Here is a 72,089-nt window from a genome sequence, read left to right as displayed (position 1 = left end):
GTGTGAGGCCTTCCTCCGCATCACCCGACACTTTGGCTTATGGCACAAGACCTTCAATGTGAAGTCGAAGGTGATCAATGGGCGACACGTAGAATGCGGAGGTGCCATAATAAGCAAAGGCGCCGATGCTCCATGGCCAAAGGGTTCCTTCCCGGAGGTGTCCAACTTATGGCAGCGGGAGTGGTTTTACATCACAGCTCCCCGAAGTACTAAGTGGGTAGCTGCCCCCGCCTTTTGTTCGGGCCCCCCGCCATAACTGACGTCATGGGTCAACAAGGGGCTGGACTGGGGGCCAGTTAATGACGTGCCGACATTCCAAAGTCGCATCCGAGATCTCCTCAAGAGGGATGTCAGTCTCGTCAAGGTAATGCAGGTTATGCTAGTTTGTCGGGTCCTGCCATGCCAATGCCGATCTCTCCGTATGTGGGAGTTCAACTCGGAAGGACCGCAAACTATTCAGCAATTCTTCGGCATGACGCTCGAAGGGATGTGGATTGTTCTTTGGATCACGAATAAAGTGTCCGGACACCACCGAGGACGCGGGTCTAAACTGCAATCGTCCAGATACCCATGTAAGTAATTCTGCGTCCGAACATGCTGTCTTTTTATTTATCACAACATCATTCTGAAAAAATCAATCTTGGCCAGGATTGGATAAGAAAGGCAAAGATGATCAGGTGTTCGGCCCCCCTTCCTGAAGGCTCACCGGATCCTATACTAGCCAGGATGCTTGAGCTCACGCCTTACCAAGTGCCATCTGGGGAAGATAAAGGGAGGAATAAGGAAGCCGAAAGCGGGCCTCACGCATTACTCATCCAAACCGGGGGAATTAGTGTCTCCGCGAAGGAGGATAACCGGGGAGAAGAATCTAAAGTTCCCTCTCCCCAAGGAAAGAAGAGGACCGCCTCTGAGGACTTGGAAACGAGGGTTTCCAAACGAGGGAAGAATCTTTCGCCAGGGGGCCCTGCCCCGGAGGGCATCCTTGCCACACAGTGCCCGCAAGGGGATCAACCCTCCACCGAGCTGTAAGTGAACCAGAGTACTTTTGATAAATATATCCTGCTTTATCTTCGAGGACAAAAACCGAGACATATGTCTTGCAGTCCGGATTGTAGCCCTTCTCGACAGAGTTCGTCTTCGGGGGATCTTCTTCCGGAGATGATGGAGAGCGAAACGCCTCCCCCTGTCTCCCAGTCTCCTGGGGCGGATGACCCGAGGTGTCATCACGGAGGATTTCTCCTGATCCGCCAGGGCCATAAGGTAACCCTTCAGCCACCCAAAGTCTGGAGTATTCAGCTCCTAGGGAGAGCAACATAAAGAGTCTGGGATTGTCCGGTGCACAACTGGACGTACTGATGGGTCTTCTGGAGCAAGCGGCTATCTCGGAGGAGCATCGTACTTTAATGGGTACGGTGGTTGAGAGGATCTCATCCACCAAAAGTGGGTTGCATGAAAATTTTACGAGCCTGCTAAGAGGCTTTCAGGTATGCAAAGTAATATATAAAAAAATTGACGGTAACGCACACGCTAGGTGTGCTCTATACCGATAGTAGCCCTTGAGACTCTGGTTGCTGTCCAGAGGCGGCAAACAGAGGATCATAGTCCCATGTAATGATCATGCTGCTCACATGTGCAGGCGGCTGAGGGTCCGATGGCTGGCCGGACTGGTGAGTTTGCCGAACTGAAGCGACAGCTTGATACGGCAGATGCCAACATCATGCTTGTTAACAAGCGGCTTGACGAGGCATAGGGTATGTATTCTCCGGTGGTCAATAGATATTAAGAGGAGCATGATGCTGGTATCTATAACATGCTGTGACTGCAGGTGGAGCTGCCGCCGTGGAGACCCTTCGGGCGGAGCTTGCCCGAGCAAAGGAACAAGCCAGGAGAAGTGATGCGGCCGCCCTAAAGGCGGCCGAAGAGTTAAGAGCCGAATGGGCTGCTCATCGCCAGAGCGAAGATAACATAGCCAAGATGGCCGTTGAGCTGAAGGATGCCGCCGACCGGTATGAGCTGCTTGAAAAGGAAAGCCAAGCGAAAGCGGCGGACCTGAAGAAAGCCATGGTAGCAGCCAAGGAGACCCGCTCTAAAATCAGAGCGGCGAAGGAGGAGCTTCGTCAAGCCAGAGATATCACGGCTAGGAAGCCCTTTTTGTTGCGGACGAAGTTCGGAGATCCGAAGTATGCCCCTCTGGATCAATTATGGAGTGTTGTAGACGCGTATTCGGACTTGGCAATGAGTGCTCCTGATGCGACTGCGTTTTTCAAAGACCAAAAAGATCACGAAGTGGAAAAGTTGTTCTGGTCGCAGTTCAGTGCTCCAACGCGTCCGCTGCTGTTAAATGAGCAAATGGCCAAGTGGGCTGAGCTCCATAGGTTGTCCGGGCTTTCCATGAGGGCTGTCGTGGATCATCTTTGGCCGGAAGGACCAAGGCCTAATAGTTATTTTGGTTTAGTGCAATGATTCCTTGGTGCTGTGCCACATATCGACGTTGTAAAGAGGTCGGCGTGCATAGAGGTGCGCGGATGGATCTTGCTCGTGTTAATACATACTTGGCATAGATGGATGCCACCGCTATTGCAACTCGGGGTCCGGCCATAGGCCAGGTCATGTCCGAGCACTATTTTGAAGAAGTCCTAGAAGGCGCTCGTCTAATAGAGGCTCAGTGCTCGAATAGTATCATCTTTGAGTGACATGTATCCCAATTTGTAAAAACAATGCTATTTGTCTTATAAAAGGCTGTGTTTATACTTTTGCCTCAAAGTATTATGATGCCTCCTGTGCGGCAGTTTTATGTATGTATATAACCTGAAAGTTTGCAGTCGTCGGCTTCAACCCCCACACATATAATGCAGGGGTGTTCGGAAAAGCATGTATTCATACTTGATCCAATGTCTTGGTCCATTAAGGAGGTGATAGCGCGGCGAACAAGGCAATCAGACTATATTGCTTTAACACTTTCACTTAGCCATAGGAGTTTGATAGTGGGGCTACTATATAGCCCCTGTTACTTCCGCGCTTATTCGAATATGGTGCGCGTACATACATGACCGGGAAACTGGTCCTTCGTTAATGCGGAGGAATCACGAAGATTCCACTGAGTCCTCGAGTGGTTGACCAGTCTCGCGCTTTATCATGACAGTCAGTTTTCTGCTTTCTCTACTGAGGTGCTCATCCAGATGAACCAGGGCACAATCGCAGTAGTTCTCCCGGTGCCTACTTAGCCGATAGAGCGGAACGTACGGTAGCAAAACACGGGAGCCGGGCAAACCCAACTATTGACCAAAGACATGATTCGGAACTGATGCATATAAGGCCAAACTCGTGACGCCGAACACTCCCTAAGGTATTTGGTCTTTATAACGTATACTGGGCTGAGTAACACCCTTGATAATAATCCCTGAATTTCCAGGTACGTGCATTAGTCTGACGTGACGAAATGTCAATAACGCCAACATCCCTCTTGGTTATGTTGAGTATCCCGAGGGTGTGAAGCAACAAGACACAGTAAAAAAGGTTTACATAGGGTCTTAATCTAAAAAGAAACCTTTGAACGCCTGCTGCACGTCTGCGCCTGTGTCTCTGTTGTGCCGTATTCTGGAAGGGTGTAGCACAATGATCATCTGTAAGAGAGAAAAGCCCAGGTGGAAGTTTTCGTGCATAAAATTGGTTATTCTTAATAGACCATTCAAATTCGATCTAAATAAGGTCAAGCCGAATCGTAGTCCTTTTTACATACGGGAAGCCCCTAGCAACACCTATGGGGGTATATCCATCGACCCAGTCTTAGGTTTATCTGAGCTGTTACAGCTAGTGGTGCACCAGACTCGTCTAGCCGTGTCCACGGTCTTGACGACCGATCATTTATTCTGGTTGGAGAGGGCGTTTAGTGTTCGGCTGCTAAAGCCACCCCACGTTCGTCCGCACGTAAGGAACATTCTGTGTTTCCGCTAACTATGATGATGCCACATGGACCGGGCATCTTAAGCTTAAGATAAGCGTAATGCGGTATTGCATTAGAACGAGCGAAGGCCGTTCTTCCGAGTAGTGCTTGATAGTCGCTTCAGAATGGAGAGATGTCAAAGGTTAACTTCTCACTTCGGAAGGTGTTGGGAGAACCAAATACAACCTCTAGTACTAGAGAGCCCGTGCAGCGGGCCTCTGTGCCCGGTATTACTCCTTTAAAGGTAGTATTGCTTTGGCTGATTCTTGTCGGGTCTATCCCCATTTTGTGGACCGTGTCCTGATATATCAGATTAAGACTACTGCCGCCATCCATAAGGACTCGGGTGAGATGGTATCCGTCAATTATTGCGTCTAGTACCAAGGCAGCCGATCCTCTATGGAAGATACTAGTCGGGTGATCCCTGCGATCAAAAGTGATCAGGCAGGCTGACCAAGGGTTGAACTTGGGGGTGACGGGCTCCACGGCGCATACGTCTCAGAGTGCGCGTTTGCTCCACATCTTTGTTACATGAATCATCTTCACTGTTTTGACCTCTGGTGGGATTTTTTTCTGTCCCCCAGTGTTCGGCTGGTGAGGCTCATCCTCGTCTTCGCTTGGCGTCTCCTTGTGTTCGGCGTTTGGCTTGTCGGCCTGCTTGAAGACCCAGCATTCTCTGTTGGTATGATTTGCCGGTTTGTCGGAGGTGCTATGAATCTGACGTAATCTGTCTAGAATCTTGTTTAGGCTGGACGGTCCATCTCTGCTGCCTTTGAATGGTTTTTTTCGTTGTCCGGGTCGAGAGCCCCTGAATCTGGTGTTTACCGCCGTGTTGTCTAGGCTGTCTTCATTGTTTCGACGCTTGCTTTTATTGCGTCATGGTTTTCCATTGCCATCCCTGACTTCGGATATGCCTGGGTCGCTGGTGCCGCTACAGGCCAGCTAGCTATCTTTGCCCGCGCAAAAGTGGGTCATAAGGCTTGTTAGGGCTGCCATTGTCCTCGGGTTTTCCTAGCCGAGGTGTCTGGCGAGCCATTCATCCCGGACACTATGTTTGAAAGCCGCTAAGGCTTTGGCATCCGGGCAGTCGACAATTTGATTCTTCTTAGTGAGGAATCTGTTCCGAAGCTTTCGGGCTGACTCTCCGGGCTGTTGAATTATATGACTTAAATCGCTTGCATCCGGAGGTCGGACATAGGTCCCTTAAAAATTAGCCCTAAAAGCATCTTCAAGCTCTTCCCAACTTCCAATTGAGTTTTTGGGGAGGCTTTTCAGCCAGTGCCGAGCTGGTCCTTTCAACTTGAGGGGCAAGTATTTGATGGCGTGGAGATCATCTCCGCGAGCCATGTGGATATGAAGGATAAAGTCCTCAATCCAGACCCCAGGGTCTGTCGTTCCGTCGTATGCCTCTATGTTCACGTGTTTGAATCCTTCTAGGAATTCGTGATCCAGAACCTCATCGGTGAAGCATAGGGGTGTTGGGGAACGTTGCAGAAAACAAAATTTTTCCTACGGTTTCACCAAGATCCATCTAGGAGTTCATCTAGCAACGAGTGATCGGATTGCATCTACATACCTTTGTAGATCACGCGCGGAAGCGTTCAAAGAACGGGGATGAGGTAGTCGTACTCGACGTAATCCAAATCACCGGAGATCCTAGCGCCGAACGGACGGCACCTCCGCGTTCAACACACGTACGGTCAGCGTAACGTCTCTTTCTTCTTGATCCAGCAAGGGGGGAAGGAGAGGTTGAGGAAGATGGCACCAGCAGCAGCACGACGGCGTGGTGGTGATGGAGCTGCAGTACTCCGGCAGGGCTTCGCCAAGCACTATGGAGGAGGAGGATGTGTTGGAGAGGGAGAGGGAGGCACCAAAGGCGTGTTATGAGAGGCCCTCCTTTCCCCACTATATATAGGGAGTCCAAGGGGGGGGCGCCGGCCCTAGGAGATCCAATCTCCTAGGGGGGGTGCGGCCAAGGGAGGAATCCCTCCTCCCCAAGGCACCTAGGAGGTGCCTTCCCCCTTTGGGACTCTTCCCTTCCTTGAACCCTAGGTGCATGGGCCTCTTGGGGCTGGTGCCCTTGGCCCATATAGGCCAAGGCGCACCCCCTACAGCCCATGTGCCCCCCCCCGGGGCAGGTGGCCCCACCTGGTGGACCCCCGGGACCCTTCCGGTGGTCCCGGTACAATACCGGTGACCCCGAAACTTGTCCCGATGCCCGAAATAGCACTTCCTATATATAATTCTTTACCTCCGGACCATTCCGGAACTCCTCGTGACGTCCGGGATCTCATCCGGGACTCCGAACAACATTCGGGTTACTGCATATACATATCCCTACAACCCTAGCGTCACCGAACCTTAAGTGTGTAGACCCTACGGGTTTGGGAGACATGTAGACATGACCGAGGTCGCTCTCCGGTCAATAACCAACAGCGGGATCTGGATACCCATGTTGGCTCCCACATGCTCCTCGATGATCTCATCGGATGAACCACGATGTCGAGGATTCAATCAATCCCGTATACAATTCCCTTCGTCAATCGGTATGTTACTTGCCCGAGATTCGATCATTGGTATCCCAATACCTCGTTCAATCTCGTTACCGGCAAGTCACTTTACTCGTACTGTAATGCATGATCCTGTGACCAGACACTTGGTCACTTTGAGCTCATTATGATGATGCATTACCGAGTGGGCCCAGTGATACCTCTCCGTCATACGGAGTGACAAATCCCAGTCTGATCCGTGTCAACCCAACAGACACTTTCGGAGATACCCGTAGTATACCTTTATAGTCACCCAGTTACGTTGTGATGTTTGGTACACCCAAAGCACTCCTACGGTATCCGGGAGTTACACGATCTCATGGTCTAAGGAAAAGATACTTGACATTGGAAAACTCTAGCAAACGAACTATACGATCTTGTGCTATGTTTAGGATTGGGTCTTGTCCATCACATCATTCTCCTAATGATGTGATCTCGTTATCAATGACATCCAATGTCCATAGTCAGGAAACCATGACTATCTGTTGATCAACGAGCTAGTCAACTAGAGGCTTACTAGGGACATGTTGGTGTCTATTATTCACACATGTATTACGATTTCCGGATAACACAATTATAGCATGAATAAAGACAATTATCATGAACAAGGAAATATAATAATAATGCTTTTATTATTGCCTCTAGGGCATATTTCCAACAAGGGGGTGCGCGGCACCCCTGTATTTGGATGTGTCATGGCATTCTGATAGTTGTAGTGTTCGGTTTTGATTCTGCGTCGGAGCGCGCTTCCTAGATCCGTAGATGGACCTGGTCATACCGGCTTTTTGGTGCAAGTCATCATGTAAATCGTGTGCTATCTTATGTGCGACATCGTTAGCCGCCCTATCGCGGCCACGGGGTGGTCGATCCGGCTGATCGGCCGCTTTATTTTTCGGCTGTATAGGCTTTAAAGCCTCGTCATCGAATTCGGGCAGCAGCTTGCGCTTTGGATAGCTCTTTGTGTGGCGGCTGCCACCGCACTTTTCTTCAGTGTAGAGCACTTTGTTCCATCTACTGTCGAGTGTATTTTGCGCGGCCTTAAGCCTTTGCTTCTGCTTCTTCAGACTCCTCGTGGTGGCAATAAGCCTTCTATGGAGGTCCTCTTGCTCCAAGTGCCTTTCCGGGATGATGTGTGCATCGTCGTCCGGACTGTTCTCCTCTCCGGAGACAGGTTGATGAGTTTTACCCTCGGCGTCGCCGTGATCGGACGGCGGCTCCATACTATGTTCACCGTCTGCTGGTTCATCCTGCTCTATCGCTGGGTCCATGTGATCGTCGTTTGCTTTGGAGTCGACCGAGGTATTATTCTTTCTTGCGTTGTTATCGCTGTTTTTGCCGAGGTGGGATTTGGAGCGGCGCCTACGTCGTCGCTTTGGTTGCTTCTCGAGGGGATTATCCTTTGTTGCATCCTTCCGTTCCTCGTCATTGTTTTCTTTGGGTGTATCCACCATGTATATATCGTGTGATGAAGTGGCTGTCCATCGCCCTGTGCGCGGTGGTCCCTGTTCTTCTCCTACATCGTCATCCATACCGTCGATGTCTTTGGAGCCGAAATCAAGCATGTCGGTTAAGTCGTCGACAGTGGCTATTAAGTGGGTGGTGGGCGGGGGACGAATTTGTTCATCGTCCGCTTCCCACTCAAGCCGGACACAGTTCGGCCAAGGCCTCCTGACAAGGAGAGAGACCTTAATGAATTTAGCACGTCGCCCAAGGGCGAGTGTTGAAAGATATCCGCAGAGGTGAACTCCATGATCGGTGCCCAATCAGATTCGATAGGCACATACGCAGGTGGTTCGGAGCCCGTGGACGGGGATGAATCCAAGGATCCGGGAACACAGGTCTCGTAGGAGGTGGAGTCAGTATTCAGCTCTATCGCCGCTGGGTGTGCAGCCTCCGTGGCGGGGTCCATCCACCCGTCCTCGGACGGCACGCTCTGCTCCGGATTGAAGGACGGAGTATCCATAGGTGTGATCACCCTAACACCGTCCGGCGGCAGAGCTAAGTCATGCTCGTCGTGACTGTGCGGCGCAGCTGACATGGGCTCGAATCCGTCGAAGATCAAGTCTCCGCAGATGTCGGCAGTATAGTTTAAGCTTCCAAACCTGACCTGATGGCCAGTGATACGTCTCCGTCGTATCTATAATTTTTGATTGTTCCATGCCAATATTCTACAACTTTCATATACTTTTGGCAACTTTTTATACTATTATTTGGGACTAACATATTGATCCAGTGCCCAGTGCCAGTTCCTGTCTGTTGCATGTTTTATGTTTCGCAGAATATCCATATCAAACGGAATCCAAATGGGATAAAAATGGACGGAGCTTATTTTTGGAATATTTGGAAAATTCCAAAAGAAAAATCCACGCGAGACGGTGCCCGAGGTGGCCACGAGGCAGGGGGCGCGCCCCTGACCCTCTGGGCCACCCGTAAGGCGGTTGATGCCATTCTTCGGCCGCAAGAAAGCTAATTTTCGGAAAAAATCACGGCGAAGGTTTCGATCCAATCGGAGTTACGGATCTCCATATATACCCGAAATGGTGAAAGACCAGCAGAACAGAATGCAGAAATAGAGAGAGACAGATCTAATCTCAGAGGGGCTCTCGCCCCACCCATGCCATGGAGGCCAAGGACCAGAGGGGAAACCCTTCTCCCATCTAGGGAGGAGGTCAAGGAAGAAGAAGACGAAGGGCCCCCCTCTCCCCTTCTCTTCCGGTGGCGCCGGAACACTGCCGTGGCCATCATCATCATCACCGCGATCTACACCAACACCTCCGCCATCTTCACCAACATCTCCATCACCTTCCCCCCTCTATCTACAGCGGTCCACTCTCCCGCAACCCGCTGTACCCTCTACTTGAACATGATGCTTTATGCTTCATATTATTACCCAATGATGTGTTGCCATCCTATGATGTCTGAGTAGATTTTCATTGTCCTATCGGTGGTTGATGAATTGCTATGATTGATTTAATTTGCTTGTGGTTATGTTGCTGTCCTTTGGTGCCCATCATATGAGAGCGCGCGTGGATCACACCATAGGGTTAGTTGTATGTTGATAGGACTATGTATTGGAGGGCAAGAGTGACAGAAGCTTCAACCTAGCATAGAAATTGATGCATACGGGATTGAAGGGGGACCAATTTATCTTAATGTTATGGTTGGGTTTTACCTTAATGAACGTTAGTAGTTGCGGATGCTTGCTAACCAATCATAAGTGCATAGAATTCCAAGTCAGGGATGACATGCTAGCAGTGGCCTCTCCACATAATACTTGCTATCGTTCTAGTAAAGTAGTCAATTGCTTAGGGGCAATTCCACAACTCCTACCACCACTTTTCCACACTAGCTATATTTACTTTATTGTTTCTTTATCTAAATAGACCCTACTTTTTATTTATGTACTCTTTATTATCTCGCAAACCTATCCAACAACACCTACAAAGTACTTCTAGTTTCATACTTGTTCTAGGTAAAGCGAACGTCAAGTGTGCGTAGAGTTGTATCGGTGGTAGATAGAACTTGACGGAATATTTGTTCTACCTTTAGCTCCTCGTTGGGTTCGACACTCTCACTTATCGAAAACTGTTGCGATCCCCTATACTTATGGGTTATCAAGACCTTTTTCTGGCGCTGTTGCCGGGGAGCAATAGCGTGGGGTGAATATTCTTGTGTGTGCTTGTTTGCTTTATCTCTAAGTAATTTTTATTTGCTGTTCTTAGTTGTTTTCTATCTTTAGTTATGGGTAGGAAACACAAAATACCAAAAAAATTAGTTATACCTACTAAATCAATGGTTGAAGAACCACTCAAAATCTATCACACTGTTGAAGCTTATTACTTGGATCATCTTCGATCCCTATGTGCTCGTGCTGAAACCGCAACTAGCTTAGTTGAGGGCAAATCTTTAGATGAGCATGCTCGTTATGTGCGACACCGAATATCTGAAAAAGGGAAAATTTTACTGGGTCAAATTCATCGTTTGCAATGCTATGCTTGGAATTTATGCGAAATATATGATATTACTTGTTGTTCTGAAAACCCTAAGAAACACCTTCCCTATTAATGTGAGTTTAGTGATAATGGAATCGTATCTTCGTATGCTAAGGGTGTTTATAGTTACTATGATGTTCAACAAATTGAAGAATTTGTTGCTTTTAAAGGTGCTTATGAAATTGCTTCTTTGATTGAAAGGTATGATGCTACTCTTTACAAATCTGAAATTTTTGACATACTTAAATATTGCTATGATAATTATGCTTCTAATGCCTATGTTGAACCATATATTGAGGACTACCCCGCTGTCCAAGAAGAGACTAATATTTTGCAGGAGTCTATGGAAGAAGAAATTGATGAAACTATGAGCTCATTGGATGAAAAAGATGAGGAGGAGAGCGAAGAACAAAAGGAGGAAGAGCGGATTAGCTACCCATGCCCACCTTCTAATGAGAGTAACTCTTCAACTCATACATTGTTTAATTTCCCTTCGTGCTTACCAAAGGATGATTGCTATGATGATTGCTATGATCCCGTTGATTCTTTTGAAATATCCCTTTTTGATGATGCTTGCTATGCTTGTGGCCAAGATGCCAATATGAATTATGCTTATGAAGATGAACTTGCTATAGTTCCTTATTTTAACATGAAATTGTTGCTATTGCACCCACGCATGATAGTCCTATTGTCCTTTTGAATTCTCCCGACTACACTATATCGGAGAAGTTTGCACTTATTAAGGATTATATTGATGGGTTGCCTTTTACTGTTGCATATGATGATTTTGATGAATAGAATATGCATGTGCTTGCTGCTCCTACTTGCAATTATTATGAGATAGGAACTATATCTCCACCTCTCTATGTTTCCAATATGATAAAATTGCAAGAAACTATTTATACTATGCATTGGCCTTTACTTTGTGTGCATGAATTGTTCTTTTATGACATGCCGATGCATAGGAAGAGAGTTAGACTTCGTCATTACATGATATATGTTACCTTGTGCTCACCACTAAATTACAAATCATTGTTAATTCAAATTGGCATTGATATACCTTGGGATCCGGGTGGACCCATTACTTGAGCACTATATGCCTAGCTTAATGGCTTTAAAGAAAGCGCTGCTAGGGAGACAACCCAGAAGTTTTAGAGAGTCATTTATTTCTGTTGAGTGCTTTTATTTAGTTTAAAAACAACAAAAATAAAGAGGGGAACCCAAAACTTTTTCAAAAAGGAAAGCGAAAGTGAGAAAGACAAGCATTGTTGAAGTGGGAGCTAGCCTTGAACTTTGTTCATGCTCACGGAAACTTTGTGAATCTTGATTACAGAAACTTTTCAATAAAAATAATTATCCCCTTGTACAATTCCATTGTATTATAAAAATAACATGCCAAGGTTTGCCTTTAGGATGTTTACATTTGCTTGATGGTTTGTACGGTGCAGGACAGAAACTTTGGCTGTAGTGCGCGATTTTACATTTTTTGCTGGAACGTCAAATGGTTCTCATTCTTTTTGCACTATCTTCCTATACACATTTTTTATTTTTCCTAATTGTGGTAGAATTTTTCAAGTATCAGAAGTATGGTAAATGTTCAGATTATTACAGACTGTTCTGTTTTAGACAGATTCTGTTTTTGATGCATAGTTTGCTTGTTTTGATGAAACTATCGATTCATATCAATGGATTAAGCCATGGAAAAGTTATATTACAGTACACACAATTCAAAAACAAAATATGAATTGGTTTTCAACAGTACTTAGAGTAGTGATTTGCTTTATTATACTAACGGATCTTACCGAGTTTTCTGTTGAAGTTTTGTGTGGATGAAGTGTTCGATGATCGAGAAGGTCTCGATGTGAGAAGAAGGAAGAGAGGCAAGAGCTCAAGCTTGGGGATGCCTGAGGCACCCCAAGTAAATTTTCAAGGAGGCTCAAGCGTCTAAGCTTGGGGATGCCCCGGAAGGCATCCCCTCTTTCTTCAACAAGTATCGGTATGTTTTCAGATTCGTTTCGTTCATGCGATATGTGCAATCTTGGAGCGTCTTTTGCATTTAGTTTTCATTTTTATTTTATGCACCATGCTGGTATGAGATAGTCCTTGGTTGATTTATAGAATGCTCTATGCACTTCACTTATATCTTTTGAGTATGGCTTTATAGAATGCTTCATGTACTTCACTTATATCATTTGAAGTTTGGATTGCCTGTTTCTCTTTACATAGAAAACCGCCATTTGTAGAATGCTCTTTTGCTTCACTTATATTTGTTAGAGCACGGGCATATCTTTTGTAGAAAGAATTAAACTCTCTTGATTCACTTATATCTATTTAGAGAGATGACAGGAATTGGTCATTCACATGGTTAGTCATAAAATCCTACATAAAACTTGTAGATCACTGAATATGATATGTTTGATTCCTTGCAATAGTTTTGCGGTATAAAGATGGTGATACTAGAGTCATGCTAGTGGGTAGTTGTGGATTGTAGAAATACTTGTGTTGAGGTTTGTGATTCCCGTAGCATGCACGTATGGTGAACCGTTATGTAACGAAGTCGGAGCATGATTTATTTATTGATTGTCTTCCTTATGAGCGGTGGTCGGGGACGAGCGATGGTCTTTTCCTACCAATCTATCCCCCTAGGAGCATGTGCGTAGTACTTTGTTTCGATGACTAATAGATTTTTGCAATAAATATGTGAGTTCTTTATGACTAATGTTGAGTCCATGGATTATACGCACTCTCACCCTTCCACCATTGCTAGCCTCTCTAGTATCGCGCAACTTTCGCCGGTACCTTAAACCCACCATATATCTTCCTCAAAACAGCCACCATACCTACCTATCATGGCATTTCCATAGCCATTCCGAGATATATTGCCATGCAACTTCCATCATCATATACATGACTTGAGCATTCATTGTCATATTGCTTTGCATGATCGTAAGATAGCTAGCATGATGTTTTCATGGCTTGTCCGTTTTTTGATGTCATTGCTACGCTAGATCATTGCACATCCCGGTACACCACCGGAGGCATTCATATAGAGTCATACTTTGTTCTAGACATTGAGTTGTAATATTGAGTTGTAAGTAAATAAAAGTGTGATGATCATCATTATTAGAGAATTGCCCACTGAGGAAAGGATGATGGAGACTATGATTCCCCCATAAGTCGGGATGAGACTCCGGACTTTACAAAAAATAGAAGAGGCCAACGAAGCCCAAATAAAAAAAAGAGGCCAAAGAAGCCCACCAAAAAATAAAAAAATGTGAGAAAAAGAGAGAAGGGGCTGTGCTTCTATCCTTTTTCCACACTTGTGCTTGAAAGTAGCACCATGTTCTTCATATAGAGAGTCTCTTGAGTTATCACTTTCATATACTAGTGAGAATCTATTACATAATTAAAATAAGAGTCAAACAAGCCTTTACGTTCATCCACATATATTAAATTATCTTACCATCAATTTTTGATATTAACAGCGGAGATTTAATGATCTAAGCTTTACGTAAAAAAATATTGGCACGTACAAACATTTTAACCTGTCACATAGGATTATTTTCTTAGGGACATAGGAATAGTTATAAAAGAATAGGCACGTCTCTACACCTCAAAAGAAAAAAAAGAATAGGCACGTCTCATGTATTCTTGGGAAACCTATAGCCTGTAAAGACCTCTCTTTTCAAAAGAAACCCAATCAATCACGTACGTGTGACATGACATGACAGATAGAAATAGATCACGTGGGAATATATATTAAGGAAACTGGTAGAGTTTCCAAAAAACAGCTACAAGTCACGGCTGCTTATCCCATCACGTACGCACTAAGAAAATCAATTGCGTGCTTGCCGGAAGGAAACTACGGACTATATGGTTGGATCCTTTAACAAAACGGAGTCACAACTGTACTCGATTTTTTTCCGAATAACTGTACCGTGACTAATTTACCAATTATTGTTTGACTCGGTTTCTACAAGACAAATTGATCAAAGCCGTCAGTTCACTGTGAAGTCTGCCTATCATCTTCGTATGAGCATGAAAGGGTTGAAATCCAGACAGTCGGGATCTTCAACTACAGCGGTGCAGCACAAAGGTTGGCTGGCGCTTTGGCCACTAACTGGAGACTCATGAAGAACGGACTTGCGGCTGGTACTGAACTGCATACACGACGGATCAAGCCGGCTGTTTTTTGTGTTGCATGTGTTTGAGAAGAAACCAATCAACACAGGTCCTAGGCCTGCCCACATTTTGCCATGTTCTGGAAGCTGCCCTGCGAGGAGAAGGGAGCTCCGATGGTGCTTCCGCTGCCAATGGAGGGCACCCAACATGAAATATCAACATGGATGCAGAGTTGGTTCGCTGCTGCAAGCCACACTGAGAGAGTTCATGATCCAGGAACTATATGGGTTGTGGTTAGCAAAGAATGAGGCGAGAGATGGCAAGAAAATTGCAGATCCCCGGGCAGTGGCAGAAAGCGTTTGTGATCATGTACAGGAGTGGCTCTCGGGGCATACAAAACAAAAAACGATCAAGACGCCGAAATCGGTCAAGCATTGGAAGCAGCCTGACCAAGGATGGATTAAAGTTAATACAGATGGTGCTGTGTCGAAAGTGCAAGACAAAGGGGGAGGTGGAGTGATCCTACGAGACCATGAAGGTGCTTATAGAGAAGGAGCTGCAACGTTCTTCCCTAGTGCTACTGACCCTCAAGTTGCTGAAGTGTTGGCTGCGAGGTAGGGGGTTAAACTAGCGACAGAGAGGAGTACAGAAAATTCATCTGGAACTAGCCAGCAAAAGCGTTGTCTCTATGTTGAATGACTGAAGCAAGAATCACTCAGCATTGGGACCTTTTATAGAAGAAATCAAAGACATGCTTAGATCTATACAAGAGTACAAGGTCACCGGGGCTCGGCATACAGCTAATCTAGCTGCTCATGTTTTAGCTAAAATGGGGGTTAGCAATGATTTAGAGATGGTTTGGCCTGATGTGCCACCCGACTGCATTTTACATATTGTAACGAACGACATTCCCAACATTGTTTAAGTAATAAAGTTGCGAGTACCCCTCAAAACAAAATTGATCCAAGAGGTAGTCAACACAAATTGGAATATTTGTTATGCATCACACTTTTTGATACACATGCAATACATTAAATAAATAAGAAAAATCCTATGGACTGTCACATCCAAAAATCGCTAAATCTGGGACGACTTTTTTATGAAAAAAATAGTTGATATAAATCTATCTTTTTTTACAATAAAATAAATATATCCATTGACATGTACAAATTGAGTGCAACATGGCACGTCCAAAATCAGATCAGGAAATATGGGTCGAGATGTAATAGATTTTTGCATACAAGCTAGTATTATTATATCGCCATATATTCCTACAAAAAGTATATTGCCGTATTAATCCGTCACGCGTTCGTCATGTGTAATCACGATCACGTGCAAGATGTGAACACGAGAAGCCACAATTGCCGATTAAAATTCTGACTGGATACGTACTCAGAAATTTTTTGTACCCGTACTAGATATGCATCCCAGCGCCCGACGGAAGGATACAGTCAATATTTTCCAAAATTCAAACCAAACTATTGTATTCACACGATGAAATACTTTTAGTCCGATTCTACCGCCCAACCAACAAGAAGCCTATAGAAAGCGCTAGCGGAGAATATGCAATGGCCCGAAGTGATGAAAAAACGTTGGGGACATTCAGGGAGCACACATATGACAACGTGCAGCTACAAGGTAATCAGGGCCTTAAGCTAGAATACTCAGCGAGTCATTTGAAAATGTGCTTTAAAAGATTCAATATATCAAAGAACAAGTTGAGACCGAAATATTCTAAAGCCATTGGGTTATACAGCGGCAAGAAAACACGAGACATCATGCTGACATAAGCAAGTTAATTTTGAATAGGACTATTTTTTCCGGGGTAAATCAGACTAACTTGGTGTGTCCTAAAATAAAAAATGTTATTTCTCAATGGATGTCGAATTTGGAGGACGCAAATTTATTTTAAATATAGAACTAAAATTAGCAGTAAAAAATCAGATTCTATTGACATATAAGTATTTTATGAAAATCTTTATAGCTAAATATGTAAATATAAGTGACCCGCAAAAAAATATATGTAAATATAAGCATCTTATTATGTTCATGTAGGAGAAAATTATTGTTTGTATATGAAATTTAGTATACAGAACAAAACGGATGCAACATATTTGTTTTCTTAAAATATTTCTAGATAGTCCTTAATTAGCTCATATTTGCGGCATAATCTATATAAAAATAAAATTGATTTTACATAATGAAATCATATTTTATATAGGAAAGTACGAATAAGAATTATCAATTCGGCTTTGTACAAACTTTATATGAAATACTTCAACAACTAAGTTTGGAATATGATTTATAGAAAAAATCTTATTGGGTGTATAGATACAACTATTTATGTATTTGTTAGATAAGGAACAGTAAATTGATTTTCTTATGGACATTATGCATTGTCTATTAATAACTAAAATATGAAACATTTTTACAAGAAATAATGTTATTTATATATTGAATTTAACCTACAAAGGGGAAACTTGGAATTAATAGGCAATTTATTTCATTGTTGTAACATGCAAGTAGTGACTGAGAAAAATTGCCGATGTAACTTATCTCAAATGTATCAACATGCCTGCCAACATAAAACTAAGAAATGTATGTCATAGATGTCGATATCAACCATTTCCGCACTGTGAAGATTAGAAAAAGTTGACATCATAGCATGAAGGTGAGAGGAAACATTCATATCGCTGGGTAGAGGCAACTCCATATATACAAAGTCCACATTTTGATTTGTAATATCAATTTCAGTAGTATAAGATTGATGTTCTCATTCCAGAACAATTAGTACGGAGCGATGGAGGAAAATTGTCAACATACATTCTCATATATGTCAACATGCATTGTTGACGCAGTTATATGGACAAAAAAAGGTGTATAGGATTGTCCAAACCGAGTTGAAATTAAAACACATATAATAATATGTAGGTAAATCTAGCCGCGCAAATGCGCGGGTCACTCCGCTAGTTTTCATTATAAAACTTGGCTTGTATATTCCGATGATGGGCTTCCTCAAATGGCCGAGGTCTTCATGAGCAAGCAAGTTGGATGCACACCCACTTAGTTTCAGTTGGAGCTTTCATACACTTATATCTCTAGTGCATCCATTGCATGGCAATCCCTACTCACTCACATTGATATCTATTGATGGGCATCTCCATAGCCCGTTGATACGCTTAGTTGATGTGAGACTATTTTCTCCTTTTTGTCTTCTCCACCATCATATTCTATTCCACCTGTAGTGCTATGTCCATGGCTCACGCTCATGTATTGCGTGAAAGTTGAAAAGGTTTGAGAACATCAAAAGTATGAAACAATTGCTTGGCTTGTCATCGGGGTTGTGCATGATGTTAATATTTTGTGTGGTGAAGATGAAGCATAGCCAGACTATATGATTTTGTAGGGATAACTTTCTTTGGCCTTGATATTTTGAAAAGACACGATTGCTTTATTAGTGGGCTTGAAGTATTATTGTTTTTATGTCAAATGATAGACTATTGCTTTGAATCACTCGTGTCTTAATATTCATGCCATGATTAGATATGTGATCAAGATTATGCTAGGTAGCATTCCACATCAAAAATTATCTTTTTTATCATTTACCTACTCGAGGACGAGCAGGAATTAAGCTTGGGGATGCTGATACATCTCCGTCGTATCTATAATTTTTGATTGTTCCATGCCAATATTCTACAACTTTCATATACTTTTGGCAACTTTTTATACTATTTTTTAGGACCAACATATTGATCTAGTGCCCAGTGCCAGTTCCTGTCTGTTGCATGTTTTATGTTTCGCAGAATATCCATATCAAACGGAATCCAAACGGGATAAAAACGGATGGAGCTTATTTTTGGAATATTTGGAAAATTCCGGAAGAAAAATCCACGCGAGACGGTGTCCGAGGTGGCCACGAGGCAGGGGGCGTGCCTGCCCCCCTGGGCGCGCCCCTGACCCTCATGGGCCACCCGTAAGGCAGTTGATGCCCTTCTTCGGCCGCAAGAAAGCTAATTTTCGGAAAAAAAATCATGGCGAAGGTTTCGATCCAATCGGAGTTACGGATCTCCATATATACCCGAAACGGTGAAAGAATAGCAGAACAGAACGCAGAAACAGAGAGAGACAGAGAGACAGATCCAATCTCGGAGGGGCTCTCGCCCCTCCCATGCCATGGAGGCAAAGGACCAGAGAGGAAACCCTTCTCCCATCTAGGGAGGAGGTCAAGGAAGAAGAAGACGAAGGGGCCCCCTCTCCCCTTCTCTTTCGGTGGCGCCGGAACGCTGCCGTGGCCATCATCATCATCACCGCGATCTACACCAACACCTCCGCCATCTTCACCAACATATCCATCACCTTCCCCCCTCTATCTACAGCGGTTCATTCTCCCGCAACCCGCTGTACCCTCTACTTGAACATGGTGCTTTATGCTTCATATTATTATGCAATGATGTGTTGCCATCCTATGATGTCTGAGTAGATTTTCGTTGTCCTATCGGTGTTTGATGAATTGCTATGATTGATTTAATTTGCTTGTGGTTATGTTGCTGTCCTTTGGTGCCCATCATATGAGAGCGCGCGTGGATCACACCATAGGGTTAGTTGTATGTTGATAGGACTATGTATTGGAGGGCAAGAGTGACAGAAGCTTCAACCTAACAAAGAAATTGATGCATACGGGATTGAAGGGGGACCAATTTATCTTAATGTTATGGTTGGGTTTTACCTTAATGAACGTTAGTAGTTGCAGATGCTTGCTAATAGTTCCAATCATAAGTGCATAGAATTCCAAGTCAGGGATGACATGCTAGCAGTGGCCTCTCCCACATAATACTTGCTATCGGTCTAGTAAAGTAGTCAATTGCTTAGGGGCAATTCCACAACTCCTACCACCACTTTTCCACACTAGCTATATTTACATTATCGTTTCTTTATCTAAACATCCCCTACTTTTTATTTACGTACTATTTATTATCTCGCAAACCTATCCAACAACACCTACAAAGTACTTCTAGTTTCATACTTGTTCAAGGTAAAGCGAACTTCAAGTGTGCGTAGAGTTGTATCGGTGGTAGATAGAACTTGAGGGAATATTTGTTCTACCTTTAGCTCCTCGTTGGGTTCGACACTCTTACTTATCAAAAATTGTTGCGATCCCCTATAATTGTGGGTTATCAGCCAGGGGCGTAGCTCTCTATCTGCTCCAGATGGCCAAGCGAGTTGGCCCGCAGTACGAAGCCGCCGGATACAAAGATCTGTCCAGGGAGAAAAACCTCATCCAGGATTGCATCGTTGCCGATGATCGAAGGAGCCATCAAGCCTTATGGTGACGACACAGTGGAACTCTCAATGAAAGCACCAATGTCGGTGTCAAAACCGGAGGATCTCGGGTAGGGGGTCCAAAACTGTGCGTCTAAGGCGGATGGTAACAGGAGGTGGGGGACACAATGTTTACCCAGGTTCGGGCCCTCTCGATGGAGGTAATACCCTACTTCCTTCTTGATTGATCTTGATGATATGAGTATTACAAGAGTTGATCTACCACGAGATCCTAGAGGCTAAACCCTAGAAGCTAGCCTATGATTCTGATTGTTGTTGTCCTACGGACTAAACCCTCCGGTTTATATAGACACCAGAGGGGGCTAGGGTTACACAGAGTCGGTTAGAAGGGAGGAGATCTACATATCCGAATTTCCAAGCTTGCCTTCCACGCAAAGGAGAGTCCTACCCGGACATGGGACGAAGTCTTCAATCTTGTATCTTCATAGCCCAACAGTTCGGCCAAAGGATATAGTCCGGTTGTCCGAGGACCCCCTAATCCAGGACTCCCTCAGTAGGAGGGTCGTAAGCCTTTAAATATTATATTTTGGATGAGTTGGAGGAGAGAGAGGAGGAGAGAGAAGGGAAGCGGGCTACTGATTAATAATCGGCTGCAGCATATGCTCCTAAGCATGTTGTGAGAGATGGAGGTGGGCCATGTATAAAAAAAGTAGTACATATACATGCAACTATTGTACTTGCCGGCTATAAGGTTGGCTATAGATGATGTGGCAAGACCATATAGCCAGCAGCTGGCCATACTATTAACCATGCTCTTACTATACTACTCCCTCCTTTCCGGTTTATAGGGCTCAATTCGAAAATCTCACCAACCAAGGTAGATGATGAGCGGTGGAATACTTTTTGTAATTTGTAAAAGCACCCAATTAATGCTCTTGTTTTCCTCAAAAATTTATGTTTACCATTGTATTAATTGCAATGCATGCATGCATAAAGTACATGCATTGGTCAATTTTATCTTAATACTTGCATGCAATTATTTAATGCACCTTGAAATCTAAACTTGTGATGGGGAACAACCAAATTGATCCTTATAAAATGGAAAAACTAAGATTTTGAGATAAGCCCTATAAACCAGAAAGGAGGGAGTAGTAACATAGACTAGTGTCATATGCATGAAACTAGTGAGTATGGGAGCACATGATATTTCCCCGTCCGGACCGATCCCAAGTTGGCTTCTCACTTTCTTGGCCCACCAAAAAACCCTCCCCCTCCCGTGCGCGCTTCCCGCCCGGCGCCAGCTGAGCCCGTCGCTCCACATTGATGGCAAGTTAGGGCGACACGACCTCTCACTACTTCCGCCGTTGAAGTGGCGCGCCGACCAAGGGTTGCCCGCTGCACCCCCGACATTTCAGACTACACAGTGGAGAGTAACTTTAGAGCAAGTACTACAATTAGATGACATAAGTAGGCTATAAGGATTTAAATACCCTCCGTCCGGAAATACTTGTCCTATAAATGGATAAAATGGATGTATCTATAACTAAAATAAGTCTACATACAACCGTTTCGAGGACAATTATTTCCGGACGGAGGGAGTAGTATTTGTGCTTAGTTGAAGGAGAGAGAAGAGAAGTGGGTTGTAAACTTGTAGCCGGTTGTAGCAGGAGCTCCAACATACTTTGTGAGACAAAAGGTGGGGCCATTATTAATGATATAGTATTATACTAAAGGGACTAACTATTGTATTAGCAGGCTATTAGGTTGGTTCTAGATGATATGTCAACTTCATATAGCCGGATGTTGACTATACTATTAACCATGCTCTAAGTGTGGTGTGAGTAGGTGAGTGTGAGTTGGACCACTTTATAATGTGATCTATTCTAGCATTTGCATGAGCATGATAATAGGAAACCTACACGTGCTCTCTTCGGGAATGAGCCTGTCCAAGGACAAAAGCTATGCATGTGGTCTATATTTTTCTTGGTCAGAAAATTTATTAAGTCATTAATTAATAATTAACAGACGCCTTAATTACTCAGTCGTTTCTGATTCTTTTGGATAGTGGGGCTATTATTGACTTGGACGTGGGGTTTGGGCCAAAGGCCTACTATTATACTTGGTCTTACTCGCACGACCGACCTGACAGGCTCTACCCTAGCCGCCGTTGTATCATATGGTTTCGCACCGTTCCAGATCTTAGCGCCGCCATGCAATTCTTCTCCATCCCTCCTTCCGGTGTGCACCGTGAGAAGGGACAACAGTCCTCCGAACCCCGCCTTTTGTGATCCTGTACGGGAGAGGGCAATCAGGTTTTTGGGGAGTACACTCCTGTGACTGCTGCCAGCGCCGACTTCCTCAACGACAACCTTCTTCCCTAACCTCGGTAAGCTCTTCATCAACGACATGAGTAACAACATCAACCACAGCGGTTCTGCTCCTGTTGTGCAGTATGTGATTCTGTCCTCCTCGTTTAGTTCGCATCATTACTTTGATCTTTGCAATTGTCGTCATGATCTATTTGTTGTTGATTCAGATTAAATCTCATAGTAAATTGCTCATATATTCAACAATCCAATCCGAAAATTTGATTATAGGCAATTTACTCTGAGTGGTTTTACTGCGCTTTTGAAGTCGCCTACTTTTAAGGGGGTGCAATATAAAAGGTGGCGCACAAGAGAAGTATATTGGTTTGAGATCATGTACTGCTATGACGCCACTAAGGGTAAGCATGAGGGCGGTCTTAATCCTACACAGCAAGAAGCTTTTGAGAACATGGATACCCTCTTCAAAGTCGCCCTGCTGAGTGTTTTTGATGATTCCATTGTGGATTCATATATGTCGTTTGACAACGACAAAGACATGTGAGCTGCGCTCGAGGCCACGTTTGGGGCCTCGGGCGCTGGCAACGAGTTGTACGTCATGGAGCAATTCTGTGACTACAAGATGACTGATGAGCACTCTATTGTTCAACAGACTCATGAGATACAGTCACTCGCTAAGGAACTTGAGTACTTTAAGTGTGTGTTGCCGGACAAATTTGTTGCTGGGACCATCATTGCCAAGCTTCTACCTTTGTGGAACAATTTTGCTACTTCTCTGAAAAACAAGAGACATGAGTTTTCCATTTCGGATCTCATTAGCACTCTTGATTTTGAAGAGAAGGCGAGAGCAAAAGACACACGTGCTCAGATCGCTGATGGAGCTTCTAGTGCCCACATGGTACACGAGAAGAACTTCCAGCCCAACCAGCCCCAAAACAACAAGAATAAATCTTAGGGGAAAGGCAAGTTTGATGCAAAGAACAGGCCATCACATTCTACCAACTTCAACAAGAATTCTCATAACGGGAAGGGATACAAACCTCAATTTTGGTAGCACCACACAAAATTTATATGGCTGCATCTACCCGCTGTCAGCTAACCTCATGGTGCTCCAGGTATTCCTACATTCGTAACTAGGTACAATGACCACCGCAAGATGGAATAATCTTATTCGTACGTTGACTTGCTGATTGCAGTGCGGAACAGTCCTGTCATGTGTGGAGGATCAAACAAGCAGTGCAACCGAAGATGAAAATCAACTAAGGACTTACGAAATTATATATAATCTTCCTCAGGCAGTTTAGTATCCCCTTCGTATAGATGATCGTGCTTTGTCATGCCGAGCTATTGATATGTGCTACTGTTTTGCAACACCGTTTAAGTATAGCTATTGTTTTCCTATCTTTTAAGATTCAGGACAATGAAGATTATTTCATGGGAACTGCACAATATGGACTCATGTTGAGTCATCTCTATTGCCTCATGTGTTTTCTACAAATGTGTCAGCATTAATTGCAAGATGAGGCAGCTAGCTAGCTGTGGAGTTGCCAACATGCTCAAAGTGCTCGCAACATTGAGAAGAAACATGCATGCCTAGGAAATTAATGCGTGCGCAGGGAGGCCCTTTGCTCAGAGAAGCATTATCCGATTTTCTTTATTTCCACACCTTCTCACAGCTTTGTATTGGTTATAGTTTGTGTCGTGGTTTTGTCACGGCAGATGTCCTAGAGAAAGGACTTAGTCATGGAGCCATCGCGACGGGTTAGCTTGAAGGGGTTAAAGCGGACACAGGGACGCAAGAGAGTTTATACTAGTTCGGCCCCTTCGATGAAGGTAAAAGCCTATGTCTAGTTGTGATGGGATTGATGGGGTTTCGATGACTAGGGAGCAAACAAGCTTCGCCTATGTTCGAGTTGTTGTCTGTTGTCTGAACCGCCGCCGGGTCGTCCCCTTATATACATGGGTGACGCCCGTCGGTTCACAGATTCCCAATACCGGCTCATAGATGTGTCTGGTTTGGTCTCTACTTATTCCTAACTTACAATACAAGTTACATACCAACGCTGGTTTACGGCTATAGGCCTTGAACCGACTATGGGCCCTGAGCCCTCATCTGCCTTCTTGGGTTTCAACATAGTTAACTACTGAAGAAGTTAACCCGGCCCAGATAGGCCGATTTACGCCCAGTAGTGATATCCTCAACATTAGGCCCCAGATTGATTTGAACAGGTTCATGTCAATCCTTAGCAAAAATCTTCATCTTCAACGCCTTCTTGTAGTTTGTTGAATCGCCGTGACGTCATCTTCTCTGGTCGTTGTAAACCGGCATGACGTCACCTATTATAAAGAAACTTATCCATGATACCTTTTTTGTTTAATAGGTCTGCGAAAATCGAGGCGACAACTCCGTTTCCAGACCCACGGTTCCTTGATTTTCGCGCCTGACACATGCCCCTTGCCTTATAAATAAGACCGAAGGGTCATTTCTTTTTCCCCTTCGTGCCCTTCTGCTTCGTCTTCCCCGCGTCGTCCAGCTTCGGAGCTCTGCCGCTGTCGACGACTTCTGCTCCAACCTTGGTCGCTGCATCACCCTGATTGTACCAGAGCATCACGGCGACCTTCTGTTTCTTCCTCGGCTCCGGTGAGTTCTTCACCTTTTCCTCCGTAGATCCGTTCTAGGGTTTCCAAGTTCTTCAGTGTTCATCGTCTGCTTCGTACTCATATGATAGATCCTAGATGAACCTGTGAACCTTTGCTCTGTGTAGCGGTAGTTCTTAGCATCCGCCTTTACTTATATGCCTCAAGACCATAGATCTACCTGTATCTCTGCCCATTGATTCGGTACTGTTCTTTTTTGAACCTTGAATATTTTCCTTCTTTTCTGAACTTGCTTCAGATCCGTCGCTGTAGAGAAATCTTGTGAAATCTGTTTCTGTACACTTATCTATCCGCAATCTCAACTGTTTCAATACTTAGATCCGGCGGTTTAACTTTGTAGAAAATTGCCAAACCGGTATATACCATTAGTCCCCTTGTTGAACCGCCAGATGCTGTTGCTTCATAAAACTCCGGTTTAGATAGAGCTGTCTCTGGTTTAACATTGTACATACCAGTGCACTTTAATAAATGCATTCTTGAACCGGAATTACCTATCTTGTAGATTTCATCATGGCCAAGCAAGTATATGAGTGCAACTGGGTTCCTTCTCGCGTCACAGAGACTCAACTGAATAATTTAGTCCTGATCGGTGCTTTAGGCAGCAAAAACACCATCCATTGGAGAGCTCCTGGCAAAGAATGCCCTCCCACACCTCAAGAAGGAGAGGTCATCGTTTTCGTAGATCACTTAACCCGGGGCTTTAAGCCGCCCGGTTCTAAATTTTACCGGGACGTTTTAGCCGATTTTCAACTCCACCCACAAGACACTGGTGCCAACTCTGTTACAAACATGTGTCACTTCCAAGTGCTCTGTGAGGTGTTTTTTCAAGAGGAGCCCACAGTTGAGTTGTTCAGAGGCTGTTTCCATCTAAACCGCCGTACTAAGTTTTCTGACGGTTCCAATACGGAATTGGGCGGTGTGGCGATTCAGAAAAGGAAACAGGTCACATACCCTCACGCCAAGATGCACAGCCACCCCAAAGAGTGGAATCAAACATGGTTCTATTGCAGAGACACCTCCCCCGCTGGTGAAAATCCCTTGCCTGGCTTTCGTCCGGAGAGGCTTAGCAATACACACCCCTTTCCGCAAAGGTTGACTGCCAAGGAGAGAAGCAAATACGCTCCTCAACTGTCCAAGCTCAGAGCCTTCATGGCCAATGGTTTAACAGGAGTTGATCTCGCTCGCTGTTGGATATCGTGGAGCATACTGCCCCTTAGTCAGTGCTCCGGTTTGATGTGCGAGTATACTGGCAGTGTTGATGACCCATTGTGACATGCTAACATCCAGCTTACCGACGAATAAATCACAGAGGCTGTGAACAAAATGCTGAATGAACCGGAATACGTCTGTGCTCGAACCGGCCTGCTTCCCTTCTGTGCCACCAACAAACCGCCAGATGTAAGGGTTTGATTGTTCTTTTTTCTGAACCTGTTATTGATATATCTGGTCATTGTTTAATATCAATGCCTGTTTAAACAGGACAATGATCTGTTTTGGAGCAAGAAACTGCCACAGGAGAAACCAGAAAAACCAAACAAACCAGAAAGATCAATCCGGCAAAAGACTAAAGCTGTGAAGAAGACTACCCACAGGAAAAGAACCACTGCATCCTCTGATCCGGCCGCTGATGATGATGTGGGTAACCCGGACCTTGAGGTAGAACTTGATTCACTTGGCTTATTTTTCACGCTGATATTGAAGCCGAAGCCAGTCATGCTGATATTTGTCAGGATGATGCCGAAGCCAGTCATGCTGATGTTGCAGAGGTAATTATTATTTCCTCCGATTCAGATCCTTTGCCTTCACTAAAAATCCGTCAGGCAAACCGGAAGGTTAAATTTTCTCATCCTCTTGCTTACTTGGATCCCAAATTTCTTATGAAGACCCAACAGCACGAAGCTCGCCGCATGACCCGGCATAGTGGCCAGGTAGTTACCTCCGCCGGTTTACCGAATAGTCCGGTTCGGAAACGCCATTCAGAGGTCTCTAATTTGCATGTCAGTGCTTGTCCTAAAATGGGCTGTTTTCGTCAACCTCTTAATCCGTCTGACTCCGATTATCAGGTCACTTCCCATTCATCATCTGGCGAGTCATCAGCTACCCAACTGCCACCGCTCAAAACGGTGCTTGGGTAAGCCATACTTATCATAATGCTTCTGGTGTATTACGTTGTAGCATATACTGTACTGACCTTTGTTACTCCTTTCAGGGCCAAGCCTAAGCCAAGCAAGAAGGCTCGCCTAGATAAAGCGGCTGAAGAAGATGCTATTCCTGAACCGGACAGAGTACTCAACCCTGAAGCGGCCATCCGTGAGGATGTGCCAAACGACCCACCACCACAAGATGATGATTTTATTACCGAAGAGAGACATGTTGATACCTCCGGTCCTGTTGACCAGCCCAGAAGCCCCATCCGGATTGAGAAATCCACCAGTCCATCCAAGTCTACTGATAAACTGACGGCCCCAATGCAAACTGGCGACGCCAAGGATGATGAAGTTGTTATTACTGGCATTGGCCATACAGAGCCAAGCAATCTTGTCGGTTTGTCTAAACATACTGCCAAGGAAGAATTTGCTGCCTTTGGCAAGGGCAAGTGGAATGTTGATCTGGCGACTTACGCTGCTCTGAACGCCCAAGACATCCATTCCGGCTATCTGAACCGGCTGTATACCAGTCGTGACTATGAAGCCGGTCTGGTTAACATGATGAAAGATAAATATGAGGTAACTTCCATATGCTCTTTCCTGCTTGTATGCTTCAATTCTTGCTGACTCGCCTAGCCCCCAAGGACCGGTTTGTAATCTTCTTTCAAACCGGGACTTACTACTATAAATCTTAATGCCTCAAAATCCGCTGATGTAGCCCCAAAGGGCTGGTTCAACTTAGTGTAGTTAAACCGGGACTTAAGTAATTAATATCGCCGCATCAGAACTTATTTGAACAAATAGCCATTAGCCCCCAAGTGCCAAGTTGAATACTTGTATTGAGCTTGGGACTTTATGATCAAGTGAAATATGAAGATGAAATAGGCATTAGCCCCCAAGCGCCAAGTGCATAACTTGTTATGTGGTTGGTGCTTCAATTCTTGCACTGCTTGCTGAATCATATAACTGTCTGTATGCAGGCTGAGCTGAAGACAAACGAGACCCAAATCGCCGATCTCCAAGAAAATCTGAAGTCCCAAAGAACTGAAACCTCAAAAGCAAAAGAGGAGTTGACCAGCGCCTTAAGCGTCATGGAACAACTTAAGAAGGATTTCAAGAAGGAGCGGGCGGATTGGGCTACTGAAAAATCCGCTTTAACCAAACGAGCAGAAGACGCTGAGGCTGCACTAAAACCGATGGTGGATGAATTGACCAGCATAAAGCGGCACGTGCATGCCATGACCGCTGCTATCTTTGGTAAGCCGGTTTGATTTCTGAATTGATTCTGCCGTCTTACAGAGCTGCCAGTTTGTTAACCCTTTGTGATATTTCAGGGACACACATTGGTCATTTGGGGTCAGATGTGCGGAAGAAATTGAAAGCCGCCTATACGTTGATCGAACAACTGTACACTGGTGCACAGCGGATCATCTGTACTGCATCCCACAACAAGCCGACGCCCACTTTGATTCAGGACACTCTGCAGAAACTGTCGGTGCTTCCTGCCCGGGTTGAAGAGCTGAAGAAATCTGCTGCTCGAACCGGTGCGATCAATGCCTTAATCCGGGCAAAAGCTTGGGTGCCGGATTTTGATCCTATTGAAGCGGCTCAGGGCTATCCCAGCTTGAAGGAAGACGGGTCAGAGTTTAGTGAAGCGGATCTACGAGCAATAAACCGGGAGGTGCGTCCGCTAGCTTGTCAATTGGCTGAAGAAGCAGACTTGTCTCATTATCAAGCCCAATATGATAATCAAAACAAGCGAGTAGCTGCACCAATTCATGGAGCGGAAAATCTTATCCCTCCAATCCGTAAGCATACTTACGCTCCCGATATTGAACCGTCGTTGCTGATCCATGATGAAGCTGTCTTTCGAGCATTAATGGGAATCGACTGGACAACTGTTGATTTCCAGCCGCTGGGTAGAGAAACTGAAGTTGAAGCGGCGCGGGATGACCCACAACCGTCAGGCCAGGCTGGTGACCAAGCTTGAACCGGAAGCCGGTTTAAACTGCTTCTCCTTTGAAAAAACAATGATCTTGTTCTGGGCACCATGTTGCCTTGTAATAGGCTAGCCGATACTCTTGATTTTGATATGCCTTCGTGCATAATTACTGCAACTTGTTCTTCCTTTGGGTGATGAACTTTCCAAAGTATTTTCTGCAATATAAAAATCTTAAAGTGCCACCGCGGTTGTACTGTCAGGCGGAGTATGATGTCTGCATATGTGAAATCAAAATATCTGAAATGTAAGCATATGATCAAATCTTTGAGATACATGATACCTGCCATCGTTGGGCATGAAGTTGGCTTAGCCAATCTTGAAACGGAGGTTTCATAAACCCACACTATTGGAGGAGATAGCAGCTCCTGTATATATATAATGCCCGTGCCGGGTTATAATAAAGCACCGTGTTACTCCGTAATAGGATGTTAACAAAAAATCAAACCGGGCAAATAGTCTCCGGATTAAAAATGAACCGTGTTCTATCAATTGACAGTGTGAACCGGTTTTAAAATTTTGTCGGTTTAAAAAACGCAACAAAAAGAAAGAAATATCTATCAAAGAAAATTTTTAAGCAAAGGCAATGATAAAACTATTTGCAAAAAGAGGCTTATTTGAGCCGATCAGATGGCGTTACCATGGTCGGACATGACCAAGCTCCCGATAGGTGTAGCTATGGTTCAAGTCAGCCAGGTCCCCAAATGAAACCGTGGCATTTATGCCGATCAAGAGGCGTGGCAATGGTTCGGGTTCGACCAAGCCCCCAAGTGATTCTGTGGCCTTAGGCCAATCAAGAGGCGTGACTGGTTCAGATGTGACCAAGTCCCCAAGTGATCCGGTGGCTCTCGCCTATCAAGAGGTGTTGCATTGGTTCGGACACAACCAAGCCCCCAAGTGATATAACATGATGCTTTTGAAAAGCTAACTCAAGGGGTAAACTGGAGGCCGCTTTAGAACAACTCCGTGTAACCACACATGATGTTAAAGGACAGATACCCTGCTTTAGCTGAGGTTCCGGTTTATTATATTTAATCATAAGATATACATCGTCGTAATATGTACATAAGTAGAGCCAATGGCTCAGGTATAGTAAGGCCGAAGATGAGCTATGTTCCACAGCCTGTTGGTCTCTTCCTGTGATGTACGTGAGTCTTTATGCTCTTGAATATCGATCAGATAGTATGACCCGTTGTGCAGATTCTTGCTGACCACGAAAGGTCCCTCCCAAGGTGGGGATAGCTTATGCATATCAGTCTGGTCTTGAATGAGTCAAAGCACCAAATCTCCTTCCTGAAAGGCTCTGGTTCTGACTCGGCGACTGTGATAATGATGAAGATCCTGTTGGTAAATCGCCGAGCGGGCGGCTGCTATGTCACGTTCTTCATCCAACAGGTCCAAAGCGTCTTGCCGTGCTGTCTCGTTGTCCGCTTCAACATAAGCCGCCACACGAGGTGAGTCATGACGGATATCACTCGGGAGAACCGCCTCCGCTCCGTAGACCATGAAGAACGGCGTGTATCCTGTTGATCTGTTGGGTGTAGTATTGATGCTCCATAACACAGATGGTAACTCTTCTACCCAACAACCCGGCATTCTCTGCAAAGGAACCATAAGCCGGGGCTTGATGCCTCTCAAGATCTCTTGATTAGCCCTTTCTGCTTGACCATTGGACTGTGGGTGTGCCACTGATGAAACGTCAAGCCGGATGTGCTCCCGTTCGCAGAACTCCTTCATGGCACCCTTGGAAAAATTGGTACCATTATTCGTGATGATACTGTGTGGAAAGCCAAACCGGAAAATCACTTTTTTGATGAACTGAACCGCCGTGGCCGCATCACACTTGCTAACAGGTTCTGCTTCCACCCACTTTGTAAACTTGTCAACCGCCACCAGGAGGTGGGTCTTCTTATCTTTGGACCTTTTGAAAGGCCCAACCATATCCAGCCCCCAAGTCGCAAACGGCCAAGTAATTGGAATCATTCTCAATTCTTGAGCCGGCACATGAGCACGTCTTGAAAACTTTTGGCAACCGTCACATCGTATGACCAGATCCTCCGCACCAGCATGAGCAGTTAACCAATAGAAGCCACGGCGAAACGTTTTAGCTACCAAAGATTTTGAACCGGTGTGGTGACCACAATCTCCTTCGTGGATCTCACGCAAAATTTCACAGCCTTCTTTAGGAGACACACAGTGTTGAAACGCCCCTGACACATTGCAATGATGCAACTCGCCATTGACAATAGTCATGGACTTGGACCACCGGATTATCAGTCGGGCCAGAGTATCATCCTCTGGTAACTCGCCCCGGTTCATGTACGCCAGGTAAGGAAGCGTCCAATCCGGAATGACATGAAGAGCTGCCACCAATTGAGCCTCTGGATCAGGAATAGCCAAATCCGCTTCACCAGGGAGCTTGACAGACGGGTTGTGCAGCACATCCAGAAAAACATTGGGCGGGACCGGTTTGCGCTGAGAGCCCAGCCGGCTTAAAGCGTCCACCGCTTCATTCTTCCGTCGGTCCACGTGGTCCACCTGATAGCCTTTAAAATGATCTGCAACAATATCCACCTCATGACGATACGCTGCCATGAGTGGGTCCTTGGAATCCCAAGTGCCAAATACTTGTTGAGCCACGAGGTCCGAGTCACCGAAGCACTTAACTCGACTTAGATTCATCTCCTTAGCCATCCGGAGACCATGGAGCAAGGCTTCATACTCAGCTGCATTGTTAGTACAAGGGAACATTAAGCGGAGAACGTAACAAAACTTATCACCTCATGGGGAAGTTAATACGACTCTAGCCCCCGAGCCTTCCAATTGCCTGGATCCGTCAAAATGGATGGTCCAATATGTGTGATCCGGATTTTCTTCAGGTGCTTGTAGTTCCGTCCAATCATTGATGAAATCAACAAGTGCTTGAGACTTAACCGCCATCCGAGGCACATACTTCAATCCGTGCGGCCCAAGCTCTATAGCCCACTTGGCAATCCGGCCAGTCGCTTCCCGGTTCTGGATGATATCCCCCAAAGGAGCAGAACTGACCACCGTAATTGGGTGCCCTTGGAAGTATTGCTTAAGCTTCCGGCTTGCCATAAAAACTCCGTACACCAGCTTCTGCCAATGCGGATACCTTTGCTTGGACTCAATGAGTACCTCGCTGATATAATAGACCGGACGTTGAACCGGATGCTCCTTACCTGCCTCCTTTCGCTCCACCACAATAGCCATGCTGACCGCACGAGCATTAGTAGCAACATATAGTAGTAACGGCTCCTTGTCAATGGGAGCGGCGAGCACAGGCGGATTAACCAATTGCCGCTTTAAGTCCTCAAATGCTTCATCAGCAGCGGAACTCCAGACGAATTGATCCGTCTTCTTCAACATCTGATACAAAGGTATTGCCTTCTCACCAAGGCGGCTGATAAACCGGCTTAACGCGGCAATCCGGCCTGCCAGGCGTTGAACATCATTAATACACTTTGGTTTAGCCAGGGAGGTGATGGCTGTGATCTTCTTCGGATTAGCCTCAATTCCCCTGTTGGACACCAGAAAACCCAATAACTTGCCTGCCGGTACACAAAAGACACACTTGGCCGGATTAAGCATCATCTTGTACGTCCTCAGGTTATCAAAGGTTTCCTTCAAGTCGTCAACCAAAGTCTCCTTCTCCCTGGACTTAACCATGATATCATCCACGTAAGCATGTACATTACAGCCAATTTGCTTGTGAAGACAATTTTGTACACACCGTTGATAAGTTGCCTGGGCACTCTTGAGCCCAAAGGGCATAGACACATAGAAGAAGGCTCCAAAGGGAGTTATGAATGCCGTCTTCTCCTGGTCCTTAACTGCCATTTTGATCTGATGATAGCCAGAGTATGCATCCAAAAAACTTAAACGCTCGCAACCCGCCGTAGCATCAATAATTTGATCAATACGGGGGAGGGCAAAAGGATCTGCTGGACAAGCCTTATTAAGATCTGTATAATGCACACACATGCGCCAGGTGCCATTTTTCTTAAGGACCAGCACCGGATTGGCAAGCCACTCAGGGTGAAAAACTTCAACAATAAAGCCAGCTGCTAAGAGCCTGGCTACCTCTTCTCCAATCGCCTTGCGTCTTTCTTCGTTAAACCGGTGGAGGAACTGTTTCACCGGTTTGTATTTAGGATCCACATTAAGGGTGTGCTCAGCGAGTTGCCTCGGTACACCTGGCATCTCAGAGGGTTTCCATGCAAAAATGTCCCGATTCTCACGGATGAACTCGATGAGCGTGCTTTCCTATTTCAGATCCAAGTTGGCACTGATGCTGAACTGCTTGGACGAATCACTAGGTACGAAGTCAACAAGCTTAGTTTCTGCTGCCGATTTGAACTTCAGGGCCGGATCATGCTCCGTAGTTGGCTTCTTTAATGGAGTCATGTCCGCCGGATCAACATTGTCCTTATAATACTTCAGCTCCTCGGTGGCACAAACTGACTCTGCGTAGGCCGCATCTCCTTCCTCGCACTCCAAAGCGATTTTATGGCTTCCGTGAACCGTTGTTGTCCCCTTGTGACCCGGCATCTTGAGCTGCAAATACACATAACAGGGCTATGCCATAAACTTGGCGTAGGCCGGTCGCCCAAACAGGGCGTGATATGGACTTTGGATTTTCACCACTTCAAACGTCAATGTCTCCGACCTGGAATCATGATCATCTCCAAAGGCCACTTCCAGAGCTATCTTCCCAACAGGATATGCTGACTTGCCAGGTACCACACCGTGGAACACCATATTAGACGGTTTGAGATTTTTATCTGTTAGTCCCATACCACGGAAGGTCTCATAGTACAACAAGATATTAATGCTGCTCCCTCCATCCATGAGCACTTTGGTGAACTTGTAACCTCCCACCTGAGGCGCCACCACCAGAGCCAACTGACCCGGATTATCAACCTGGGGGGGGTGATCCTCTCTGCTCCATATGATTGAACACATGATACTGCCCACTATTCAACTGCTTTGGGTTGCTTTGGTAACCTGACTGTTGCTGCTGTTGGTTGTAACCACCCTGGTTGCTCTGATTATTTTGATTATTTTGTCCGCCCGGATTACCATTAAATCCTGAACCGGAATTTCCTCCACCGTAACCCGGTCCGGATCCTGAGCCACCGCCGGAGCCATGATCATACAGGAAAGCATTAGAATTCTTGAACTCCTGCATAATGAAGCAATCCTTCCAAAGGTGGTTTGCTGGCACCTCCTTCGTCCCATGTCTTGGACAGGGCTGGCTCAGTAGATAATTTAGGCGGTCCGGGTTAGGGTTGGGTGCCCCACTGCGATTTGGCGGTTTAGCCCTGTGTCGCTGGCCCTTGTCCTGCGCGTTGGTATTAGCCACAAAGTCCATGTTACCATCCGCTTTACGCTTGCCTCCACCACCATTGCCTGCCAAGTGATGCTGCTGACCTTTGGAGTTGCTGTTCCTCTTTACCTTCCCTGCCTTGTCATCATCAGATTCGGGATCCTTGGTACTATCAGAATCAGCATACTTTACCAAAGCATCCATGAGGGTCCCCATGTCAGTGCAATGGCGCTTCATCCGTCCCAACTTCAGATTTAGGGGCCCAAATCGGCAGTTGCCTTCTAGGGTTAAGACTGCGGTGTCAGCGTTGATGCGGTCTGATGAATGCAACACTTGTGAGACCCGGCGCACCCAATGAGTCGTTGATTCTCCTTCCTCCTAGACACAGGCAGCTAAGTCCACTATCGACATAGGTTGCTTACATGTATCCTTGAAATTACTGATAAATCGGGCTCGTAATTGGGCCCATGAACTGATAGAGTTGGCCGGTAAGCTTTTTAACCAAGTGCGGGCCGTTCCTTCAAGCATCATGGTGAAGTACTTCGCACATGCCGCATCATCCACATCAAGCATCTCCATGGCCATCTCATAGCTCTCCACCCACGTCTCTGGGGGTTGATCCGCCGTGTAATTTGGTACCTTGCATGGGCCTTTGAAATCCTTGGGCAGGCGCACATTGCGTAAAGCGGGGACAAGGCAAGGCACCCCCAAAGAACTAGAAGTAACACCGGGTTCGACCGAGATAGTTGGACGAACCGGCGTAAGCTGCCGAGGCTGATACTGTGCGGCTAACTCGGCCTCCCTGCGTGCTCGGGCCCGGTCCACCACCTCCTGAGTGTTATCAGCACCACCCGCCGGGTTGTTGCCGCGGGGTGCTCCACGTCGTTCATTGCTTGACACTGCCGGTTCATCCATGCGCCTGCTATAGCTCCGGCTTGGGTGAGGGGTCAAGTGGATCCGGTCGCGGCTGTATGAGTATGCTTCCTGTTGGTCCAAAGCTGTCCTAAGAAGCTCCTTGACCCGTCGCGTCTCTATCGCCTGCGGTGAGTCGCCTTAAATTGGAATGGCCTCCAGCCGTGCAGCAGCGGCAACAAGATTGTCCATTGGGTTGGAGTAGTGACCCGGAGGTGTTGAAACAGCCTGAGGTATAACAGTGTTTTGACAAGGCAGATCCATCAGACGGGGCTGAACCGACGCATCGGTCCCAGGAGCTTCCGCCCGGTTCCCCTCCAGCGAATTACTGGTTCCTGCTCCTGGGGTGTTGAAAAGGTCTCTGGCCTCGAAAACCGAAGGCAAACGGGATAGGTACTTCCTCCTCATGACTTCATGTGACGCGTTCTGGTCCAACATGAGCCTGTAGGCTTGTGCGTCTAAAGCAGCCCGCTCTGTGGTCATCGTGGCATTCTCAGCTGCCAGGTTCGCCTTGGCCTGGGTGATCTGTTCCTTCACCTTTGCAATCTCCGCGTTGTGGACTTCCTGATCCGCCGGATTAGCTTCTGCCCTAAGCGCAGCCAATGCATCAAATAGATCTGATAGAACTTGAGCCGGCGGGCGTGTAGAGCTTCCTGCCCCGGCAGCTGTCGCCGCTACTGAACCGGAGGTTATTGGCGCAGCGGTCGAAGAATGAAGCGCTGCTTGTGTGCCGGCCATGAATATTCCAACTCGGTTGGGTTGATCAGAGGGGTCCGGAATACTGTCGCCATCGGAAGAGCCCCCAATCCGGCCATCTTGTAGCTGATATAGAGATTCGGTTTCGCCAGTTGATGACTCATCGCCGGAATAAACGACGGTCTCGCCGCGAGATTCCAATCCATCCTCATAACTTCCTCCATGGATGACTCCCATGAAGGCACGCTTCACGGCCGGTTTAACCCGGGCAGATCGTGCACGCTGAGCCGTTTCGACGAGGTCGGTGCAAATGACCGGCTCAGGGCCCGGTTCTCCGATCTTGCCGATGAAAACGTGTATGCCACCAAAGGGGACCCGGTACCCGTACTCAATTGAGCTGGCCTCGGGGCCCCAGCCTGCATCATCGATGTAGAGCTTGCCGCGACGACTCTTAGTCATCCGGCCCACAGCGTAGCCCTTGAGTCCTTCAAAGCGTCCCTCCAAGAACATGAAACCATCATGCGATAGCCCCACGGTGGGCGCCAATTGTCGTGGTTTTGTCACGGCAGATGTCCTAGAGAAAGGACTTAGTCATGGAGCCATCGCGACGGGTTAGCTTGAAGGGGTTAAAGCGGACACAGGGACGCAAGAGAGTTTATACTAGTTCGGCCCCTTCGATGAAGGTAAAAGCCTACGTCTAGTTGTGATGGGATTGATGGGGTTTCGATGACTAGGGAGCAAACAAGCTTCGCCTATGTCTCGAGTTGTTGTCTATTGTCTGAACCGCCGCCGGGTCGTCCCCTTATATACATGGGTGACGCCCGTCGGTTCACAGATTCCCAATACCGGCTCATAGATGTGTCTGGTTTGGTCTCTACTTATTCCTAACTTACAATACAAGTTACATACCAACGCTGGTTTACGGCTACAGGCCTTGAACCGACTATGGGCCTTGAGCCCTCATCTGCCTTCTTGGGTTTCAACATAGTTAACTATTGAAGAAGTTAACCCGGCCCAGATAGGCCGGTTTACGCCCAGTAGTGATATCCTCAACAGTTTGGTGAATCATTGAGATGCATGAACATGCTGAACGTTTGTTCTTCTGAATGTTAGTATGCATACCGTATCTTCTGAAGCTTAGTTTATTGTGAATATTGACTAGCATGTGAACCTTTACAATCTAGTAAGTATATTGTAGGTCTGTTATTTGACACCTCACTTTGCCGCGCTACGCGACCAGTGTGAGTGTGTGCATCCAGTACTGCACCTCTAATTTGGTGGATGCCAAGTTGAAAAAGGTTACCGATGAGTAGCCATAAGCCGGAGGTGTCTCTTTTTTTCTTTTGAATGGGCAATAAGCTGGAGAGTGTCTCGGGCTGCCTCTAGTGTTAAGGCCCTCCAGTACGAAACATGGGCAGCCGACTGGGCCGATACAAAAGCCTATCCATCTTAAAGCCCATTTGTTTTTGTTTTTTGCGAGGAGAAGCCCATATTTCTTGAAGAGGGGGCGATCCTAGAAAAACCCTCCTTCCTCCTCGCTTCCACTTATACTGCAGCTCGCTGGACTCTCCCGCTTCCGTCGCCCCCCAATTCCCACTGTTCCCCATCTTCCTCACTCGTCCAAAAAAACCCCGCTCACCTTATTCCTCACTCGTATAGAAAACACATGCTCCTCTTCTTCCACTCCTACAGAAAACCCGAGCCCTCGTTCTTCCCCACTCGCACTACCACTAGGCTCATCTCTGGATACTCTTCTCAAATCCGTGAGCTCGGCGCGACGCCCACAAGGAAAATGGAGTCGGCTGGCCCCAGCACCAAGAAGATGAGGCTCCCGCCAGCGGCGATGCGGTTGTAGATCCCGCACCCAGCAGCGCGGGGAGAAGCGGCGAGCCCACTACCCCCACCCGGATCTGAGGAACCGGTAGAGTCTCCGGTGGACCGCATCAGCGATCTCCCGGATGTCATCCTTGAGGAGATCATCTCGCTTCTCCCCACAAAGGATTGCTGCCGCACACAAGTCCTCTCAACTCAGTGGCGCCCTCTATGGCGCACTGCTCCCCTCAATCTCGACTATCGTTAGATATCTGACCTTCCTGAATTTGATCTCCTTAGAGCCATCGTCTCCTCTCACCAGAAGGGCCTCGTTCAACGCCTCTGCATCTTGACACACTACCTGCTATCCATACCCTGCATGGTGGACGCTTGGCTGACATCCCCTAAATTCGGAAAACTCTAGCAGTTTGAGTTCTACCATTACCACAAAAGTTCCATACCATGAACACACCAAGAATTCGTGCCCACACCACCGTTGTCCATCTCACGGTTTTCCTCCTCTCTCCACGCCGCCACCTTCACCCAGTGCCATCTACCAGACGATCTGGTACAAATGCTTTGACTCCCACTGTTAAAAAAACTTTCATTTGTGGTGGTTTATCTGTCAGAGGCCTCACTACACAGCATCATCCACTCCAGTTGCCCTGCCCTGGAGCGCTTGCTGATTGTTCTGGGAATAGAAATCCCTATCAGTTGTCTCCAAATAAAGTCGCCTCACCTTAAAAGCATTGGAATTTGTTTTGAAGGACGGCGGCTCATCATTGAAGATGCCCCTTCACTTTAAAGGTTGCTCCTTGATAATTGTTATAAACCTTCACAAAGAACTATCGTCTCTATGCCCAAACTGGAGACCTTGGGTCTAATTAGTGCTCCGTTTGATGATCACAACAAGTTGGTGTTTGGCTCCACACTTTTTAGGTACCGTATATTATCATCTACACATTTATAATCATAAGATGCATTTTTCATTTGTGCGCATAAGTTTTATATCATCTTGGAGTACACTTTGGGTACTAATATTATGTTATATGCTCAATGAAGAGTTCGTCCATGGATAGCCTATCAATGCCGCTGGATTCTGTCAAGATCTTATATATAAGAATGTTTAGTTATGATCTAAACATAATTATTGGCTTGCTGCGATGCTTTCAGTCTCTAGAGAATTTATATATAAAGGTGATGATTGCATGCACATTGAAAGACCGTATATATTGTACTAGAATTAACCATTCAGTTGTTGCTGTTTCGACATACTCTTTTTTCAGACCTTAACTGTTTTCAAATCTTCATGTCTACTTAGGTACTGCAACCACATGGAGAAAAACATATAACCAATCGGTGGTGTAATAAGCACCAGGATTTTCTCAGTTCTCATGACATTCGTTTGCGGACAGTAATGATGGAAAGATATGCATCCAACCAGGCAAACATAAGCTTTGTCACATTCTTCCTGTTGCATGCGAGGTTACTATTATCCATGAGGCTTAAGTTTTACAGCAAGAGATCTCACGGACGGACACGTTGAACAGCAAAAAAAGAAGTTTCGGGTGGACAAATGGGCTTCTAAATGTGCTCGGCTTCTACTTACAACAAGTGTAGTCATCCCGAAATAATTTTTTTGTACAGGATGTTGATTTTATGGATCAGACCGATCCATTTGTTTGTGACTGCGAAAAAGAGTGGTTGGGTTAGATGTTACTACCATGTTCAATCTGGGTTTTGTCTAAAAAATTGATGAACAATTAATCCTTGGGCTTTTTGTACCGTTTGTAAGCTTGAGTTGCATGTTGTTGCCCTCGTACTCCCCTCCACCTGCCACTACACTGCCGCATCTTCCACGGTTGCTGTCCGTTCACGTCCGAGGCCTCGTCGTCATTCTCTGCCTTGGTTTGCTCATTGTAACCGCCGCCGTTTGGCGTTGTCAACATGGTCAACAACCAAGAGGAATCAGGAGATGACTGTACGTGGAGAGGCTGATAGTAGGGACCCACCAGGGTCATTCCATTACGCAAGCAGGTGCCTCGTTATTACAAGCCAAATGAAATACTTCCTCCCAATTGTTTGAAAACTAGGTCCCACACCATTGTCAATGTAGTCAACAAACGAGAAAATTACACAATGAGCAGATAACACCAGGGACCCAGCAGCTCGCCCAATTGTTTTTTAGTTTCAGAGATGGAGCTCAACTGCGCGCTGTGCGGGGGCTATGGCCCGTCTAGCCCACGCTTACGCTTTTATTTAAGCACATGACGAGCCCAATTGATATCTTTTTTCTTTCTGAAAATGGCTAGCCCAGTTCTTTTTTTTTTGAGAATACCAAAACTGAGGCCTACTTGCTTTTCTCAGCCCTACTGGGCTGCAAATCTTTCAAGACGACGAGGGATGTAAGTAGTAAGAAATGGGCTTGCCCAGAAAATGGGCTATAAGTTGTAAGAAATGGGCTCTAAGTTTTTAAACCAAAGCCAACCGGCAATTACATTAAAATATCATTTTTTTCTGGATTTCTCTACTCTCTACTCTTATAAAAACCAAAGCCAACTGGCAATTACATTAAAATATCGTCTTTTCTCCCACAAGATAAACTACTCATACAAATGCATCTTCATGTTCCGTGCAACGCACGAGCATCTTGCTAGTAAATATTTTAAATTTCATTCATTTTTTGGAGGAGAATTTTTTTTTAATTTTTTTGATATAATCTTTTTAAAATTATTTTTAACGTGACTCGAAATTTTGTGATTAAAATAGTTCAGACCCCACCGAAATATGAAATATTTCATTGAATTTTTTAGCAGTGCCTAGAATATATGGTCTGTAATGCTAATAAAAAGAATATGGGCTCCAAAATATCCTTAAGAATTAGCAAACGGGGTGTAAATTATTGAAAATAATGGCTAATGGGATGTATGTTGTTTTCCACAGATTTGGAGCCTGACTTCTGGGCCTAGTAGGTTCATGATGACGTTGTCCTAAAAAACTTTTTGACGCATACGCAAGGCTTGGTCCACTTAGTCAACACAGAGCGGTGACTGTTGGATGTCCATCCAACGACCTCCATGCTTCTTCAATCTCTGATCTTCTGCTCCAGCCGCCCAAACCAGCGCCGACGGGACAGCCTGCTCCCTCCTCTCGTGGTCGGCTGTGCTGCCGCCAGGCCATCCCCCTACCCACCCGCACATCCTATTATTTTTCGACGATGTCAGCCTCACCCCGCAGCCGACCTGTCAACGCTCGTACTCCCCTCAGCATGGCCATCCACTGCCGCGTCTTCCCTGGCTCCATGTTGTTCCCTTCCTAGGCCTCACCGTCGTCCACTGCCCTGGTGCTCTCGGCGTGGCGTGGTCAACGTGGTCAACGAACGACATCCATCGGAAGTGGATGGTACATGGAGAGGCTGACAGCTGGGTCCGCGACTGCACACAAGGAAATTCCTCCTTATTACGTGCAAAATAATGATTCCTCCACCTGACAGTTGGGACCCACCGGAAGGGCCTCTGTATTTCGCAAAAAAACGCCCCCCCCCCGCTGATAGCTCGGACCCGCCAGCTATATCTTCGCACGCAAGGAAGTGCCTCCTTATTATGCACAAAAAATGAATACCCCCTGCTAGCTGGGACCCACCATAGTGTGAGGCTGACTTGTGGGCCTACTAAGTTGACGAGGATGGAGGGCCTTTTCAACTTAGTCAATATGAACGATTCTAGCTCCAGTGACCATACGATGTCCATCCAACAGCCATAGTGCTTCTTCAACCTTTGGTCTTCTTGGTCCAACCGCCCAAACCAGCGTCGGCCATGCTGCCTGCTCCTGCCTCCAGTGTTCGGCTGTGCTGCAACCGCTGGGCATGCCATCCTTCTATACTCACCCACACCTCCTGTTATTCTCCGACGACGGCAGCCTCACACCATAGCCGAAGCAGTCAACCCACGTACTCCCCTCCGCATGGGCATGCACTGCTGTGTCTTCCCCGGCTCCGCGCCTTCCCCTTACTAGGCCTCACCGTCGTCCATCGCCCTGGTGCTCTTGGCACGGCGTGGTCAACGTGGTCAAGGAACGACTTCCATTGGAAGAGTACTGTACGTGGAGAGGCTGACAGCTGGGTCCACGACCGCAACAAGGAAGTGCCTCCACTTGACAGCAGGGATGCATCGGACGGGCCACCTTATTTCATGAAAAAAATGTTTCCCCCCTGACTGCTAGGACCCACCAGCTACATCTTCACATGCAAGGAAGTGCGTCCGTATTACGGGCAAAAAAATGATTCGCCCCTAACTGCTGGGACCCACCAGCTACATCTTCGCACGCAAGGAAGTGCCTGACAGTCGGAACCCACCTGGTCGAAGTGTACGTAGCGTTGTCATTCTGGTCGCGAACATGTACGTACATACTAGTCGATCGGTCTGTCTACAGGCTGCAACGATGAACCGTAGTCGTGTAAGGAAGGGCACGTGTCGTAGTAGAGGCGCCCACGTAGCATGTACAAGTACGTACTGCGGCCAGGGTGCAAGAAAGTAAATACGGCCATGTACGTACATACGGGAGGGGTCTCAAACGCCTACTCGCGCATACGTACGGCCATGTCTCGTGTACATGGCTGGGTCGAAACGGAGAAACTGCGTCATCATCGTGTTGATGGGGAGGCAACAGAATGCGTCGTGTTCGTCGGGAGGCAACGGAATACATCATGTTCATCAGGAGCCAACTGGCTTGGATGGAACAACCAATCGAAACGAGGCCTGGCGTACCGCAGAACAGAGGAAACAGCCTTGTGTTCGACCGGCCATGGTCGAAACGGGATCCTGTTCATCGGGAGGGGTCTGGCGTACCGCAAAACGGAGGAAACAGACTTCTCTTGGACCTCCTACGGCCGAAACTGGGTCATGTTGATCGGGAGGGGTGTGGCGTACCGCAAAACAGAGGAAACAGACTTGTGTTGGAGCGCTACGGTCGAAACGGGGGTCCTGTTCATCGGGAGGGGTGTGGCGTAGCGCAAAACGGGACTCCAGGGGATACTGTTCATCTCCACTGTCGACCTCCTCCAGCCTCCACGGTCTACTGTTCATCCATCGTCGACCTCCTCCAGCCTCCACCTGCGATTGTTCATCCACGGGCTTGTTTTCATCCAGCCTCCACTGCTCCTCCAACGGCTGCTATTCAACCAGCCCTCTCCACGGGGTCCTGTTCAACCACCCCTCCACGGGCTACTCTTCATCCAACCCTCCACTGGCTACTGTTCAACCAGCCCTCCACGGGGTTCTGTTCATCCAGTTCTCCACGGGGTCCTACTCATCTAGCCCTCCACGGGGTCCTGTTCTCCACCCCCAACCGACTCGATCGGGGTCCTGTTCATCCAGCGGCAATGGCCTCTACTACCATGGGGTCCTGTTCATCCACCCCCACTGGGAACTGTTCATCCAAATAGCCCCAACAACGCTCACTATTCATCAAGGAAGGAGGCAGCGGGGTTCGATCGGCTTCACTTAGCAGTAGTGAAGGAATCACTGGGGTTCAGTTAACAACAAGGGATCGATTGCTCGGGTTCAGTAACGTAGCTAGTGCAATCGCTCGGGTTCAGTTAGAGCCCAACGCCTCGCTCAGGTTCAGTTAGAGAGCAATGCCACGCACACACGTGCGTACGTGTACGAGAGAAACGCTCATCGCTCGGCCCCGACCACCCACCGTAACCAGGAACTCCCCGATATTTTCCCCGCCCTTGCTTCTACCACTGTTTTTTCCATCATGCACGGCCCAAAGAATGTCATGCAGCCGCGTCTCCAGCCCGCCCAGGATGAAAAGCCCATTTTCTGTCATCATTTTTTGTCATAGAAGTATGTGCCCACCAAATCTATGATGATACCGGGTTTTGTCACAATTATCATCATAGAAGTGTCATAAGCATGACAGAAAATTTTGTCGTTCGGCCCAAAATGCCAGGGATGTGTCTTTTCTTGTAGTGTGATCATAAGATCAAGATGGATGCAATGCACTTGAAGATTAGAAAGATTAAAAAATATGCCATTCATACCGAGGCTTGGTATCATTATGTCATTGGATCAATTGTTACCATAGTTGCGATTATGATCGCATTTGTTGTTGCATTGAAATGTTTTACATAGTTTCAATGTATGGTTTAATTAGATGCTCTGGAGAGCTATATGTTGTTCAATGAGAACTATGCATGTACTTTGGTTTTAATGTGATGATGAACTTCTATTAATTTGGTCACTTATCTATTCATGATGTTCTATAATGGTTTTTGACACACTTAATTATATAATGCACGCAGATGAACCGGCAATGGATGTACAGTAACAGACACACCTCCGAGTACATTGAGGGTGTGCATAATTGGTACGTCCATTTTGCATCATGTTTTCTTACTGTTATTTATAAAGTTTTTATCCATAATAATGCTTTTTGGAGTAATTCTAATGCCTTTTCTCTCATAATTTGCAAGGAACACACCAAGAGGGAGAGTTCCGGCAGCTGGAAATCTGGACATGGAAAAGCTACGTCATGCCACCTATTCTGCACAACTCCAAATGAGCTGAAACTTTACGAAGATTTTTTACGGATTATTTGAGAAATACTGGAGCCAATAAACACCAGAAAGGGGCCACCAGGTGGGCACAACCCACCTGGGCGCGCCAGGCCCCCCAGGCGCGCTTTGGTGGGTTGTGGCCTCCTCGGCCCACCTCCGGTGCCCATCTTTTGGTATATAAGTGGTTTTGACCTAGAAAAAAAATAAGAGGAGGACTTTCGAGACGAAGCGCGTCCGCCTTGAGGCGGAACTCAGGTAGGAGCACTTTTGCCCTCCAGCGTTGCGATTCTGCCAGGGGAACGTCCCTCCCGGAGGGGGAAATCATCGTCATCATCATCACCAACAACTCTCCCATCTTGGGGAGGGAAGTCTCCATCAACATCTTCACCAGCACCATCTCATCTCAAACCCTAGTTCATCTCTTGTATTCAATCTTGTTACCGGAACTATAGATTGTTGCTAGGGTGTGACTAGTAGTGTTGATTACATCTTGTAGTTGATTACTATATGGTTTATTTGGTGGAAGATTATATGTTCAGATCCTTTATGCATATTAATACCCATCTGATCTTGAGCATGATTATTATTTGTGAGTAGTTACTTTTGTTCTTGAGGTCACGGGAGAAATCATGTTGCAAGTAATAATATGAATTTGATATGTGTTCGATATTTTGATAGTATGTATGTCGTGATTCCCTTAGTGGTGTCATGTGAACGTCAACTACATGACACTTCACCATATTTGGGCCTAAGGGAATGCATTGTGGAGTCGTAATTAGATGGTGGGTTGCGAGGGTGACAGAAGCTTAAACCCCAGTTTATGCGCTATTTCGTAAGGGGCCGATTGGATCCAAAAGTTTAATGCTATGGTTATAATTTATTCTTAATACTTTTCTCGTAGTTGCGGATGCTTGCGGGAGGGTTAATCATAAGTAGGAGGGTTGTTCAAGTAAGAACAGCACCTAAGCACCGGTCACCCACATATCAAATTATCAAAGTAGCAAACACAAACCAAACCAACATGATGAAAGTAACTAGATGAAATTCCCGTGTACCCTCAAGAACGCTTTGCTTATCATAATAGACCGTTTTGGCCTGTCCTTTGCCTCAAAAGGATTGGGCTACCTTGCTGCATACTTGTTACTATTATCGTTACTTGCTCGTTACAAATTATCTTACTATCAAACTACTCTCTACTTACAATTTCAGCACTTGCACACATTACCTTACTGAAAACTACTTGTCATTTCCTTCTGCTCCTCGTTGGGTTCGACACTCTTACTTATCAAAAAGAGCTACAATTGATCCTATACTTGTGGGTCATCAAGGCTATTTTCTGGCGCCGTTGCCGGGGAGTGAAGCACCTTTGGTAAGTGGAATTCGGTAAGGAAACATTTATATAGTGTGCTGAAATTTATTGTCACTTGTTACTATGGAAAACAATCCTTTGAGGGGTTTGTTCGGGGTATCTTCACCTCATCCGGAACCACAATTAGCCACCCCTCAACCTACTACACCTACTGAAAATATTGAATATTAAATTCCTTCGGGTATGATATAACAACTGCTAGCTAATCCTTATGCAGGAGATGGAACTGAACATCCTGATATGCACTTGATATATGTGGAACAAATTTGTGGATTGTTTAAGCTTGTAGGTTTACCCGGAGATGAGGTGATGAGAAAGGTTTTCCCTTTATCTTTGAAGGGAAAAGCATTGCCATGGTATAGGCTATGTGATAATATTGGATCATGGAATTGGAATTGTTTGAAATTGGAGTTCCACCAAAAAATGTATCCTATGCATTTAGTTCATCATGATCGGAATTATATATATATAATTTTTGGCCTCGTGACGGAGAAAGTATCGCTATAACTTGGGGGAGGCTTAAGTCAATGTTATATTCATGCCCCAACCATGAGCTCTCAAGAGAAATTATTATCCAGAATTTTTATGCTCGGCTTTCTCGTAATGATCAAACCATGCTTGATACTTCTTGTGCCGGTTCATTTATGAAGAAGACTATTGAATTCCGGTGGGATCTTTTGGAAATAATTAAATGCAACTCTGAAGATTGGGAACTCGACGACGGTAAAGAGTAAGGTATTAAAGTTAAGTATGATTGTGTTAAATCTTTTATGGATAATGATGCTTTTCAAAAGTTTAGCACTAAATATGGACTTGACTCTGAGATAGTAGCCTCCTTTTGTGAATCATTTGCTACTCATGTTGAATCATTTGCTACTCATGTTGAACTCCCTAAGGAGAAGTGGTTTAAAGAAGAAATTAAGGAACCAATACCAGTTAAAGAGGAAACTATACTTTATAATATTGATCTAGTTGTTCCTTCTGCTTATATTGAGAAACCACCTTTTCCTTTTAGGATAAAGGAACATGCTAAAGTTTCAACTGTGGTTAACAAAAGCTATGTTAGAACACCTAAACCTGATGAACAAATTAGGGTAGAACCTAATGTTGCTATGGTTAAAGATCTTTTGAAGGAAGATATAGATGGGCATGTTATTTACTTCTGTGCAGAAGCTGCTAGAATTGCTAAACCCGAAAAAGGGATAAAAATAGACCAGTTGTTAGCCTGCCTGTCATTTTAGTTAAAATAAGAGATCACTGTTATCATGGTTTATGTGACATGGGTGCTAGTGTCAGTGTTATCCCTTACACTTTGTATCAAGAAATTAGGAAAGACATATCACCTGCGGAGTTAGAAGACATAGATATTACTATTAAACTTGCAAATAGAGACACCATATCACCTTGTGGGATTATTAGAGATGTTGAAGTCTTGTGTGGGAAAATAAAATATCCTATTGATTTTCTTGTTCTTGGTTCCCGACAAGATGACTTCTGCCCCATTATCTTTGCTAGACCTTTCTTGAACACAACTAATGCTAAGATAGATTGTAAGAAACAAACTGTGGGTGTTAGCTTTGGTGATGAGTCTCATGAGCCTAATTTTTCCAAGTTTAGTAGAAATCATCATGAAAAAGAATTGCCTAGTAAGTATGAATTAATTGGTCTTGCTTCTATTGTTGTGCCACCTACTGATCCTTTAGAACAATACTTGCTAGACCATGAGAATGATTTACATATGCATGAAAGAAATGAAATAGATAAGATTTTCTTTGAACAACGTCCTCTGCTTAAACACAATTTCCCTACTAAAACTCTGGGAGGTCCTCCTCCACCTAAAGGTGATCCTGTGTTTTAACTAAAACAATTGCCAACCACTTTGAAATATGCTTATCTTGATGAAAAGAAGATATATCCTGTTATTATTAGTGCTAACCTTTCAGAACATGAAGAAGAAAGATTATTGAAAGTTGTAAGGAATCACCAGGATGCTATTGGATATACTCTTGATGATTTAAAGGGAATTAGTCCCACTCTATGTTAGCACACAATTAATATGGAACCTGATGCTAAACCAGTTGTTGATCACCAACGTTGGTTGAATTCGAAGATGAAAGAGGTGGTAAGAACAAAAATATTAAAACTTCTGGAAGCAGGTATAATTTATCCTATAGCTGATAGTAGATGGGTAAGTCCTATTCATCGTGTTCCTAAGAAAGGAGGTATTACTGTTGTTCCTAATGATAAGAATGAACTCATTCCACAAAGAGTTGTTACATGCTATAGCATGGTAATTGATTTTAGAAAATTAAATAAAGCAACTAGAAAAGATCATTACCCTTTACCTTTTATTGATCAAATGCTTGAAAGACTATCTAAGCACACACAATTTTGCTTCCTTGATGGACATTCTGGCTTTTCACAAATACCTGTTTGTCAACCTGATCAAGAAAAGACCACTTTTACTTGTCCATTTGGAACCTATGCTTATAGACGTATGACTTTTGGTTTATGTAATGCACCCATTACCTTTCAAAGATGTATGACTGCTATATTCTCTGACTTTTGTGAAAAGATTGTTAAGGTTTTCATGGTTGAATTTTCTGTTTATGGGAAGTCATTTGATGATTGTTTAAGCAATCTTGAACGAGTTTTGCAGAGATGTGAACAAACAAATCTTGTCTTGAATTGGGAGAAGTGTCACTTTATGGTTAATGAAGGCATTGTCTTGGGTCATAAAATTTCTGAAAGAGGTATTAAAGTGGACCAAGCTAAGGTTGATGCAATTGAGAAAATGCCATGTCCTAAGGACATCAAAGGTATTCATAGTTTCCTAGGTCACGCTGGTTTCTATAGGAGATTTATCAAAGACTTCTCTAAAATTTCTAGGCCTCTCACTAGTCTTTTGCAAAAGGATGTTCCTTTTGTTTTTGATGATGATTTTTTAGAAGCCTTTGAAACACTCAAGAAAGCCTTAATATCTGCACCTATTGTTCAACCACCTGATTGGAACTTGCCTTTTGAAATTATGTGTGATGCTAGTGATTATGCTGGTGGTGTTGTTCTAGGACAAAGAGTTGATACGAAATTGAATGTTATCCATTATGTTAGTAAAACTCTAGACAGTGCTCAAATAAATTATGCTACTACTGAAAAAGAATTCTTAGCGGTAGTGTTTGCTTGTGATAAATTTAGACTTATATTGTTGATTCCAAAGTAACTGTTCACACAGACCATGCTGCTATTAAATATCTTATGGAAGAGAAAGATGCTAAACCTGGACTTATTCGTTGGGTTCTCTTGTTACAAGAATTTGATTTATATATCATTGATAGAAAAGGAGATGAGAACCCCATAGCTGATAATTTGTCTAGGCTTGAAAATGTGCTTGATGATCTACTTCCTATTGATGATAGTTTTCATGATGAGCAGTTAGCCGCAATAAATGTTGCTAATAGTACTCCTTGGTATGCTGACTATGCTAATTACATTGTTGCTATATATTTACCACCTAGCTTTACATACCAGCAAAAGAAAAAGTTCTTCTATGATTTAAGACATTACTTTTGGGATGACCTGCATCTTTATAAAGGAGTAGATGGTATTATTAGATGTTGTGTACCTGAGCATGAACAGGGACAACTCCTATGGAAATGTCACTCCGAGGCTTATGGAGGGCATCATGCTGGAGATAGAACTGCCCACAAGGTATTGCAATCAGGATTTTATTGGCCTACTCTCTTCAAGGATGCCCGTAAGTTCTTGTGATGAATGTCAAAGAATAGGTAATATCGGTAAGCATCAAGAAATGCCTATGAATTATTCACTTGCTGTTGAACCTTTTGATGTTTGGGGATTTGATTACATGGGACCTTTTCCTTCCTCTAATGGGTATACACATATTTTGGTTGCTTTTGATTATGTTACTAAATGGGTAGAAGCTATTCCAACCAGTAGTGATGATCACAACACCTCTATTAAAATGCTTAAGGAAGTTATTTTCCCAAGGTTTGGAGTCCCTAGCTAGATATTTAATGACTGATGGTGGTTCACACTTTATTCATGGTGCCTTCCGTAAAATGCTTGACAAGTATGATGTTAACCATAGAATTGCATCACCCTATCATCCTCAGTCTAATGGTAAAGTTGAACATAGAAATAGAGAAATAAAATTAATTTTGCAAAAGTCTGTCAATAGGTCCAGGAAGAATTGGTCTAAGAAATTAGGTGATGCACTTTGGGCCTATGGAATAGCTTATAAAAATCCTATGAGTATGTCTCCTTATAAAATGGTTTATGGAAAAGCTTGTCATTTACCTCTTGAGTTAGAACATAAAGCATATTGGGCAGTTAAAGAACTCAACTATGATTTCAAACTTGCTGGTGAAAAGAGGTTATTTGATATAAGCTCATTAGATGAATGGAGAACCCAAGCTTATGAAAATGCAAAGTTATTCAAAGAAAAAGTTAAAAGATGGCATGACAAAATAATCCAAAAGCGTGAGTTTAAAGTTGGAGAATATGTTCTTATGTATAACTCTCGTTTTAGATTTTTTGCAGGGAAGCTCCTCTCGAAATGGGAAGGCCCATATGTCATCGAGGAGGTTTACCGGTCTGGAGCCATCAAAATAATAACTTCGAAGGTACTAACCCGAAGGTTTTCAACGGGCAATGAATAAAGCATTATATCTCAGGGATGCCTATTAATGTTGAAAGCAATATTGTCTGAACTTTGACACCGGAAGAACACATAAAAGAGTCCTTCTTGAACACTCCAGGATCATGAAAATAAGGAGGTACGTGATATGGTAAGTAAACGGACTCCGAAAAATCTGCAAAAATATTTTTTATCAGTTTTGGAATATTTTAAAATTTTGGAAGTAAAGAAACTTCCAGGAAGCGTACCTTGGTGGGCACAAGACACCGAGGCGCACCAGGCTTGCCTGGCGCGCCCAGGTGGATTGTGCCCACCTAGGACACCTCCTATACTCCCTTTTCTACCATATACTTGCCCTACAAGATAAAAAATCTATATATACTTCCCGAACCTGTTGATCACCGTATCGCGGAGAAATCCTCTGTTCTCTTTTTCCTTGTTGTTTTCTGTCAGATCACATCTACCATGGCCTCTTCAAGATCCTCCAAGGACAAGATCTCTCCTTCATAACTACCATCATCTCCTTCACCACCAAAAGGAGAATTGAGTATCGGGTATGGTCACTCCCCTTGGCTTCCGCCAAGCTTGGGGGAGGTGCCCCGGTATCGTATCATCCCACTATCTTTCTGCTTTTATTTATCTTAGTTCAATCGTTTGCTTTCAGATGAAATAAACTTTAGTTCGATCATTTCTTCTTTTGAGAGTTTTCTTAGTGATCTATCCTTATAATTGTGTGCAAGTTATGTAATGAAGTTAGTTTTAGTTTTTGCTTTCTTTACTTTCATGTTGCAATTGAAGAAAAGAAATAAGGAAGATAGAAAAAGAGAAAGGAAATAAATGGAGAAAGGAAATAAATAATGAAAAGATTTTATACTAATCCTATGGTAGGTTGATACGTATCCAATGTATCTATAATTTTTGATTGTTCGATGTTGTTTTATTATCAATCTTGGATGTTTTATAATCATTTTATAGTCATTTTATATCATTTTTTGGTATTAACCTATTGACATAGTGCCAAGTGCCAGTTGCTATTTTTTCAATGTTTTTACATCGCAGAAAATCAATATCAAACGGAGTCCAAATACCACGGAACTTTATGGAGATTTTTTATGGACCAGATGGAACATATTGGTCCCTGGTTGCACCTGGGGGGAGTCCCGAGGATGGGACAACCCACCAAGGCACGCCAGGAGGCCCAAGTGCGCCTGGTGGGTTGTGCCCCCCGGACCGCCTATTTGCTATATAAATACCCCAATATTCCCAAAACCCTAGGGGAGTCGACAAAATATTCATCCAGCCGCCGCAGAGTCCAGAACCACCAGATCCAATCTAGACACCATCACAGAGGGGTTCACCACTTCCATTGGTGCCTCTCCGATGATGCGTGAGTAGTTCTTTGTAGACCTTCGGGTCCATAGTTAGTAGCTTGATGGCTTCATCTCTCTCTCTCTCTCTCTCTCTCTCTCTCTTTTGATTCTCAATACAATGGTCTCTTGGAGATCCATATGATGTAACTCTTTCGTGGTGTGTTTGTTGGGATCGATGAACTTTGAGTTTATGGTCAGATCTATCTTTTATATCCATGAAAGTATTTGAGTTTATTTGATCTCTTTTATGCATGATCTCTTATAGCCTCATATTTCTTCTCCGACATTTGGGTTTTGTTTGGCCAACTTGATTTATTTATCTTGCAATGGGAAGAGGTGCCCGGTAGTGGGTTCGATCTTACGATGCTTGATCCCAGTGACAGAAAGGGAACCGCCACGTATGTATCGTTACTACTAAGGATAAAAAGATCAGATCTATATCAACCACCCGGAACTCGTCTACATCATGTCATCGTTCTTATTGCATTACCCTGTTTTCCCATGAACTTAATACACTAGATGCATGCTGGATAGCGGTCGATGTGTGGAGTAATAGTAGTAGATGCAGGCAGGAGTCGGTCTACTAATCTTGGACGTGATGCCTATGTAATGATCATTGCATGGATATCGTCATAATTATTTGAGGTTCTATCAATTGCCCAACAGTAATTTGTTTACCCACTGTTTGTTATTTTTCTCGAGAGAAGCCACTAGTGAAACCTACATCCCTCGGGTCTTCTTTATCATATATTTTCCTTTGCGATCTAATTTTTATTTGCTTTTATTTTCAGATCTATTAAACCAACAAATCCAAAAATACTTTGCTGCACTTTATTTTATTTGCGATCCATTATCTATCACAAATTTATCTCCCGTCCACGCACCGTTTGAGGCACCATACCCGAAAGGGATTGACAACCCCTTTAACATGTCGGGTTGCGAGGTGTTGTTACTTTTGTGCAGGTGTCGAATGTGGGGTTCCGGCAGACCCTTAAGGTTCAAACACTGGGGTGCGCACGGAGTCTTTTCCTCCCACCGATCTACGCCCTAGCTCGCTAAGATCTCGCGGACGAACTCGACGAACTCGCAACACAGAAAGACACAAGATTTATACTGGTTCGGGCCACCGTTGTGGTGTAATACCTTACTCCAGTGTGGTGGTGGTGGATTGCCTCTAGGGCTGATGATGAACAATACAATGGGAAGAACAACCTCCTAAGGTTGAGGTGTTCTTGTGATTGGCTAACTTGTGTGTGTGGGGATGATCTGAATCATGCCCCCCTTGATGGTGGCTAGCTCTACTTATATATGCCCTGGTCCTCTTCCCAAATATTGAGCGGGAAGGGAGCCAACAACGGCGGGCAAATTTGAAGGGGGACAGCTAGTACAAGCTATCCTGACAAAGGTGGTCACCGCCTGCGAAAGACTCTGGTGGTGACGCCGTCTTGGGCTCCACGATGACCTCTGTTTTTCCGTCCTTCTGGTCCTGGTCTTGTTGCACCGATATGGCAACCTTTGCCTGATGCCTCGGTACTCCTCGCCTACGCAGGCCTCCTTAGCACCAAAGAGGAAACAAGGACGCTGCGCATGCTGGCGCCCGCCTGGTGTCGATCGTCATGGCTCATGTCACGAGAGCCTTGTGAGGTTTGCCTCGCCTTGATATCTCCGCTCCTCGTGAGCCTACCCGACTAGACCACTCGAGAGGAGGTCTTGTGTCGTCCGCCTCGCAAGGCTTGGCCCCTCGTGAGGGTCTTGGATGCCTTATTGATGAAGATGGGCCGTACGACCTGCCAGCTTAGCCATGCAGCGGGCCACAGGCAGGCAAGTCTGGGGACCCCCGTTCCCAGAACTCCGACAGTAGCCCCCGGGCCCAAGGTGTGCTCGGGCTTGGCTTAGTGGCGAAGCCAAGGGTCAAGTATGGAGCACCGCGGGCCCCTAAAAGCCTGCGGCCTCGGTTGACGCGTGGCGGTTGATTGGACGTGGGCGTCTCTGCTTCCCCACGCTTCCTCGGCAACTGCACGACTTGACAAAAGGCTGGCGCAGGTAGCACTTGCCTTCATTGCTTCTTCCTCGCCTTGCTCCAGATCCCCTTCCTTGCTCTCCGCCACCGCTATCTCCAGATCTGCTCCAATCTCATCCCATAGCTGCGATCCATGGCACCGCGCAAGGCCAAGGCTTCCTCAGTGCCGGCTTGGTATGATCCGACCCTTGAGGCACCCTCCGTCACGGAGAAGAGCCTCGCCTCCGTGCACCTGCTAACGGGAGGCGAAAGTAATGAGTGGGGGGAGACCGAGCTCCGGCTTGCCTCCGACGTGCCAGAGCCCGAGGAAATCACCTTCTTCCCCTTCTTCTCGAGCAGCTTCGCCGTCGGGTTGGTTCCTCCCTTCTCTAATTTCTTTTACGAAGTCCTCGACCACTACGGGCTCCAGGCGTTGCATCTCCATCCCAACTCTGTCCTCCTCCTGTCCATCTTTGCCTACTACTGCGAGGCGTACCTGGGCGTGATGCCGTCCGTGGTGCTCCTGTGCCATTTCTTCTTCCTCCATGTCAGCGAGGGTCACATCTCCGAATGTGCTAACTTCGTCGCATCCGGTAAGGCCAACTCGATCTCGAGCACCGGGAAGAGGGCCGACAACATTCGATCCAAATGGGTCATGATGGACGCCAAGTGCGCTGATCCGCGTCTGGCGTTGCCCACGGCGGCGCCCTCTTTCCACTGGGGATGGCCTAGGGAGGACCTTGCTGATGAGCGGGCCTTGTTAGTGTTGGGGCAGATGGTGACCGACCTAAAGCCGGGCAACGCGAGGGCGGCAAAGGTGACGGGGGTCATGCTTTTGAGGAGTTCTTGACCCTGCGAGTAGCTCCACTCTAGGCACGTGCACGCCCCCTGTGGGAGCTTGAAGAAGAGGGGAACATGACCGCCTGAGGCTAGGGGCCCTACCTGACGATGAATTGGCTACTGTCCTGCGCCTCATAGTTGGGGACAACCATGAGTACCCACCAAGCGCCTTCGTCCCCTTGTTCCAATGCAAGGATTGGGAGGAATTCGTCACCTCCAGGCCGACCTTTGATGCGCGTGGGTTGGTGCCGCCGGCACTCCTGGGAACCCCCGCGGCACCGAAACCGGTGGAGGTGCCTTCTGACGAGCCCCGCGGGGAGGGGGAAGAGGAGGTGGACCCGGAGAAGACTCTGGAAGAGGTGGGGGAGACTTCCCCTCTGAGCAAGGCCGAGATCCTCCGCGCCCTTCCTGACGATGCTGAGGCCGACACCCGCCAAAGGGAGAGGGAGCAGCCCCCCATCCCGACGAGAGGTAGGTCATCATTGGTGCCTCGCGATGCCGCCCCCTTCCCGATGATGTCAGGCTTCAGGCTTCCTAAACAGAAGTATGTCGCGGTGGATCAGTATGTGTCTCAAGCTTCGCCTTGTCCCTGTTTGCACTCTTCATTTCCTGATGCTGGCCCTTGGTTGATCAGGCCGTCGTCTTCTGCGAAGAAGAGGAAGGAGGATGCGGCGTCCGTGCCTCCTTCCTCAGAGAAAGGGGGAGCAACGCCCGCATCTCCCCAGCCCGGTCATCCTTGCGGGGCCAAGAGGAGCATCGCCACGTGGAACCAGCCCCCATGGCCCTTCCAGCTCTAGAAGTGCCGGCGCCTGGTGCGACCGATGAGGTTCCAGCTGCTCCTGAAGTCGCAGTTTCCCACTGCTGCACCTCCACTTCCAGGTTCTTCTGCTCCTGCTGCTACTCTGGAGCGTGCTCTCTCAGAGATGACCCAGCTACAGGCGGATCTCCTGGGCACAGACCCACGCCTTGTGGCCAGGCGCCTAGAGCTAGCCTCAGGCTGCCTCCATTCCGACTTGGCGGTTCATGCGGCGCTGGGCCAGGCCGCTGCGGCTTCTGAGAAGGAGAAGCAGAGTGCCGCCAATGCCGCAGCCGGTCGTGAGATGGCGTTGAAAGACGTCGAGGTCGCCCGTGAATGCTGCCAGGCGCTGGAGGACGAATTGCAGGGCCTGCGCGCCAAGCTCGCCGAAGAAGCACGCTGCCACCAAGCGAAGGAGGCAGAATGAAGGCCCGGGAGGACGCCGTCAAGAACTATGATGCCGAGATGGCAGAGTTGGGGCGGACGCAGGCCGCCGAGCGCAACCGGTTGGAAGAGCTGGAGCGGGAGGCGAAGGCAAGGGATGCTGAGCTCGACACCAAGGCGCGAGTCCTGACCGAAGACCGTGCGGCCTTTGCCGATCTCGAGAAGAGGTCCCGCAAGGCGCCGAAGGCGCTTTACAAGCACGGCCTGGAGAGGTCGCTGGCCACCGACGAGGATGGCCCTGCCCAGGTGCTTCCTCTCTTGGTGCAGGTGCTCGAGGAAGTCGTTGACAACGTTGGTCCTATGGCGGAGGCGGAGGCTCGCGTCCTGTCTTCAACTGCATTGACTCGCGTCTTCAGCCACCTGCACCTTCGCGACCCCGACGTTTGCCTTGACGAGCTGCTGGAGCCTGTGGCTGAAGACCAATACGAGGCTGCTGCCGCAGCTGTGCAAGGTCAGGTGGAGGCCTTGTTGGAGAAGTTCCGCAGCTTTGTCTCCGCTCCTCTGTCCGGCGATGTCGCCTATCCTGCAACTGGTGGTGAAGGCGAAGACAATGTTGCTCACGAAGTAGCGCCTTCTGCAGGTGATGGCGGCATCCAGGGGTGACCTGCGGCTACTCTCCTGTTTCGTTCCTGCAACATGCATTAGGCCTCGGGGAGGCGTTTAGACTTTTCATTTGGTATCGTAAGGACAATATGTTTATAATATTTGCTTCGAGATTTTGTGATTTCCTTCCTATTTGCTTTGTGTTCTGCGTCGGCAGAGCCTGGCCCCGCACATACCTCAACCGCCATTGGGCCGACTAGAAACCATGACGGACCAAGGAGTGAGCTGCTACGTGACCAGTTAGGCTCCTGAGTCGCGATGCTCAGGAGTCCCCCTTGACGCGCAAACAATTTCCATACCTGCCCTCGCCGAGGCCTCGGGAGGGGCGCACGGCGCCCAGGTCCGGGAGACCTGGTTGGGTGGCGTGCGCTTGGGTGTGGCCCAAGCGCAGCCCCCGTGCCCAGCCCCCTCACGCGGCTCTCCCGAGGGGAGGCGCTGCGGTGAGGCCGGACGCTGAGCTCTGGGCTCCCTGAGGTTGGTACGGCCATGGGGCCGCCCTCAGTTGTTTATCACCAGCGCGGAGCATAGTGCTTCTGCTTGTGCACGGGCATAGCCACTCCTCGGCAGTGTCGATGGCCAGCGCGAATCATGGTGCTTCCACTTGTGCGTGGGATGGGGGCCCCTCCGGGAGGAGCCCCCAGGGCGTGTACATCCCTGCCCTGACACGTGGCTTGCACGAAAGGGCTACGAGGTGTATCTGGGCACTCGCGAGCCAGCGCGGAACTCACGAGGCCCTACCTCAAGGCGGGTTGCGCCTGGTCTTGAGTCTTGGTGACTGTGTGTTCCTGTAAGGCGGTTAGGTGCAAGCACTCTACGTCCTCAGGTCCCGGCCCTCGAGCGAGCTCAGCCGCCGCTAGTATGCCAGGTCGCAATGCCGTGGTCAAGGCCGGGGGGTGAGGGCTGGAGAGCCAGTAAGAGCTCCTGAGTAGAGATGCTCAGGAGCCCCCCTTTTAACGCGCAAGCGAATTGCACAGGGTGAATGTATCCATGGCGGGTGGCAATCGAGCAGGCGATAACCGTAGGCAGGTTAAGTGATACGTCTCCAACGTATCTATAATTTTTGATTTTTCCATGCTAAATTATATTCTGTTTTGAACATTATTGGGATTTATTATACACTTCTATATTATTTTTGGGACTAACCTATTAACCAGAGGCCCAGCCCAGAATTGCTGTTTTTTTTTACCTATTTTAGGGTTTTGCAGAAAAAGAATATCAAACGGAGTCCAAACGGAATGAAACCTTTGGGAACATGATTTTCGGAACGAACATGATCCAAAGGACTTGGACCCTACGTCAAGACATCAACCAGGAGGCCACGAGGTAGGGGGGCGCGCCCACCCCCACCAGGCGCACCCTCCACCCTCATGGGCCCCCTGTTGCTCCACTGACGTACTCCTTCCTCCTATATATATCCATGTACCCCCAAACGATCAGAAACGGAGCCAAAACCCTAATTCCGCCGTTGTAACTTTCTGTATCCACGAGATCCCATCTTGGGGCCTGTTCCGGAGGTCCGCCGGAGGGGGCATCGATCACGGAGGGCTTCTACAGCAACACCATAGCCCTTCCGATGAAGTGTGAGTAGTTTACCTCAGACCTACGGGTCCATAGTTATTAGCTAGATGGCTTGTTCTCTCTTTTTGGATCTCAATACAAAGTTCTCCCCCTATCTTGTGGAGATCTATTCGATGTAATCTTCTTTTGTGGTGTGTTTGTTGAGACCGATGAATTGTGGGTTTATGATCAAGTTTATCTATGAACAATATTTGAATCTTCTCTAAATTCTTTTATTTATGATTGGTTATATTTGCAAGTCTCTTCGAATTATCAGTTTGGTTTGGCCTACTAGATTGATCATTCTTGCAATGGGAGAAGTGCTTAGCTTTGGGTTTAATCTTGTGGTGTCCTTTCCCAGTGAAAGTAGGGGCAGCAAGGCACGTATTGTATTGTTGCCATCGAGGATAACAAGATGGGGTTTATTTCATATTGCATGAGTTTGTCCCTCTACATCATGTCATCTTGCTTAAAGCGTTACTCTGTTCTCTTGAACTTAATACTCTAGATGCATGCTGGATAGCAGTTGATGTGTGGAGTAATAGTAGTATATGTAGGCAGGAGTCGGTCTACTTGTCTCGGACATAATGCCTATATACATGATCATACCTAGATATTCTCATAATTATGCTCAATTCTGTGAATTGCTCAACAGTAATTTGTTTACCCGCCGTGAATACTTATGCTCTCGAGAGAAGCCACTAGTGAAACCTATGGCCCCCGGGTCTATCTTCAATCATATTAATCCTCCAATACTTATTTATTTTTATTGCCTTTTTTTTACTTTGCATCTTTATCATAAAAATACCAAAAATATTATCTTATCATATCTATCAGATCTCACTCTCGTAAGTGACTGTGTAGGGATTGACAACCCCTTATCGCGTTGGTTGCGAGGATTTATTTGTTTGTGTTGGTATGAGGGACTCGTGCATGGCCTCTTACTGGATTGATACCTTGGTTTTCAAAAACTGAGGGAAATACTTATGCTACTTTGCTGCACCATCCTGTCCTCTTCAAGGGAAAACCGACGCAAGTGCTCAAGAGGTAGCATTAAGCAGGGAAGGCAAATCAGCTTGGGTAAATGCAGGAAGATACATGCCACCAGGTCCGGCCTGAGCGGCTTGGGGATGATGCAGCCCGAGGGGCGCCCCTAGCAAGGTAAGCTAAAGACGTGAGCTAAAGGGATACATGCCGTGGGGACGGACCCACACGGCCTGGGAATAATGCTGCCCAAGGGGCACTCCCAGCTTAATAAGCTTGGAAGATGTCACCTGGTTCTGTAGACGAAGCAGAGTTGGTGCAGCTGAAGGCGTGCGTCGAAGAAAGGACTCCTCATGAGCCACCGGAGCCCTGAGCCTCGGGAGGCTCTGGGAGCTCAGGAGGCTCCCCGAAGACCGTCTCCATTCCCTCCAGGACGACGTGGTACCTGGCCTCTTCAGCCGCCAGGTCACGCCGCATGTTGCGGTGATAGGCCGACGCCATGCTCGGCAAGCCGAGGGGCATGCGAACGTAGCTGTGTGGCGGGCCCTTGCAACGGCCCACAAACGAAGGCCAGAAGCGCTCCTGAGACGCGACCTTGTTGAGCCCTGGGATGTCGATGAAAACGCACAGCTCAGCACCCTCGCCTGGGTGGTGAGCCGCGCCCTGTGAGCTGCTGTCGCCGCGCATGGCTCTTGCGTCTTGCAGTTCCTGTGTGGTCTTGGCGATGAACTCCTGCGTGGTGGGAACCCATTTCCCTATGTTCTCCTGAGGAAAACGTGCCGCGTAGCACGCCTCCAAGTGGTGCCCAAGCGCCTCCCTCGTGAGGTTGGCAAGGCCTGAGGCCCTCTAGAAGAGAGCCCCTAAGCCCTGCCCGAGGAGGGTGCTGGGCGCGCCTTCTTATGCGATGGAGGGAGGCGCCCCTGGGACGGATGCCGATCCGGATGAGGCTCCTGCCGCGACGCCATCCTCCTGAGGTCCTGCGCGGCGCAGCTGTTTGTTCTTGGGGATGGCCTCCGGAGGGCCCTCACTTTTGCTGTCGGGGTCATCGATTGCTGCAGCATGGAAGGCGCGCTCGAGGGAGCACACCGCATCCCTTTCTTCACATGGGACCATGATGACCCCGCCGCTTCTAGGCATCTTGAGGACGTTATAGTCGTGGTGGGTGACCGCCATGATCTTGGCCAGGGACGGATACCCAAGGATGGCGTTGTACGGTAGGCGGATGTGGGCGACGTCGAAGTCGATGAGCTCGGCGCGGTAGTTGTCGTGCGTGCCGAAGGTGACAGGCAAGTGGACATGCCCTATCGGTGTGGTGGAGCCGTCGGTCACTCCTGAGAAAGGTTTGGTAGGCTGGAGCTGCTCGTATGGCACTTGGAGGTTGTCGAATGTGTCGACGAACAGGACATTAAGCCCTGCACCACCGTTGATGAGGGTCTTGCTCACCTGCACATTGCTGATGACTGGGGAACACAACAACGGGAGGACGCCGGTGGTGGCCGCGCACTTGAGCTGATTTGCTGAGTCGAAAGTGATGGCGCACTGGGACAACTTGAGCGGGCGCGCTGCCTCAAGCTTGGGGAGCACTGCGTTCACCTCGCGAGCGAACCATTTGAAGATGCGCTGAGAGGCTGGGGCCTGGGCACCGCCCAAGATGCAGGCGATTACACGCGGCTCCTGGAAACCCCCAGCCCCCTCGTCCTGATGATGGTCGTTGTTCCTTCTTGGTGGCCGAAGTGGAGGAAGACCGGCGTTGCCTTGGGGGCGATCCTCATGAGGCTGGTCCCTCCAGGGCCCCTCGTGAGGATGGTCTTGCCAGTGGTCCTCACGAGGCCTGTCGCGCCATTCCTGGCGCAGGCCACGGTCATCCCAGCGTCTGCCTCCTCGTCCTCCTCCACGGTCGTAGCCCCGGTCGCTGCTCTCGGGGCGTCGACCGTAGCATCCCTCGCATAGGGCTCAGAGCTCTTGGCAGTCGCTGGTGTTCTGGGTGTTCAGGTTGTGGAAGGCGTAGAATGGTCGGCTGTTCTTGGATGACTCGGGCTGATCTCTGCCCCGTTTGGTGTCGGGCTCCGCAGCTAGCACTGCCGCTTCCTTGCGCTTCACGTCCTTGGCCTTGGCTTTCTTCTCCTCTGCGCCTGCGACTGGCAGCTCCAGGAGGGAAAGGTGCCCCTCCTTACCTCTTGCGCACTTGGTCGCCAGGTTGAACAGCTCTTGAGACGTGCAGAGCTCCTCGTGGATAGCGAGCTCTTCCTTCATCTTGACGTCACGGACACCGTCGGAGAACACGGAGATGATGGCCTCGTCCGTGACCTTGGGGATCTTGAGGTGGGTGTTGTTGAAGCCTTGGATGTACTTCTGGAGGGTCTCCCCTGGTTGTTGCTTGATGCGGCGCAGGTCGCCCGCGGCCGGCGGGCGGTCACGAGTGCCCTGGGAGTTGGTGACGAAGTGGTCGCGCATCTCGTCCCAGGAGGAGATCGAGTTGTGCTGCAGGTTTAGGAGCCAGGAGCGGGCCCCGTCCTTGAGAGCCATGGGAAACCAGTTTGCCATGACTTTCTTGTTGTCGTTGGCTGCTTCGATGCTCAGCTCGTAGAGCTGCAAGAACTCCGCGGGGTCAGCGGTGCCGTCGTAGCGAGGAGGCAGGTCCGGCTTGAACTTGCCTGGCCAGGCGACGCTGTGCAGATCGGGGGTGAAGGCGCGGCAGCTGGCAGTAGTTATTGGGTCCCGCTTCGGAGGTGGAGCTTGGTCTTGATGAGGTCCGTGCAGCGCCACCGCGGGTGGCACGCGGTCTTGACGAGGCGGTGCGGGGAGCGCGGGTGCAGCTCCTCGCGGCCAAGGGATTTCTTGGCAGCTTCTCTCTTCGCGTGCGGGCACCGGACGTGGCGGATCACACCGCAGAGCCGCGCGCCTTGGTGCCAAGGCGTCGTCTTTGGGCTGGGGTGGTGGAGGCGCGCCCCGGGCCTCGTTGCTCGTGGCTGGCTGAGGGTGAGGCAGAGAGACGGATAGCGCCGGGGAGCCCCCTGCGGCGTGGACGAGCTCGGCGACGCGGTCGAGCCACTCCTCATAGAGGTCGTCGACTGGGCGATAACATAGGAGCTCGTTTGCGGCGAGGAGTGCGGCCCGCGTCTCCATGGGAGCGTGGCGTGCATGGGACGAAGAACCGGCCAGGGTCAGCGATGGAGTGGCGGTGCAGTCGTCCTGCCGTACCGAAGGATGCAGCGAAGACGCTTGCTGCTCGTTCCCCACAGGGCCGATGGCAGCATTGGCGGCGGGAGACGGAGAACGACAAGGTGGCCCGCCGATGGGGGCCGTCTGAGCAACGTGGGCGGTGAGGGCAGCCCAACGCTCAGCTCGAGCACAGCGAGCGTCCGCCATGCAGACGATGGGGCGACGGAGTGACAAACTGATGGAAGGGAAGCTACGGCGCACCCCTACCTAGCGCGCCAAATGTCGGATGTGGGGTTCTGGCAGAACCTTAAGATTCGAACACTGGGGTGCGCACGAAGTCTTTTCCTCCCACCGATCTACGCCCTAGCTCATTAAGATCTCGCGGACGAACTCGACGAACTCGCAACACAGAAAGACACAAGATTTATACTGGTTCGGGCCATCATTGTGGTGTAATACCCTACTCCAGTGTGGTGGTGGTGGATTGCCTCTAGGGCTGATGATGAACAATACAATGGGAAGAACAGTCTCCTGAGGTTGAGGTGTTCTTGTGCTTGGCTAACTTGTGTGTGTGGGGATGATCTGAATCGTGCCCCCCTCGGTGGTGGCTAGCTCTACTTATATATGCCCTGGTCCTCTTCCCAAATATTGAGCGGGAAGGGAGCCAACAACGGCGGGCAAATTTGAAGGGGGACAACTAGTACAAGCTATCCTGACAAAGGTGGTCTCCGCCTGCGAAAGGCTCTGGTGGTGACGCCGTCTTGGGCTCCACGATGACCTCCGTCTTGCCGACCTTCTGGTCCTGGTCTTGTTGCACCGATATGGCAACCTTTGCCTGATGCCTCGGTACTCCTCGCCTGCGTAGGCCTCCTTAGCACCAAAGAGGATACAAGGACGCTGCGCATGCTGGCGCCCGCCTGGTGTCGATCGTCATGGCTCATGTCACGAGAGCCTCGTGAGGTTTGCCTCGCCTTGATATCTCTGCTCCTCGTGAGCCTGCCCGACTAGGCCACTCCAGAGGAGGTCTTGTGTCGTCCGCCTCGCGAGGCTTGGCCCCTCGCGAGGGTCTTGGATGCCTTGTTTATGAAGATGGACCGTATGGCCTGCCGGCTTTGCCACGCAGCGGGCCGCAGGCAAGAAAGTTCGGGGACCCCCGTTCCCAGAACGCCGACAGCAGGGGCTATTTACGTTGTGTTGCTTGGTTCTCCTACTGGTTTGATAAGCTTGGTTTCATATCTGAGGGAGGTACCTACCGCTGCTGTGCTGTATCATCCTTTCCTCTTTGGGGAAATACCGACGTAGCTTCAAGCGACATCATAGGTGATAGCACCAAATAAGGAAAAGTATAAGTAAGAAAATTTTATTAGGGGTTAACAAATATAGCATTAGTAAATGATGCAACTCATGAAAGAATTAATAAGGGAAGAGAAGATTCACATATAGATATAGTATCCTTGAAATCTTTTGTGATTGTGAGCCCTCATCAAAATATTATATGCCAAAATTGTTGACTTTGGAAAAGGAAGACAACTTAATGATTTATGTTTGTTTATATTCACATAGAAGTCATATTGTCATAGATCCTTTAACATGTGGTGCTTGCCCCTATCTTTGCTAGCCAAAAATTCTGTACTAAGTAGAGATACTACTTATGCATCCAAAAACCCTTAAACCCAAATCTTTTTCAAGTGTCCACCATACCTACATAGGTATTGAGCAAGATCCCTCAAGTAAGTTGTCATCGGTGCAAAAAGGCAATAAAAATTGCTTCTAAAAGTGTGAGATCATTTAGTGTAAGAGAAAACTGAGCATTGTACGAACTTGGATGACAAAGAATAAAAGTGACAGACTGCATAATAAAGGTTGTCATCTTAAGGGGGAATACGACGTGATGTTCTCTTGCACTAAGGGGTTGAGCATACAAACAAATAAGTGCATGGCAGCCTCTGGTTCCCTCTATGAAGGGCCTATCTTTTACTTTTATGCAAAGAGTCAAAGTTTTTCCCTCTATTCCTTTTACTTTTCTCCTTTGGCAAGCATCATGTGGTGAGGAAAGATCTAGGCACATATGTCCAGTTGAATATAGATGGCATGCGTTATTAGTGTTGACATCACCCTTGAGGTGAGGATGTTGGGAGGCAAAACTATAAGCCCCTATCTTCCTATGTGTCTGGTTGAAACGTTTTGCTCATGGGTAAAAGGTGAGTGTTAGCAATCATAGAAGACTATATGATGGTTGAGTATGTGGACTTGCTTTAAAGGCTCCGACACGTGACTCTTCCTGAAAAGATGATGAATTGTAGTTGCAAAGTTGACCGAGAGCATAGTTTGTTTGTTTCTAATAGAGTTTTTTCTTTATACTTTGATTGTGTGATGAACTGTTACTTATTCATATGAAGTATATGATGCAAGCTCTATGGTAAAATCCCTATGTTAAATTTTGTTGTTTTTATAATAATCAACATGATGCTTCTATATGTCCTTATTTTGTTTTTATTGACACCTCTCTCTCAAAGCAAGTGGACATGTTTTTCGATTTCAGTTTTCGCTTGAGGACAAGCAAGGTCTAAGCTTGGGGGAGTTGATACGTCCATTTTGCATCATGTTTTCTTACTGTTATTTATAATGTTTTTATCCATAATAATGCTTTTTGGAGTAATTCTAATGCCTTTTCTCTCATAATTTGCAAGGAACACAGCAAGAGGGAGAGTTCCGGCAGCTGGAAATCTGGACCTGAAAAATCTACGTCAGGCCACCAATTATGCACAACTCCAAATAAGCTGAAACTTTATGGAGATTTTTTATTGATTATTTGATAAATACTAGAGCCAATAAACAATAGAGGGGGCCACCAGGTGGGCACAACCCACCTGGGCGCGCCAGGCCCCCTAGGCGTGCACTGGTGGGTTGTGGCCTCCTCGGCCCACCTCTGGTGCCCATCTTTTGGTATATAAGTGGTTTTGACCTAGAAAAAAAATAAGAGGAGGACTTTCAAGACAAAGCACCGCTGCCTCGAGGGGGAACTTGGGCAGGAGCACTTTTGCCCTCCAGCGGAGCGATTCTGCCGGGGAAACTTCCCTGCCAGAGGGGGAATCGTCGTCATCATCATCACCAACAACTCTCCCATCTTGGGGAGGGAAATCTCCATCAACATCTTCACCAGCACCATCTCATCTCAAACCCTAGTTCATCTCTTGTATTCAATCTTGTTACCGGAACTATACATTGTTGTTAGGGGGTGACTAGTAGTGTTGATTACATCTTGTAGTTGATTACTATATGGTTTATTTGGTGCAAAATTATATGTTCAGATCCATTATGCATATTAATACCCCTTTGATCTTGAGAATGATTATTATTTGTGAGTAGTTACTTTTGTTCTTTAGGTCACGGGAGAAATCATGTTGCAAGTAATCATGTGAATTTGATATGTGTTTGATATTTTGATAGTATGTATGTTGTGATTCCCTTAGTGGTGTCATGTGAACGTCGACTACATGAAACTTCACCATATTTGGGCCTAAGGGAATGCATTGTGGAGTAGCAATTGGATGGTGGGTTGCGAGGGCGACAGGAGCTTAAACCCTAGTTTATGCGCTATTTCATAAGGGACCGATTGGATCCAAAAGTTTAATGCTATGGTTAGAATTTATTCTTAATACTTTTCTCATAGTTGCGGATGCTTGCGGGAGGGTTAATCATAAGTAGGAGGTTTGTTCAAGTAAGAACAACACCTAAGCACTGGTCCACCCACATATCAAATTATCAAAGTAGCGGACACAAATCAAACCAACAAGATGAAAGTAACTAGATGAAATTCCCGTGTACCCTCAAGAACGCTTTGCTTGAAGGAAGTATGCCCTAGAGGCAATAATAAATTTGTTATTTATATTTCCTTATATCATGATAAATGTTTATTATTCATGCTAGAATTGTATTAACTGGAAACTTAGTACATGTGTGAATACACAGACAAACAGAGTGTCACTAGTATGCCTCTACTTGGCTAGCTTGCTAATCAAAGATGGTTAAGTTTCCTAACCACGGACATGAGTTGTCATTTCATGAATGGGATCACATCATTAGAGAATGATGTGATTGACTTGACCCGTCTATTAGCTTAGCACTATGATCGTTTAGTTTATTGCTATTGCTTTCTCCATAACTTATATATGTTCCTATGACTATGAGATTATGCAACTCCCGGATACCGGAGGAACACTTAGTGTGCTATCAAACGTCACAATGTAACTGGGTGACAATAAAGATGCTCTACAGGTGTCTCAGATGCTGTTTGTTGAGTTGGCATAGATCAAGATTAGGATTTGTCACACCGTGTATCGAAGAGGTATCTCTGGGCCCTCTCGGTAATGCACATCACTATAAGCCTTGCAAGCAATGTGACTAATGAGTTAGTTGTGGAATGATGCATTACGGAACGAGTAAAGAGACTTTCCGGTAATGAGACTGAACTAGGTATTGAGATACCGACGATCGAATCTCGGGCAAGTAACATACCGATGACAATGGGAACAACGTATGTTGTTATGCGGTTTGACTGATAAAGATCTTCGTAGAATATGTAGGAACCAATATGAGCATACAGGATCCGCTATTGGTTATTGACCGGAGATGAGTTTCGGTCATGTCTACATATTTCTCAAACCCGTAGGGTCCGCACGCTTAACGTTCGATGACGATCGGTATTATGAGTTTATGTGTTTTGATGTACCGAAGGCAGTTCGGAGTCCCGGATGTAGTCACGAACATGACGAGGAGTCTCGAAATGGTCAAGACATAAATATCAATATATTGGAAGGCTATGTTTAGACACTGGAATGGTTCCGGATGAGTTCGGGCATCTTTTGGAGTACCGGGAGGTTACCGGAACCCCCGGGGAGTCAATGGGCCTTATTGGGCCTTAGTGGAAGAGAGGAGGAGGCGGCCAGGTGGAGGGCGCGCCCCCCAAGCCCAATCCGAATTGGGGTGGGGGCTGGCTTCCCTTTCCTTCTCTCCCTCTCCCTCTTCCTTCTTCTCCTACTCCAACTAGGAAGGGGGGAAACCTACTCCTATTGGGAGTAGGACTCCCCCCCTTGGGCGCGCCCTATGAGGGCCGCCCCTCTCCTCCTCCCCCTTTATATACGGGGGAGGGGGCACCCCATAGACACACAAGTTGATTGTTTAGCCGTGTGCGGTGCCCCCCGTCCACAGAATTCCACCTCGGACATATCGTTGTAGTGCTTAGGCGAAGCCCTGCATTGGTAACTTCATCATCACCGTCATCATGCCGTCGTGCTGACGAAACTCTCCCTCGGCCTCAACTGGATCAAGAGTATGAGGGACGTCACTGAGCTGAACGTGTGCAGATCGCAGAGGTGTCGTGCGTTCGGTACTTGATCGGTTGGATTGTGAAGACATTCGAATACATCAACCGCGTTTCACAACGCTTCCGCTTTCAGTCTATGAGGGTACGTAGACATACTCTCCCCCTCTCGTTGCTATGCATCTCCTAGATAGATCTTGCGTGATCGTAGGAATTTTTTTTGAAATACTGCATTCCTCAACATTGCTTATCATAAGAGACTGTTTTGGCCTATCCTTTGCCTCAAAAGGATTGGGCTACCTTGCTGCACACTTGTTACTATTATCGTTACTTGCTTGTTACAAATTATCTTACTATCAAACTACTCGCTACTTACAATTTCAGCACTTGTAGACATTACCTTACTAAAAACTACTTGTCATTTCCTTCTGCTCCTCATTGGGTTCGACACTCTTACTTATTGAAAAGAGATACAATTGTTCCCCTATACTCGTGGGTCATCAATAATTTTCTCATAGTGGCTGAGGCAAACAAGCAGAATTGTTTTATGTGTTGTCCATGCCCTATATGTGGGAATATGAGGTCTTACTCTGACTCGAAAACCCTTCACACCCTCCTGCTTGATAAGGGTTTCATGCCACACAATAATGTTTGGACCATGCACGGAGAAGAGGGGTTATGATGGAAGACAGCGAAGAAGAAGAGGATGATGACAACTATGCGCCCCCTGAATATGGTAATGCTGCAACGGGGGAAGCTAATGATCAAGAGAAACCAGACGATGTGCCGGATGATGATCTTTGCCGGGTCATTGTTGATGCAAAGAGACGGTGCGAAAGTGAAAAGGAGAGGCTGAAGTTCGATCGCATGTTAGAGGATCACAAAAAGGGTTGTACCCCAATTGCGAAGATGGAAACACAAAGCTCGGTACCGTACTAGAATTGCTGGAATGGTAGGCAGATAATGGTGTACCTGACAAAGGATTTGACAAGCTACAAAAAATATTGAGGAAGAAGCTTCCAAAGCATAACGAATTGCCCGACAGTACGTACGCAGCAAAGAAGGTTGTATGCCTCTAGGATTGGCGATGCAGAAGATACATGTATGCCCTAATGACTGCATCCTCTACCGCGGTGCGTACAAGGATTTGAACGCATGCCCGGTATGCGGTGCATTGCGGTATAAGATCAGACGAGATGACCCTGGTGATGTTGACGGCGAGCGACCCAGGAAGAGGTTCCAGCGAAGGTGATGTGGTATGTTCATATAATACCATGGTTGAAACGTTTTTTCAGAAACAAAGAGCATGCCAAGTTGATGTGAAGGCATAGAGAGGACCATAATAAAGGCGGGAAGTTGAGAGCACCCGCTGACGGGTCGCTGTGGAGAAAAAACGAGAGAAAGCACTGGGAGGTCTTTGCAAGTGACGCAAGGAACATATGGTTTAGTTTAAGCTCGGATGGCATTAATCCTTTTGGGGAGCAGAGCAGCAACCATAGCACCTAGCCTGTGACTCTATGTATCTATAACCTTCCTCCTTGAATGTGCATGAAGCGGAAGTTCATTATGATGCCAGTTCTCATCCAAGACCCTAAGCAACCCGACAACAACATTAATGTGTACCTAAGGCCATTAGTTGAAGATCTTTTACAACTGTGGAATGGAAATGGTGTACATGTGTGGGATGATCACAAACAGCAGGAATTTGACCTGCATGCTTTGCTGTTTGTAACCATCAATGATTGGCCTGCTCTCAGTAACCTTTCAGGGCAGACAAACAAGGGATACCACGCATGCACCCACTATTTAGATGACACCAAAAGTATATACCTGGACAAATGCAAGAAGAATGTCTACCTGGGGCATCGTTGATTTCTTCCGACCAACCATCAATGTCAAAAGAAAGGCAAGCATTTCAAAGGCGATGCAGATCACCGGAAGAAGCCCGCCATCCGTACCAGTGATCACCTACTTGCTATGGTCAATGATTTACAAGTAATCTTTGGAAAGGGTCCCGGCGGACTATCTGTTCCAAATGACGCTGAGGGACGCACACCCATGTGGAAGAAGAAATCTATACTTTGGGACCTACCCTACTGGAAAGACCTAGAGGTCCGCTCTTCAATCAACGTGATGCACATGATGAAGAATCTTTGCGTGAACTTGCTAGGCTTCTTGGGCGTGTATGGGAAGACAAAAGTTACACCGGAGGCACGGGAGGACCAGCAACGTGTGCACGAAAAAGACGGCATGCCTCCAAAGCAGTATGAAGGTCCTGCCAGCTACGCTCTTACAAAGAAGAGAAGGAAATCTTCTTTGAATGCCTGCTCGGTATGAAGGTCCCGTCTGGCTTCTCGTCGAATATAAAGGGAATAATAAATATGCCAAAGAAAAAGTTTCAGAACCTAAAGTCTCATGACTACCACGTGATTATGACGCAACTGCTTCCGGTTGCATTGAGGGGGCTTCTACCGGAAAATGTTCAACTAGCCATTGTGAAGCTATGTGCATTCCTCAATGCCTCGCAGAAGGTGATCGATCCAGAAATCCTGCCAAGGTTAAGGAGTGATGTGGCACAATGTCTTGTTAGTTTCGAGCTGGTGTTCCCACCATCCTTCTTCAATATCATGACGCACGTCCTAGTTCATCTAGTCGGCGAGATTGTCATTCTGGGCCCTGTATTTATACACAATATGTTCCCCTTTGAGAGGTTCATGGGAGTCCTAAAGAAATATGTCTGTAACCGTGCTAGGCCAGAAGGAAGCATCTCCATGGGCCATCAAACAAAGGATGTCATTGGGTTTTGTGTTGACTTCATTCGTGACCTTAAGAAGATTGGTCTCCCTCAATCGCGGTATGAGGGGAGACTGACTGGAAAAGGCAGACTAGGAGGGGACTCAATAATATGTAGGGACGAGCATTCTTGGTCTCAAGCACACTACACAGTTCTACAGAATTCTACCTTGGTGACCCCGTATGTCAATGAACACAAGAACATTCTGTGCTCCAAACACCCAGAGCAGTGTGACAACTGGATTACATGTGAACACATTAGGAATTTCGGTAGTTGGTTGCAAACACGTCTCAGGGGTGACAACACTGTTTCTGATGAGCTGTACTCATTGGCCAGCGGACCATCTTCGACTGTATTGACTTAGAAAGGGTACGAGATAAATGGGTATGCATTTTACACGATCGCCCAAGATCAAAAGAGCACCAAACAAAAACAGCGGTGTCTGCTTTGATGCAGCAACCAAGAGGGGAAAGGACACATATTATGGTTACATAGTGGACATATGGGAACTTGACTATGGACATGATTTTAAGGTCCTTTGTTTTAGTGCAAATGGGTCAATCTGTCAGGAGGCGGGCTACAGGTAGACCCACAGTATGGAATGACAACATTGGATCTGAACAATCTTGGGTACATAGATGAACCATTCGTCCTAGCTAATGATGTGGTGCAGGTTTTCTATGTGAAGGACATGTCTACCAAACCGAGAAAAAGAAAAGATAAGGAAGCGAATACATCATACAATGAGCCAAAGCGCCAGATAGTTCGTTCAGGAAAAAGAGACATTGTGGGATTGGAGGGCAAGATAGACATGTATGAAGATTACGAAAAGTTTCATGAAATTCCTCCCTTCAAAGTCAAGGCTGACCCAAGCACCCTGTTAAACGATGAATAATATCCATGGTTCGGCACAATAATCAAGGGATACAAGCGAAGAAAAAGTGAAGACTTTCTCTCCACTACTATTATGATGATGCCTTTGATCTAGAATATCACTGTAGTTACATGTGAAGAAATGAAATGCCTTTTGTAACAGATGAGTTTCCGTATGAAACCCTCATACTTCGAAAGAGATTGTCCGTTTTGTACACAAAGTGCATCTAGTTTTTGCCGTAACCCCCTCAACTTTTTAGCACATGTTATGTGAGTGAAATAATGATACCATGCGAACTTTCAACCTTTTCAGAGTTCATTTGTAGTGCTTTTCAATTTTAGGGCCATTTAGCTTACAAAAATCAGTAAATGCATGAAAAATACCAGATGAAGTCAGAAAGAGTTGAAAATTGATGATGTAGCTATGAATGGTTCATTTCAAACACACAAAAGTCTGGAGTTCAATTAAGTTCAAAAAAATAAAAACCCTTTGTAACACACTAGTAGAAAACGACCCATTTGTCCCGGTTCCAGAGGCCCTTTAGCCCCGGTTCTGGAACCGGGCCTAAAGGGTCGGGACTAAAGCCCAAAACCTTTAGTCCCGGCTCGCTTATGAACCAGGAGAGAAGGGGTTCCACGTGGCCACTGCGGGACGCCCAGTTAGGAGGACCTTTAATCCTGGTTGGTATCACCAAGCGGGACCAAAAGGCTTCCACGCGTCAGCAGCTGGCAGGAGCATGAGTTTTTTTGAAAGGGGGGCGGGGCGGGTTAGGGGGTTTTGGAGGGTTAATTTATGGATTTCATATATTGTGTTAGCTAGCTAATAGAGAGAAGTGACATCTGTTATCTGTGTGCTTGGTCGACGCTAGCTACTATCTTATATATATATAGATTTACTAATTAGAAGGACCAATGAAGAGATAAAATAATTTCGTTTAAAATCAATGAGAATTATATGCGCAAGCAAACCCC

This window comes from Triticum urartu, chromosome 3 (assembly GCF_003073215.2).
Source record: "Triticum urartu cultivar G1812 chromosome 3, Tu2.1, whole genome shotgun sequence".
Lineage (NCBI taxonomy): Eukaryota > Viridiplantae > Streptophyta > Magnoliopsida > Poales > Poaceae > Triticum > Triticum urartu.
Note: the sequence above shows the minus strand (reverse complement) of the source record.